Source organism: Jatropha curcas, chromosome 4 (genome assembly GCF_041381405.1).
Source record: "Jatropha curcas cultivar XTBG-Jc1 chromosome 4, XTBG_Jcur_1.0, whole genome shotgun sequence".
Taxonomy (NCBI): Eukaryota; Viridiplantae; Streptophyta; class Magnoliopsida; order Malpighiales; family Euphorbiaceae; genus Jatropha; species Jatropha curcas.
Genome location: NC_143154.1, coordinates 9,674,012 through 9,746,100, shown reverse-complemented (window position 1 = coordinate 9,746,100; position 72,089 = coordinate 9,674,012). Strand labels below are relative to the sequence as shown.

General features: G+C 36.1%; 3 protein-coding genes and 1 long non-coding RNA gene across 4 annotated transcripts; 1 reads left to right on the top strand and 3 right to left on the bottom strand.

The window, feature by feature from the left end:
• Positions 1-29,343: 29,343 nt before the first annotated feature.
• On the bottom strand, positions 29,344-43,602 carry LOC105635713 (Reticulon family protein). The gene is made up of 6 exons (XM_012218797.4): positions 43,389-43,602; positions 42,560-42,749; positions 42,281-42,461; positions 42,037-42,178; positions 34,102-34,171; positions 29,344-29,730 (listed from the first exon to the last, which is right to left on the bottom strand). The coding sequence occupies exons 2-6, from the start codon at positions 42,738-42,740 to the stop codon at positions 29,561-29,563; spliced, it is 744 nt and encodes a 247-aa protein (XP_012074187.1). The 5' UTR covers positions 42,741-42,749; positions 43,389-43,602; the 3' UTR covers positions 29,344-29,560.
• LOC105635712 (cysteine proteinase mucunain) lies at positions 30,689-31,780 on the top strand. Its single transcript, XM_089720375.1, has one exon. It carries the CDS (start codon positions 30,704-30,706, stop codon positions 31,778-31,780), a length of 1,077 nt encoding a protein of 358 aa, XP_089576501.1. The 5' UTR covers positions 30,689-30,703.
• Positions 43,603-48,350: 4,748 nt separating the features above from the next.
• LOC105635710 (oxygen-evolving enhancer protein 2, chloroplastic) lies at positions 48,351-49,680 on the bottom strand. Its single transcript, XM_012218795.2, has 3 exons — positions 49,119-49,680; positions 48,988-49,038; positions 48,351-48,788 (listed from the first exon to the last, which is right to left on the bottom strand). Exons 1-3 carry the CDS (start codon positions 49,599-49,601, stop codon positions 48,528-48,530), a joined length of 795 nt encoding a protein of 264 aa, XP_012074185.1. The 5' UTR covers positions 49,602-49,680; the 3' UTR covers positions 48,351-48,527.
• A 3,784-nt stretch (positions 49,681-53,464) lies between these two features.
• LOC149496825 (uncharacterized) lies at positions 53,465-54,376 on the bottom strand. The gene is made up of 2 exons (XR_016320563.1): positions 54,231-54,376; positions 53,465-53,962 (listed from the first exon to the last, which is right to left on the bottom strand). It is a non-coding gene; the product is annotated as an uncharacterized LOC149496825 (long non-coding RNA).
• Positions 54,377-72,089: the final 17,713 nt, after the last annotated feature.

Genomic DNA, 72,089 nt, shown 5'->3' with positions numbered 1-72,089 from the left:
TTTGACGAAAAGAACATGTAAAAAGAGTAGTTTGAAAGGTAGTTGTGGACCAGAGCAGCCGCGTCAGGCAGGTAATAGTTGCGTGACGCGACTTTTCATGTCCAAAAGCCCCTGATTTGGACTGAATCACCCGCGTGACGCAGCTGTTCGTGTACTCAGTTTCTATTTTGTTTTTATATCTGTATCCAATATTTTTCTTTGAATAAATAATCAATATACCTGAGGATTTTAATAAAGTCACGAATAGCTCCGTCACGTAGCTACGAGTTCCGTCACACGACTGTTCTTCATAGAACAGCTGCGTGACACAACTATTCTAGTTTCGAGGACAATAACCAGAGTTCCGTCACGCGACTGTTCTTCATAGAATAGTTGCGTGACGCAACTCTTCTAAGTTCCAGAATAAATGACAAGAGCTCCGTCACGCGACTGTTCTTCATAGGATAGCTGCGTGACGCGACTGTCTTCAAGTTCCAGAATACTTCTCTTATTTTGTCTTAATTTCATGTCATTAAGTAGATTTTTAATCTTAATCCGAAAAATGATCAATAATGGGCAAATTAAGTCTTAATCAAACCAAATCGATTAATTTATTGTTATTATAAGATTTTGGGATTTATTATTCATTGTTTACTATTGATTATATTATTAAACTCGGTTTGTGGCCCGCCTTTAACCATAAGGCAAGAGCGGGTCTTTTAATTATTTTTACTATATATTGTGGATGAATGGTGGATGTGATGATTAATTTATGATGAATGCAATGAATGAACCTATTTGGGACGGTTAATTAATTTTCCACATAGGAACTCTGTTCAATTTATTCGGGTTGGGTTTACTTAAATAATTGGCTTTTCTAAAAAATAAAATCAATTAGAAATCGTAGGTTAAAAGAGGCCGGTTTTCCAGGCGTCGGTTTCCAACGGACCGACGTACCCAATTCCCTTATCCAGAACCTCATTGGTTCGCCTGACCAGTTTTTCTAAATAATTTGGCCTTGAATAAAAAATGGGTTAAATGGAGTCATTTAATAAAATAAAAATTGAAAACGGTCCCATTGTCGAAATAATGGGTGGCAACTCAAAATAATTTATAAGACCGATTTATCGGCATCTCATAACGAAAAAGATTTTTATCACCTTTTTCCAAAACAATAATAATAAAAAGATGTTTTCGGGATCCTTCCGGGGTTTTGGCATTTCGACGAAAACACCACCCAAGTTCAAAATGCCAAGCATGGACAAGTTTGACGGCACCACCTGCCCAAGACTCACCTAAAGATGTATGTGGGGCCCTAACTTCTCTTGGAGTGAATAGAGAGCTCCTTACTCAATTATTCCTACAGTCCTTTACGGGTGCAGCCTTGTGGTGGTTGTTGCCCTTTACAGCACCAAAAAGAAGACCTGGGATGAGATTTGTAATGCTTTCAACCATTAATACCACTACAATATTGAGGTTGATGTTAGCAAAAGGGACCTAGAGACTAATTATCAAGCAAGGGGCCCGAGAGTCCTCTTGTTCTTTACAATGTGGAGGGGCAAAGCTTCCCAAATCATCAACTATCCCTCAAAACAAGAACAAATTGAGATCATTGTCGAGAACTTGCTCCTATCATACTAGAATTTGCTAAGGACCCAGTACCTCCTAGACTTTAGGGCCTTGATTGCAATTGCCACCAAGATAGAAGACCTGATTCAGTCAAGTCAGATCAAGGAAGACCAGGCTTCCTCCTCTAAATACAAAAAACCCCAAGCTAGCTATCATGCCATTCCTCCCGTCAACCAACAAGGCGATGAGGTGGTGAATCTAATCGGCCAAAGACAGCTTCCTCCTCCTCCTTCTCCAAGACCAGTCGCTAAATCTGACCGTGTAACTTCACAAACTTGGGGGTCCCTTTGTCATTTATCTTTTAGAAGGCTGTGGATGACAAGTTGATACAGTTGCTTGAACCAAGATCTACACCAAACCCCATTACTAAAAACTACAACTTAAATGCATATTGTTCCTTCCACCGAGGAGTAGGGCACAAAACAGATAAATGCAAAACCCTTAGACATAAGATCTAAGACCTTATGGACAATGGATCCTCCCTGTTCGACCTAGACCGAACATAAACATCAACCCACTTCCTCACCATCAAGCCAACAACCATATGTTGCACTAAGAACCAAAAAGGCGGTGAAGTGGCCAATCTAATCGACCAAAGACAGCTTCCTCCTCCTCCTCTTCCAAGACCAGTCACCAGATCTGACCGTGTAACTTCACAGACTTCGGGGTCCCTTTGTCATTTATCTTTCAAAAGGTGGTGGATGACAAGTTGATACAGCCGCTTGAACTAAGACGTACACCAAATCCCATTACTAAAAACAACAACTTAAATGCATATTGTTCCTTCCACCAAGGAGTAGGGCATAAAACAGATGAATGCAAAACCCTTAGACAGAAGATCCAAGACCTTATGTACAATGGCCAAAATCCTCCCTGTTCGACCCAAGCCGAACATAAAGACTAACCCATTTCCTCACCATCAAGCCAACATGCATATGTTGCACCAAGAACTAGAAACTGACTTGGTCTCTCTCATCCACCCCATCCTTGAAAACTCTTATTACGTCATAGACTTGAATGACGTACTTGAGGAGATAAATGCTATCACCTGAAATGGCAAACAATACCCATCTCCTCCTCTCGAAGCCTTACCCAATCTTGCCACTCTAGCCAAAGACAACCCAAGTTTCAGTGCTGGCCCCCAACTGAAAAACCTTGTCTTGGAATAGCTGAAGAAGGCTAAGGCCAATATCTCAATCTGGGGTTCAATTTAGTCATCCTTTGTGCACTACCAGGCCCTGGATAAGGCTATAAACCAATGCCAGACCACCCTAGATATAACACTAGAGACATTAGTGGCATCCATCACAAGGAACCCTCTAGCCATGGCTATTCACTTTGCAAATCATGAGATCCCAAAGGGGGATACCACTCACAACCATGGTTTATATGTTACAGTGCAAGCCAGGGGCAAGACAGTGCCTATGGTCTTGGTTGATAACAGCTCCGATCTTAATGTTTGCCCCCTCAAGGTTACAAGCTACCTTGGGTTGACTATTGAAGATTTTATGCCCTCCAATCAGATAATGAGAGCATATGACAACACCAGAAGGGAAGTTTTGGGCGTGGATGACCTAGAAGTCACTATCGAGCTCACAGTTATGACTATACCATTCCAGGTGGTAGATGCTCCTACATGTTTTAATCTCCTCCCTGGAAGATCCTAGATTCATAAGGCTAAAATAGTACCCTCTTCTCTCCATTAGAAGCTGAAATTCCCTTATGAGAATGCAGTGGTTACAATCAAAGGGGACCTAACTGGGAAATCAAACATCCCTTCTTTGGCCCCACTTTTGGAAATTCAGTCTGAGCCTACTGTTTATGCCCTCTCTAGCTTCTCCTTAAACTTGGTTCAATTCATAGAAGCAGAGCCTAGTAAAGAACTATTCCCCATGGACTTTGACCCATACAGTAACCCCCCTATTTGCTAATATGATGAGGGCAACGTGTTATTTTCTAGGTATAGGACTTGGCCGAGACCAACAGGGTATGGCCACCTTTATTGAACATCCGATTGCAAAACCTCCATTCGGGCTTGGATTCAAACTGACCGACCAAGATCGAGAGGAGTTGGAAGATGCCAAGATGATAGCAAGGAAAAGAGGTGAATCCAAGGACATTCAAATGCGCTTATATTTCAAATCCTTTAATGGTTACTTTATTAAAGAGGGGGAATATGAACCCTATCACTTCTTTCAAGAGCCTTGGTACTGCCCTTTGACTAAAAAGCTAAACCTGGTTTTGAAATCTTTTCTATTTCAAGCTCTCTATAAAAGACCGTGAGCCTCTTTTCAAGCTCTAGACAGATTGGGAGAATAATATGGAAGCAACTCTTTTTAACTCATGCATGATATCTGATCAAGTGGAAGCAGAACCCACAAAACTCATTCAACCTATCCGAGCACCCTTTCAAAATTTGTACTTGGAGGAGAATGTAGAGCCGTCCACCTTACTTGCCTAGTCTGAGGCTGAGTCTGAGTCACAATATGAAACTGAGTTAGAGTCTAGTTTAGAGTCTTCTATGTCTTCTAAGTCTTCTTTATCTTCTCTTTCAGATCTAGGAGAACTTTTTGTTGAACTCAATGTAGATGCTGATCATGGCACTTTTATCAATAATGAAAAATTTTAGTTATCTAATTACCCTCTTTTCAACCTGAATGAGATTGCTTGCAAAACAGAAAATGAAAATGAAAATGAAATAAAAATAACAAAAGAATAAATAAATGTTGCCATAGAGAATGAACATACATTTATTGTGCATGAATGTGATTGTAAACAAGAGTTGTCAAAGCTCATCAAGTAGTATTCAAATTGTTATGCACGGACTTCTAGTGATATGACTAACATAGATTCTGACATTGCGATCCACAAGATCCCTACTTATGATCATATTAAGCCAGTAAAACAGATATCTGACATGGCTGGCCAACATAGTACCGATCCACAAGAAAGATGGCAAGATCAAAATTTGCATCGATTACCAGGATTTAACAAGGCCTACCCTTAAGGTGACTTCTTGCTACCCACATCGACTTGCTTGTTGATAGAATGGTCAGGTCCACTGTTATTTCAATGACAAATTTGTATGCAGGGTATAATCAGATACCAATTAATCCACTGGATATGCCAAAGACTTCGTTTATTACTGAATGGTGTACATTTTGCTGTACAATGATGTCGTTTCGGTTGAAGAACGCCGAAGCCACCTATCAAAGGATGGCCACTACTATCTTTCATTATCTAATGCATAAACATATAGAGGTGTATATTGATGATATGGTTGTCCACACTAGGGATGGGCCAAGGCACTTAATCGCCCTCAGGCAATTCTTCTCTGATACGGATCCACCATCACTCGTCGCTGGATCGCAAGGAGGCATGGTGAACGACGAAGGAGATCCATTGGTGCTTCCTATCGGACCGATTACAAGGAGCCGTGCCAAGCGATATGGGGCAGCCATATCATTATTTGTTCAAGCCCAAATAACACAAGAACTTCATGATGCCGCATTCAACAAGTGTTGTGAAGAACTTGAAGGCATTCCTAGGCTTCTAATGTTGTTGGTGGCATGTGAAGTTGAAGCACTCCATTAAATTTGTTTGGATTGCTACAGTGGAGGAAGGCACGCCTGCTACAGTGGAGGAAAGCACGCGTGCTACAGTGCCCACGCCAATTAGCTTGACTGCTACAGTAAATTTGACTTTTCTACAATAACTTTGACTCGCTACAGTGACATCGACTTGAAGGCTTGGAGTGACTAAGGCGTGTTTTGTGTGTTTTATGCTTTGTTAAACCTAGTTTCCTTATTTAGTATAAATAACTTGTCTTCCATGTAAGGACAGAACTTTTGATAAATTGAAAAACTTCATTTGTTCAAGCTTTGCTTGTTCCATTTGCTTAGAGTGACAGTGAGAGATTGCTTCCTCTAATTGCATCAAGAATTTAAGGTAAACTTATCAATTCGTTTGTGGCGTTTATCTTGTTCTTTGCTTGATTATTGGTGTTACCGTTTCCTTATAAACGTGGGGTGCCATAGAGCATTTAATCTCGATTATTGGTGTTTCCGTTTCATTATAAACGAGGGGTGCCATAGAGGCGAACTTACATCTCATCCTTTGATTCGATCCGTATCATTTGGTATCAGAGCCAAATCAAAGTTTTAGGGTAAGTTCTGTTATCTTAGTTAGGAATTTGAGTTTTCTTGTTGCTGGATTCCATTGTTGTTTGTCTTATTTCTTGTTTTCATTGTAGATCTGGAATTTTCTCTTTAGATCTTGCTGGATCTAGGTGTTTCTCGTTAGATCTTCTTAGATCTGGAATTTTCTCTTTGGATCTTGTTGCATCTAGATATTTTTCTCGTTGGATCTACTTAGATCTAGAATTACCTTCTTCTGAATCTTCTTGTTGTTGCTTGTTCTTCATTAAAAAAAAAAAAAAAAAAAAAGAGAACAAATCAATTGATTACGTTATTAAGAATTTATAAGTTATTAAATACCAAATCTGGAGATTTGTTTGTCTTCTTGAATCTTGTTGATAAAAAAAAAAAAAAAAAAAAAAAAAAAAAAAAAAAAAGTCATTGTTGGACAACTAATTATTACCTACCAAATTTGAATTGGGGGACACAAAAACATTGTTGGACAACATAATCATTACCTACCTAAATTGAATTCGAAGACACAAATTGGGTCACTTGCTACAGGAACTCCCCTACCTAAATTGGGTCACTTGCTACAGGTACTCAGTAGCATCCGTGCTACAGTACCTTAAAAAAAAAATTTTTTTTTTTTTTGGGTTTTTCTTTGTTTGCTTGCATTGTTTGGGTAGAAGTAAATTAGGTCCATATTTGGTTTGCTTGTAGTGAACTAAATTCATACATTATATCCAGAATTCGTCTTTTAAATTCTAGTTTGTTTATTCTTGTTTTGAGCTTTCTTTTGCCTCTATTACATTATTAGGGTGTATTTGTTTGTTCACTACACTCTAAATTAATATAATCAAGTAGTACATCATCTTGTCCTTGTACTACCATCCATTATCGTTTTGAGTCTTCTTTCTAGAGTTTGTGCTTACTTGTTGTTAAGGTTTGTTTTCCTTGTGTTCTAAACGTGCTTTGAGATTGATTGGTTGGCTTAAAATTCTGAAGTACAATTAGAGGATTTGCAAAGAGTGGTAAGGAGTGTAAACACGTGAGGTAGTGTTTTCTTCACTTTAAGCAATTTCCTTTGTGATTTCTTTGAGTACTAATCATGAGTACAGGAAAGTCAGGAGATATTAGTAAAGATGGAGGACAAATTCAAGACCCCCAATTGAAGCTCTTTATGGAGTCGATTCAAGGGCAATTTCGATCCTATAACAACTTCCTCCAAGATATGAGAGAGGAATTGCAGGAAATTAAAGCTGCCCAAAGCTCCAACACTACAAGAGCTCGTCCAAGTAATACTCCACCGATGAGATTTCAAATTCCTGAAGATGATGAAGTCGATAATCCCGGAGTTAGTACAGTTGATGGTGACTTGGGTTCCATTAAAATGAAGGTTCCGGAGTTCCATGGAAACAACAACGCAGAAGAGTACCTTGAATGGGAAAGAAAGGTTGAGCAAATTTTTGAATGTCATAATTATTCTGAAACGAAGAAGTCTCACCTTGCAGCCGTTGAGTTCAAGGGATATGCTATGTTCTGGTGGGAACAGTTGTTGTTAAAGAGAAGGAAGAAGGGAATGCGACCCGTACCACAATGGGAGACCATGAAGGAGTTGATGCACCAGAAATTTGTCCCAACCCATTACTTCAGGGACTTACACAACAAGTTAGCTAGATTGCTGCAAGGGGGAAGAAGTGTAGAGGTCTACTACAAGGAGATGGAGATGTACATAGCTAGAGCCAAGATTGAGGAGGCTGAAGAAATTACTATGTCTAGATTCCTTGGAGGTTTGAATGATGAGATTGCCGATGCTTTGGAGATGTATCACTATGATACACTAGAAGAGATGGTAGATATGGCCATGAAGTTAGAAAGGCAGAAAAAGGGAAAGTTCACCAACAAGTATTCCAACAATACTTTGGGGACCAAATGGTCCAAGGGAGGTGAGAAGAAAGACTTCAGAGGTCCTAGTTTCCAAAGAACGGAATCAGTTTCAAAAGGTAAAGAGGTTGCCCAAACTACATTCAAGGGAAACAAAGGTACTTCTAACTCTATAACCCCTTCTAGAGAGATTAAATGCTTTAAGTGTTTAGGAAAAGGGCATATTGCATCTCAATGTCCTAATAAAAGGGTTATGATTGTTAGGGAAGATGGTAATGTTAGTTCTGAATCTGAATGTAGTGATTGTGATGATTTGCCTCATTTGCATGATGTTGATAATGATAATTCAGATGAGGATGAGCATAACTTGTTGTTTGCTGAACATGGAGAATCTCTAGTTGTTAGGCGAGTTTTGAATATGCATGTTAAGGAGGAGAGCCTTGAACAACGTGAGAACATATTTCACACTAGATGCTTGATACATGGAAAAGTGTGCTTGCTTATTATTGATGGGGGTAGTTGCACTAATGTTGCTAGTGTGAGTATGGTGAATAAGTTGAATTTGGCATGTCTTAAACATCCTAAACCTTATAGATTGCAATGGTTGAATGATGGTGGAGAGGTGAAGGTGACACGCCAGGTACTTGTGCCGTTTTCTATTGGATGGTACAAAGATGAAATTTTGTGTGATGTAGTACCGATGCAGGCAGGCCATCTATTGTTGGGAAGGCCATGGCAATATGATCGAAAGGCACTACATGATGGGTTCTTTAACCGATACTCTTTGGTTCATAAGGGGAAGAAGGTGACTCTTGTTCCATTATCGCCTCAAGAAGTATACACCGATCAGAAGAAAATACTTGAGAGAGAAAGAGAGACTTCAGCTTTGAGAGAAAATGAGAGTGAGGCTTCCAGTTCGAGAGAACAAAAGAGTGTTAAGAGAGAAGTTGAAAAGAAAGAGGCCACAAAAGATACCAAACAGATTATTGGCCCAACGGTGAGTGAAACACCGAGAGGAGAGAGAAAGAAACACACTTTTTATGCGAGAGCTAGAGAGGTTAAGTGTGCCATAGCCTTGAGGCAGCCCGTGTTGCTTCTTAGGTTCAAGAAAATTTTATTTTCTAACACTGACACTAACCTTGATGGTTTACCTTCTGTGTTTGTTTCTATGTTACAGGAATTCACTGATGTTTTTCCAGAGGAGCTACCTAGTGGATTACCACCTTTGAGAGGGATAGAACATCAGATTGATTTCATTCCCGGGTCCACCATTCCAAATCGACCAGCCTATAGAAGCAATCCGACGGATACAAAGGAGTTGCAAAGGCAAGTTGATGAGCTTATGGAGAAAGGATTGGTGCGAGAAAGCATGAGTCCTTGTGCCGTTCCAGTACTTTTAGTACCGAAAAAGGACGGTACATGGCGTATGTGCGTTGACTGTAGGGTGGTCAACAAGATCACTGTAAAGTACAGACACCCTATCCCTAGACTTGATGACATGTTAGATGAGTTGTGTGGGGCTACTTACTTTACAAAGATCGATCTAATGAGCGGTTATCATCAAATTCGGATGCAACCAGGTGATGAATGGAAAACTGCTTTCAAAACTAAGTATGGTTTGTACGAATGGTTAGTAATGCCTTTTGGATTATCTAATGCACCTAGCACATTTATGAGGCTTATGAACCATGTTTTACGAGCTTTCTTAGGAAAATTTGTAGTTGTGTACTTTGATGATATACTTGTTTATAGCAAGTCTCTTAATGATCATGTTGGGCATGTTAGGCTAGTATTACAAGCCTTGAGAACTGAACAATTGTATGCTAAGCTTAAGAAATGCACATTTTGTATAGATAGACTTGTGTTCCTTGGTTTTGTTGTGAGTGCGCAGGGTATAGAGGTAGATGAGGAGAAAGTGAAAGCTATCAAGGAATGGCCGACACCGAAATCAGCTTCAGATGTGCGAAGTTTCCATGGGTTGGCAAGTTTCTACCGACGGTTTGTACAAGATTTCTCTTCGATTGCCGCACCACTCACGGAGGTAATTAAAAAGGAAGTTGGGTTCAAGTGGGGCGAGGAACAGCAGAAAGCGTTTGACATGCTTAAAGGGAAGTTGACATCTGCTCCTATACTTTCTTTACCTAATTTTGAGAACACCTTTGAAATTGAGTGTGATGCTTCTGGTGTAGGAATTGGAGGAGTATTGAAGCAAGAGAAGAAACCAATTGCCTATTTCAGTGAGAAGTTGAACGGAGCACAACTCAATTACTCAACCTATGATAAGGAGCTATATGCCTTGGTGAGGACTTTGAGCGTATGGCAACACTACTTACTACCTAAGGAGTTTGTCATTCATACTGACCACGAGGCCCTAAAACATTTGAAGGGTCAAGGTAAGCTCAACAAGAGACATGGTAAGTGGGTTGAGTTCATTGAACAATTCCCTTACGTTATTAAATACAAGCATGGAAAGGATAACGTTGTTGCTGATGCATTGTCACGGAGATATACTTTACTTACTACTCTTAGCTCTAAATTGATAGGATTTGAGTATGTTAAGGATTTGTATGCGTCTGATTCTGATTTTGGCAATGTATATTTGGCATGTGAACATGGGGCATTTGATAAATTTTATCGACACGAAGGATATTTGTTTAGGGGCAGTAAACTTTGCATGCCTAAATGCTCTATGCGTGATTTGCTTGTACTTGAGTCTCATTGTGGGGGATTGATGGGACATTTTGGGGTACATAAGACTTATGACATATTGAATGAACATTTTTATTGGCCTCATATGCGTAAAGATGTCGAGAAAGTTTGTGATTCTTGTCTTACTTGTAAACAGGCCAAATCTAAGTCTATGCCTCATGGGTTGTATATGCCTTTACCAGTTCCTAGCTCACCTTGGGTTGATATATCTATGGATTTTGTACTTGGATTACCTAAGACTAGGCATGGTAGAGACAGTATATTTGTAGTAGTTGATAGGTTCAGCAAAATGGCTCATTTCATTCCTTGTCACAAAACTGATGATGCTATTCATGTTGCTGAATTATTCTTTAGAGAGGTGGTACGATTACATGGAGTTCCACGGACTATCGTTTCTGATAGGGATGCTAAGTTCCTTTCACATTTTTGGCGGGTTTTGTGGGGTAAACTGGGTACAAAATTACTTTATTCGACTACTTGTCATCCACAAACTGATGGACAAACTGAAGTTGTGAATAGGACTTTGGGAACTTTACTTCGTACTATAGTGGGTAAAAATTTGAAAACTTGGGAGGATTGTTTGCCATTTATTGAATTTGCATATAATCGAAGCATACATTCTACTTCAGGTTTTACTCCATTTGAACTTGTTTATGGATTTAACCCACTAACTGTTTTGGATCTTATTCCTTTACCTTTACATGAGCTCTCTAGTTTAGATGGTGAAAAGAAAGCTAAACTGGTGAAGTCTTTACATGAGAAGGCTCGAGCAAATATTGAAAAGAGGAACAAACAATATGCTGACAAGGCTAATAAAGGAAGGAAGAAGCTAGTGTTTGCGCCTGGAGATTGGGTTTGGGTGCACCTTCGGAAGGAAAGGTTTCCCAACCAACGAAAGTCTAAGCTAGATGCACGTGGAGATGGTCCATTCCAAGTCTTGGAACGCGTCAATGACAACGCCTACAAGATAGACTTACCAGGTGAGTATGGTGTTTCCGCTACCTTTAACGTTAGTGATTTGTCTCCTTTTGACATGGGTGCAGATTTGAGGACAAATCTTTTTGAGGAAAGGGGGGATGATACGGATCCATCATCACTCGTCGCTGGATCGCAAGGAGGCATGGTGAACGACGAAGGAGATCCATTGGTGCTTCCTATCGGACCGATTACAAGGAGCCGTGCCAAGCGATATGGGGCAGCCATATCATTATTTGTTCAAGCCCAAATAACACAAGAACTTCATGATGCCGCATTCAACAAGTGTTGTGAAGAACTTGAAGGCATTCCTAGGCTTCTAATGTTGTTGGTGGCATGTGAAGTTGAAGCACTCCATTAAATTTGTTTGGATTGCTACAGTGGAGGAAGGCACGCCTGCTACAGTGGAGGAAAGCACGCGTGCTACAGTGCCCACGCCAATTAGCTTGACTGCTACAGTAAATTTGACTTTTCTACAATAACTTTGACTCGCTACAGTGACATCGACTTGAAGGCTTGGAGTGACTAAGGCGTGTTTTGTGTGTTTTATGCTTTGTTAAACCTAGTTTCCTTATTTAGTATAAATAACTTGTCTTCCATGTAAGGACAGAACTTTTGATAAATTGAAAAACTTCATTTGTTCAAGCTTTGCTTGTTCCATTTTCTTAGAGTGACAGTGAGAGATTGCTTCCTCTAATTCCATCAAGAATTTAAGGTAAACTTATCAATTCGTTTGTGGCGTTTATCTTGTTCTTTGCTTGATTATTGGTGTTACCGTTTCCTTATAAACGTGGGGTGCCATAGAGCATTTAATCTCGATTATTGGTGTTTCCGTTTCATTATAAACGAGGGGTGCCATAGAAGCGAACTTACATCTCATCCTTTGATTCGATCCGTATCATTCTCTAAACTTCGTCAGTATAATCTAAAGCTCAATCCAGCTAAATATCTTTTCGGAGCACTATCTAGTATCTCCCTGAGCTACATAGTCTCCAAGAGAGGGATTGAGATTGATCTAACAAAGTCAAAAGCTATCCTAGAGATGTAGCCTCTCAAGACATAAAAGGAGATCCGTAGGTTTTTAGGCCATCTATAGTACATCAGCCAGTTTGTCTCACAGTTAGTAGATACTTGTGGGCCAATCTTCAAGAAACTAAGAAAAGATGCCCCTAATACTTGGGATGATGAATGCCAGAAAGCCTTGTGGGTCCAGAATATGTATGGCACAACACAAGAGGGGGGTGAATTGGGTTTTCTAAAAATAAAAATTTAACTTTAAAAACAAATTCAGAATTCTATAGCAGCGGAAAAGTAATGCACTTGTGAGAATAAGTTATTGATTAGAACTTCCTCACAATGCCCTTATGCAGAAAATAAAAAGACTTTGCAAAGTACAGTTATTGATTAGAACTACTTCACAATTTCTTATGCAATATCAAAACTACTTTATGAAGGAAAGCTATTATGTTTAGAACTTCCTCATAATGTTTAGATAAATATAAAAGACTATGTGAGAAACAGTTATTGAAATCTGAACTGCTTCATAAAGCTTCAATCAAGATTAAAAAACTGATTAGAAACCCAAGTAGTGAAATATACTGAAAATAGAAGAACAATTTAGAACTTGGTATATTTACTGAGCAGAGTCCAGAGTTTTAATGTTTAGAAAAGACAAAGCTTATTCCAGTTTAGAACATCAAAACCATTAACAACTTTTAGCATTTCTAAAATATAGACAGAAGTGTGTGAGTCAAATAGTATCAAGCAGAACTTCAGAAGATAAAAAGATTAACACAGTGATTTATAGTGGTTCGGCACTAACTCGCCTACATCCACTCCCCAAGACTCATCTTGAGATCCTCAACTATGTTATCTCTTTTCAAGGGTAAGAGACAAACCAACAGTACAATGCAATAGATCAACTCCTAGATCTACCCTTTGTCCCACTAGATTTTTCAAAGGTTCTAGTTAACCTCAACCCTTTCTGTTTTTGGTAGAGAACAGAAACTCAAATCAACACAATAGAATCTCTCTCACGGAGAAGGTCGCTTGATAACCTATTTCACAATAGCTTTTCACCTAAGCTATTACACAAAAGTTTATCAAATGAAAACCTATCTACTAAAGATTAAATAATCTAAATAGATAGACAGAAATGCAAATATAAGCACAGGAAAAACAGTTTTTAAGATTAGAATCGTTTTAAAAATCAGAACTGTTTTTCAAAAGAAGTTATTATAAAATTTCTTTCCTCTTTTAAAGATAAAACGTAAAGTATTAAGATGAAAAGAAATAAAGGGAGTTGAGAATAAGTTTTGAGAGATAAAAAATATGATCAATGGATGAACACACTCTTAAAAATTTTTTTTTCTCCCACGTCTTTTAAAGAAAAAACGCCTTTTATAGAGAGGGATAATAATCTCGTTTTTAGAAAGTAAAATCTCATTTTCAAATCAGAATATTGACTTTCCATTTTTAGAAGATACGGAGATCTTTGTTACCAAAAATTCTTTTGAGTCAATATTCTTTCTTTTTGGTAAGCGAATAGGAGAAAATCTAACTTTCCTTTAAGAACAAGATTTTCGAAAATAAAAGAAATCTTTTTCGAAATAAATATTTACCAAAAACGATCTGAGATAGAATCTCTTTCACTTAGGTAAGAAGATAAAATCAAGATTTTGGATCTCTTTAAAAAATTTGTTTCCGAAAATGAAGAGCATAAAAATCTTATTCGATTTATTCTTATTACCAAAATCGTTTGAGACAAAGTCTCTTTAATTTAAGTAAGTGAATAAATTTCGAACCTTTATGAAGAAAATTTTCAAAAAACTAAAACAAGCTTTTTCTAAGATATTTATTACCAAAAATGATTGAGACAAGATCTCCTCCATTTTAGGTAAGATAATCAAGGAATAAAAAAAGCTTTTTATTTTTAAAGAGTTATTTTTGAAACATCCTTTTGATAAAGAGAGAAGAAATTAATTTTGTGCTTATAAATGGATGTTCTCTCTATCCTACAATGAATCCTAAAAATCTAACCACTAAGGTCTTCAATAGTCTTCATGATCCTTGAAATTGTAGGACTTTGCCTTGTTTATTTATTCCCTTCCATATATAATCTGCATAAAAATATTATTAGCACAAATAATATAATTTAAATTTATTTGTTTTGTTTCAATCATCAAAATCTCAAGATAAATATTTGACCCTTGAGCCAACAAGCCTTTGGTCAGATCAAAGCATACCTTCTCAACCCTCTTTATGTATCTATCAATCACTGACAAAGCCATAGGGGCGCTATGGCACAAGAAGTGCTAGATTCTCATAGAGAAAATGTTGTTTACTAACTGAGTTAGCGCATGTTGGCCTCCGAATTGAAGTCTAGTAAGATTGAGCAACTATGCCTGGCCCTAGCATGGTATGCACCAAGCTCCAACACTACCTATGCTCTTACACTACTCATGTCATAGCTGACCAAGGCCACTTGAAATTCCTTATGGAGAGGCCAGTTTTGGACAATAAGATGGCAAAATGGCCACCATCTTTGCAGTATTTAATCTAAAGTTTATTACAAAGAAGGCAATCAAAGGCAGGGTGATAGCATATCACCTAGCCGCATCTCCAGGAAATGAAGAAGTGGCAGATATCTGGTTTCTAGATGAAGATATTCTCCAGATTCAGTCAGATGCATGGAAGATGTACTTTGACGAAGCAGCCAACTATTAGGGTTATGGGGCCGAAATAGTCGTACTGACTCTAGACGGGGAAAGTTACCCTTCAGTATCCAGTTGACATTTTAGACCACAAACAATGAAGCAAAATACGAAGCCTACATCGCCAGGTTGGAAGCAGTATTAAGCCTTTAGATCAAGCACCTAATAGTGTATGGGGACTCTATCTTGATAGTCTCTCAAGTCTTGAAGAAAAGGAAAATCAACTAGCAGCACTTAGTTCCTTACCTTCAACGCCTCGATCAGTCAGCTAAACAATTTGAAGAATTATCTTTCCACTACTTGATCGGGCTAAGAATCAGTTTGCCGATGTACTAGCTACTCTTACCTTAATGGTTGATGTCAATCCCGACATGGTACTCAAGCCCCTGAATATTTAGATTCACCAATAGCCAATCTATTATTGCAAAATCCAGCTCGCTGATGGCAAGCCGTGGTTTTGGGACATTTAGACCTGGTTAGAGAAGGAAGAATATCTCGAGTATGCTTCTAAATCTGATAAGAGGACTCTCCGGGAGTTGTCAAAAGGCTACTTGTTGAAGGATGGTATTCTATATAAGAGAACATAGAATCAGGCACATCTCAGGTGTATAACGGAAGAGGAAGCTCAATAGATAATGGGGTGGATACATGGCGGAGAAGAAGGCTCCCACATGAATGGAATGGTTCTAGCTCATAAGATCACCAACCAAGGTTATTATTGGCTTACCATGCGATCAAATTGTGCCAAGTTTCTCTAGAAATGTCATAAATGCTAGATTTATGCTAAGCTTGAGAAAATGCCCCCTTGTAGCTCTTCATCTTATCTTTACACTGTGGCCCTTTGTGACATGAGGAATTAATGTGATTGGTAGAATCACCTCAAAATTGTCTAACCAGCATCGGTGCATCTTGATAGCCATTGACTACTTCACTAAGTCAGTATAAGTTGCTTCCTATCATGTTTTGAACTCGAGAAAAGTGGCTCAATTCATCCAAACAAACATCATATGCAGATATGGGATTCCTTTCGAGATCATATCAGATAATGGGTCTCACTTTCAGAAAGAAGTGTCCACCCTCATAACTAAGTATAAAATTTAGCATCATTGATCTTCACCATACAGGCCCCAAACCAATGCAACAGTTGAAGCAACTAACAATTCCATTAAGAACATCCTGTAAAAGTTGATTCATAATCACAGAAATTAGCATGGATATTTGCCATTTGCTTTATGGGGATATAAAACCTCCATCAGAACGCCAACCTGGACAACACCGTATTCACTAGTCTATGGGATGGAAGCAATCCTACCTATTGAAATTCATGTTCGATCAGCCAGGGTCATGCATGAAAGTCAGTTGTCCAAAGTAGAATGGGCTCTGAATTATCACAATCTGTGACGTCCTACTGAATCTAGTCGTTGCATAGAGTCGAGTCGGGTTGACCCAAAACCCAGTTCGAGCCATTAGAGGGGGGTAGAATGGGATTTACTATTATAATGTGGACTTACTTGAATAAAGTAAAAAGATCAAAGTATAATGTGGACTTATCTTCTGAAGTTCTGCTTGATACTATTTGACTCACACACTTCTGTTTATATTTTAGAAATGCTAAAAGTTGTTAATGGTTTTGATGTTCTAAACTGGAATAAGCTTTGTCTTTTCTAAACATTTTAGGACTTACTTGCACTAAAATATAAAGCTTAGGTATTAAGTTGTAACCTATTGACAATTGAGGTACGATTTGGTAATTTTCACATAAAATCATTGATATTTTGGAGCCTACCCGTGATTACCATTTCATTTTCCTTTCTTCATCCTTATCTTCATCTCCTTCATCTCCTTTACTCAAATTCCTTTCTCCATCTTCTTCATCTTTATCTCCATCAATTTTAATGGTAGTCAAGCATTAACTTCAACCTCTATTCTATCCAAGTAAGTAAAATTTCTTGAATGTGATATTTTAGATGATTCACAAGAATTCTTATGTATAGGAGAGGTGAGCTCAAAGGTAGAAGAAAAAGGAAGCTAAAAAGAAAAGATCAAGCTTTTTGGAGTGAAGGTTTGATATCTCTTTTATTTTCTTGCATGAGAATTTGTGTAGTGTGTTGATAATGAGAAAATATGTTGCTTAATGTTGAGTAAGAGGACTGGAAATGGTGAGAAAGCATGGGATTGTTGACACGTGTTTTTATGCCCCCGCCTGATCCAATGATGATACGAGGATACAGAATGAATGGGTTAATGCTATCTAGAAGTCTTTTAATCCAAGGATTTAAATTAAACTGATTTTCAATGTCTGACTGGGTCATAGCTGCGTCACGCAGCTATGTTAAACTACATGACGTTTTTGTATTAAACGACATGTAGCTCTGATACAGCAAGTAAGCTGCGTCACGCAGCTATGCTCCGTGACCTAATTCTATAAATAGATCTTTTTCTTATGTTTAAAGGGGGAGAAAACTTTTTGAACGATTCAGAAACCCTAAAAACACGCCCTGCGGCTACATTCTCCTCCAGAAGCTCTTTTGAGTTCGTTTGAAGAAGAATTGCCATTAGAGATCAATTTTAGGTGAATTAAACCAAAAAAAGAGAGAGAATCAAGAGAGAAAAGAGTGAATATTTAAATCCTTGGTGACGAAGCTTCTGGATCGCCTTAACCATCGTTCGTTAAGCCATTTATAATCCTCAATCTGAGGATTAGGTAATTCCTTTACACTTTTTGTGTTTTTATTCATTGATTATTTATTTTATTATTGTTTTAGTAGTTTAATCTTAATTGAATTGTATTCTGTTCGTTTTTGGTCATTCGAGGTTGTCCTAAAACATATTTAAATAAAAAATGCTTTAAACAAAAAATTTGAAACAGAATTCGGACCAGAGCAGTTGCGTCACGTAGCCAGTAGATCCGTAACGGAGCTGGCAATTGCGTGACGAAACTGTTCATGTCCAAAATTTCGTTTCTTTACCCAAGAACAGCTGCGTGACGCAGCTGTTCTTCAAAGAACAGCTGCGTGACGCGACTGTTCTAGGGTTTCAGAAACAATTTTATTCTTTCGAAAAAATAATAAATTTTGTACAAAATAAAATTCAATTTTTCCAATAAATCCGAAAATGACCAATTATGAACATATTGTAGTTTAATTAAGTTTTAGAATATTAAAATGTAATTATGCATGATTTTGGGTTTCTGATTTTCCAGTTTAAATGTTGAATCGGGTAGAATGTATTTTTAGGTTCGGTTTGTGGCCCGCCTTTAACCATAAGGCAAGAGCGGGTCTTTTATTTATTTGATTTTACTGCTTTTGTGTGGATGATTTAAATGATTATGGATGCAATGACTGGATTTGATTGGGACGATTAATTGATTTTCCACATAAGAACTCAGTTCGATTCATTCGAGTTGGGTTTAAGTAAATAAATAATTTGGCTTTTCTAACTAAAATAAATTAGAAATCGTAGGTTAAAAGAGGCCGATTTTTCCGGGCGTCGGCTTCCAACGGGCCGACGTATCCAATTCCCTTACCCAGAATCGCATTGTAGCGCCTGACCAGTCTTTTCAATAATTTGGCCTTAAATAGAATTGGGTTTAAATGGAGTCATTCTTATAAAATTGGAAATGGTCCCATTACCGAAATAATGGGTGGCGACTCAAATGTTTTATAAGACCGATTTATCGGCATCGTATCCAATAAAAATGTTTTGTCACCACTGTTCAAAATAAAGATCATTTTCCATCAAAAACAAAAAGACACGTTTTTCGGGTCGCTCGGGGGCGGTGCGAAAACAGGGATGAAATGAATAAATGAAGTAGATATTGAGTTTATACTGAAACAGGTTTGCTGGAAATTTGACTAGTAATTTCCCCTTGATTTTGATCCTATTTAGTGATGGAATTAGGAAGTGGTCTAGAAGAGTTATTTGTTCCTCTATATGTTAGCTTTCTATGGGTTTTTGAATCACCCAAATCGGAATTATAAATTGAGAGATATGACTAAAATAGTACACACTACGCAGACTGGAAAACACAACTCGCGCTCGCGCATTGCATGGCGCGCTCGCGAATTGTGCCTGTAAACTCTCTGACTCTCATTTTGTGCTTCTCGCACTCACGAATTTCATGGCGCGCTCACAAATTTGGCTTGTAAACTCTCTGACCCTCTTGTGTGCTTCTCGCGCTCGCGACTTTTCATGGCGCGCTCGCGACTTGTGTTCTGATGCTCTTTTGAACCTCTTTTTCTATGCAATTGTATTCCTTTACTCAACTTGTATGCCTACAATCATTTTAAAACAAAAAGACAACATGAGAACATGTATCAAAACAACATGCAAGCATGCAAATGATGTGAAACCAGGTAAACAATATGGTTTACGAAGTTGTGAAGATGTTAAGATATTTTTGTTTTATATACCGATATTATGCTCCATTGAGGTTAGGTAGAAACCACGTAGATAAGGCTATGTCGCGACATAGGATAGCAAATCTGCACCCCATACAGTTTGATACTCCAGCTACAGGCCGTTGAGTGGATATGATTATATATGGGCCATAGCAGGCCAGTCATACAGTATTCATCCAGTTTCATACAGTTCTTCTTATCACTTGGGTTTCACTATAACCTTATGGAGCCATACAGTTATATGGACTAAACATTGCATAAGTCTGTGAACCCCTCCCCCAAACATCACTGGCATATGAATGCATGTGACTAAGGACAGAAATGCACGTGAATGTATGAGTCGCCACCTTGTTTAATTATTTTAGGGTAAACTAGGAAAAAAACCCTAAGTGACTCCAATGTTAATTAATCTAGTTACTAGATTAATTATCCCAATGTTTAAAGCACAGTCTGCGAACCCGAGATGGATCCCGAGACTATGTCATGCTGATGAACTAACCGATGAATGAATGCTTTGCAAGGTGAATGATGTAATTGGACCAAATGAAATGTTTATGTGATTTTGATGATTTCGACTTGCCACCCGGGGTGAAATCCCGAACGTGTCTACGTACTTCCGTTTGAATGGAAGATCAAAGTCAACGTAGTTCGATAGGCCTTCTTTGAAGGGCTTTGAATGGGTATGCTTTATGCATGAGTGTGTATGCTTTGTGCATGATTTTGTGTATGCTTTGTGCATTTTGTGTGTATGCTTTGTGCATGATTTTGTGTATGCTTTGTGCATTTTTGTGTGTATGCTTTATGCATGATTGTGTGTATGCTTCGTGCATTTTTGTTTAGGCATTTTGCCAAAAGATCGATTGATTCGATTAGGCGTTCGTCGCCAAAAAAGTTGGTTTTAAGGCATTTAGCCAAAAATTGGTTCATTTTAAGGCATTTTGCCAAAAATGTCGATTTTACGGCTTTGAGCCGAAAATGGTTGATTTTTAAGGCATTTTGCCAAAAGATTGATTTTAAGCGATTTGTCGCTAAAATGGTTGATTTTAAGCCTTTGGCCGAAAATTGGTTCATTTCAAGGCATTTTGCCAAAAATGTCGATTTTACGCGATTTGTCGCTAAAATGGTTGATTTTACGGTTTTAAGCCGAAATTGTTCGATTTTAAGGCATTTAGCCGAAAAAGATTGATTTTAAGGCGTTTTGTCAAAATGGTTCGATTTTACGACTTTTAGCCATAAAAGGTTTGATTTTAAGGCGTTTCGCCAAAATGGTTCGGTTTTACGACTTTTAGTCGAAAAAGGTTGATTTTTAGGCATTTTGCCAAAAATGTTGATTTAGGCTTTTAGTCACAATTATTGATTAATTAGACTTAAGCCGGATTTGTTCGAAATAAGGCAGTTGAACCGTAGTTATTAATTAACTAAGCTCTTTCAGCCAATATTGTCGGATTTAAGCTTTAATGCCACGGTTATTAATTAACCGGACGTTTAAGCTTAATCATATTTATTTAAGACAGTTTATTTGTCTAAATGATGATGTGAATGAATTTATGCAATTATAGAATTATTAAGAGTAGAAAAGAAGTATGCATGAAGTGCTAAAATTAAATAGGCAGAGTTTCGTTTACGTACCTGATTTAATCGTCGACCACTTCTTAACTCCAGGTTAAGCTCCTCGTTTAGGTATATTAATTAATTTTTAATTTTATTTAATTTTAGTGGTCAAATATCACAATAAAAATGCAATAAAAATTAAAATGCAAAAAGCGGTAAAGAAGGACGCAAAGAGCGTGAGAGAGAGAAGGTTTCGTCTATCAAAACAGACAAGGCGCACCAGAAATAGGCTGAAAATGGTCTATTTATAGGCCATTTTCGGGTCCCGGGCGGCAGGTGCCGCCCAGGGGGCTGGGCGGCAGCTGCCGCCCTGTCGGTGGGGCGGCAGGCCCCGCCCACGCTGGGCGGGGGGTGCCGCCTGGGAGCGCGGCAACTGCCGCCCAGTCGGTGGGGCGGCAGGCCCCGCCTGGTCTGGGCGGCAGGTGTCGCCCAAGCTGGGCGGTAGGTGCCGCCAGGGGCGTGGGGGGGCCAGGCCCCGCCTGCGCGGGGCGGCACGCCTCGCCCGCGCGGGGCGACAGGCCCCGCGAGCGCTGGGCGGCTGGCCTCGCCCGCGCGCGCGGCAGGCCCCGCCCGCGCGGGGCGACAGGCCTCGCCCGCGCGCGCTGGGCGGCAGGCCTCGCCCGCGCTGGGCGGCAGGCCTTGCCCAGGAAGTGGGGCGGCAGGTGCCGTCCAGGCTGGGCGGCTGCTGCCGCCGTGGCCGGCGGTTGGCTCCGCCGTGGCCGGTGTGGACACCGTGCCTCGCTCCGGGGGCCTTTTTGGGAGTTCCGGACCTCCGAAAAATATTCCGGGACCTGTTCCGCGATCCTCGCGATATTCCGGACGTTTTAATTACCATATTGACATATTTTCGGTGAACTTCCAAAATAGCCTCCGGTCCAGCCGGACTGTTTGCAGTCCGGGAAAACAGGCTTTCTGAGCCTCAAAATTTGGGTATTCACAAAGTCATACAGCATAATAAGCAGCAAGAACGAAAATCAAAGTATAATGAAAGTATCATGATATGTGTGCTTACATGTTTAGTTATCCATATGTGTTTACATGTTTATCTCTACATATGTATGTGCTTACTTGTTTCTTTATAAATTGAGATATCCACTGAGCTTTATTTGCTCAGCGAGTTACTTGTTTAACTCGTAGGTTTCGGGACTGGACCATAGAGAGTCATCTTACAACTGCTGCAGTTCATCTTTGGAAGAACCAGTCTTTAGGGTAGCTACTCATTTTGATATTTTGATTATGTCTATCCTTATCATGGCATGTACAGGGCACACAGTTGAGCCCATTTCATTTTGTAAACTAGTATATGTCTTGTAAATATTGAGTACATTACTAATGTAAACAACATCAACATGATATACTATTCAGCATACATTATGATATCAGCATGACAGCATACAGGTTCAACCAATTTGTAGCGTTTCGGTTCGGTTCATTCGGGTTAACGAGTGGACCGGGAAGGGATGTTACACAATCAGTTGAATGCTATCGATGAAAAAAGGCTAGAGTCTCTTAATCAGATCAAGAGCTATCAACAGAGAATAGCCAAGCACTTTAATAAGAGAATCCGGGATCAAAAACTAGACGAAGGGTTTCTTATACTCAATAAAATCAGAGCTCCTGTGCAAGATTCTCGAGTAAATTCAGGCCAAACTGGGCAAGCGCCTACATACTAAAGAAAATCCTCTCCAGTGGCGATGTCATCCTATCAAACATTAATAGCAATGAATTCACCAATCCAAGCAACTTGGATCAACTCAAGAGACACTTTGTGTGAATGCATCCAAGCATTAGCACCATAATTACTGCCCCTTTTGTACCTCATTGTTATTCAGAACTACAGTGACTTGAGTGCTGGAAATATGTTCCAAAAGTATAGGATATGTAGGTAGCCCAGTCTGTGGGTACAATCACGATAATAATAAAAATATAATTTGCCTCTTTCATGAAAATTCCAGATTTTCTATGCCAACTAGGAAAAAAGAGAAAGAAAAAAAAATAAAAAATCAAAAGCTGAATTGAAAACCCACAAAGGGCGGCTTAGGCAAAAGTTAGGGTAACCTGCTAAATCGAAAATCCGTAAGGGCGGTTTAGGCAAAATTTAAGGCATAAAAGCGATACTCTCATAAAGGTTAAAATTGAATTTCCTTTTAAAATCAAAAGTGTCAACATGATTCGCTTTTTACATACCTCTCAAATCAGTATAAGTTATGTAAAGAACAAATCACAAAAGCCTATCATCTGGGCATCTATCTGTGTCAACTATCTAGAGTGTCAAAATATCTAATGTGTCAACTATACTCTCTATACATCATGGGTCAGTAATCTATCTCAAAGCCCTCACAAAAATATGGACTAAGTCAAAAATCCAAAGTAAAAAAAATCCTATCCTATAAAGATAAGTTCGGCATGCACTGAAGGTCTAGTTAATTCGTATGTGTCGCCTCTGATGTATGTCCCTATAGTCATTAGAGTCAACCTATCTAGTAAAGTATAGGACTGTCTCTGAAGTCGCCTAGATTCTAGCCTCAATTTCCTAAGTTATAGAAGCTCTGCGCTCTCTGTCTCGGTCACCATGCTCAGCTATCCACCAAGCCTCATAAGTAGCAGTCCTACCTGCAAATATTCTAGCCTCAACCACATGTGCTCCCCTAGACCAACTACCCAGAATAGCCACAGTTACCCGATATGAAATCAGCATATCCTCAAAAAGAGCACCAGCTGGTGGTAATCCCTAAGTATACCCCATCTACCTCATTAGTTTGGAGCCCGGATAGAAAGCGATATGGTCCATACTAAGCAAATAAGCCATTTGGAACCCAGTTGACCGAACCAGAAATCTCCTAATGCTATACCAATCACACCTCCACAAAATCTAATCCGGCCTTAGCCCCAATAGCCACTATAGCCACTCATCCTCAGACCTAAGCCTCACCATAACTCGCCCAGATCTGTACTGAGATGGCCCATACGAGCGACATCGTGGTGGCTCAACCACCCTCAAATGGTCTCTCAGCCAGACCTACAACATCAGACATTACATCGAAACCCAGAAATAAAATAGGCATTAACGTGCAAAACCTTCAAAAACCAAATAGATTTAGTTGTACCCTAGCCTAAACACTTAAGCATTTCTAAAAAGCATGCAAGATCAAACTTTACCCCTAAACTCTAAATAGGCATTCATATGCAAACCCTCAAATAGTCACTACTCGAAACTAAGCCTTTCTTAGAAAGCACCAAATTCAAACCAAACTAGTTCGAGAATGCTTACTTGAAGTAAGATCGGGCTGGCAGACCAAATCCCATCAACCAATATGCTCGGTCGAGGCTCAGGATGTTCTCAGCTAAAAGTATACTGGCTATCCTTGCTCCTCACTCCATCTGCAACACCAAATTAGCCACTCTCGGGTCGCCCCAACCAACCGAAACGGTTAACACATAAGTGCTCACCAAACAGAAAAACATAGGCCTGGTCCTGAAACTTTAAAACTCAATATTAGAAAAATCTAGCGGGTCTAGATACCACTCTGAGCACAGCCAAATTAGCCTAGTCATCCCTAACCAACTCCTTAAACTCCTCCATATACAGGTTTAACATCCTCATGAAGGTCCTAAAAAGCCTGGACCTGGTCAGTGCAGCCACCGGAGCCCTCTTGAGTCACTACCCAAAAGTGCCGCAAACTCCTCGTAGGTCAGGCACATCTCCTTGTAGTGTAAGCATGAGTTTATGAAAGCCTGGTCAACCAACAAGCCTCTCAAAGTCACCAAAGAAACCACACCATACCGGCTTAAATTAATCTTCTAAACCTTTTCCAACTTCTTGGTCCACATTTGCATGCCATGACTAACAAAAGGCTCCATCTTTTGGGTATGTTCTTGAAATTTCACAAAAATTGTGCTCTAGGATGCAAAATGACACTATTTTCTGGCCATAAATGAGGTATCTATAGGCTTTTAACCCCTAGCCTAGCACTGGTACTGACCTGCCGAGCGCCAATACCAGGAAGGCCTATTGGTGGCCCTTCCACTGGTATTAGAAAGGCCTATTGGTGGCCCCTCCACCAGTATCAGCAAGGGCATCATCGGTACCGATAAAGGCCTCCTCGATGCTGATCAGCCCTTTTACAAAAAAAATCCATATTTTTTCTCAAAAATCCATAATTTTTCATAAAAATTGACAAATTTCTTAAAAACAACAACGAAAAATGCAATTTTCAGACAAAAATCAATTATTTCGCCAAAAGCCAGATTTCAGACTGCAAATTAAACAAATTATCACCAAAGTCAAGTAGTCGGAATCAAAACTAATTTTTTGGCAAACCTAGCCTAAAAACTTCAACGCACTTACTCAGAAGTCAAGCCGAGACTCAAAATTGGCCATTATGCATCATACGTATTATTTTATCTACTAACCATAACTTTCAGGTCAATACTCGCAGCAATGAACAGTCAATCAATGCAGACTAAGTTCAAAATAGGGCAGTCAGTGCGAAAGTCAGAGTAATCAGGGCAATCAGTGCCCAAGTCAAAATAATCAGGGCAGTCAGTGCCAAGGTCAGGATAATCAGGGCTGTTAGTGCCAAAACTAGAAAAATCAGGTAATCAGTGCAGACTTAAGTTCAAAATAGTGCATTAAGTGCAAGATAAGCAATTACTGCAAAAGCCAGAAAAATCAGCGAAATCAGGGTAACCAGTATCAAAATCAAAAATAGGCAATCAATGCAAGTTCAAGCAATCAGTGCAATCATGGTTGAAACTGGCAATTAATGCAGACTATATTTCAGAACAGGGAATTGGTGCCAAAGTTGGAAAATTCAGAAAAAAACAGTGAATTCAGTGCAAGATAAGCAATCAGTAAGTTCAAAATAGTGTATTAAGTGCAAGATAAGTAATCACTAAAAGCCAAAAAAATCGGCGAAATCAGGGTAGTCAGTATCAAAATCAGAAACAGGCAATCAATGCAAGTTCAAGCAATCAGTGCAATCATGGTTGAAATAGGCAATTAGTGCAGACTATAGTTCAAAACAGGGAATTGGTGCCAAAGTTGGAAAATTCAGAAAAAAAACAATGCATTTAGTGCAAGATAAGCAATCAGTACGATCAGTGGGAACACTAGTATAAACTGGCAATCAGTGCAAGTTCAATACAAGCATTCAGTGTAGAATAATGAAAATAAAGCATATCAAACATGCAACTAAAATTTGATAATTTGATAGATATAAATGGCCAAGTTTTACAAGAAAAGATGACACAATTAAATCAACATCAGCACAAAAAGGTATAACATGGTTGCATCAGAAGCCACCCGAGCGTAAACTAAAGACTTATTCTAGAAAAGCAAAAAATAAAAGCAGAGAGGCAACAGGCCTAAGGCATCAATAGGGTTGGAGCTCCTTTCGCAACACCTTGATGTGGCTTCTCAGGAAACTCTCCCAAGTTAAGGCTTCAGACAGCGCCCCGTGGAGCTAACTAAACCGAACGGTCACCCCCTCACACCAGCCTAGAGGGGGCTGCACTATCAGACACAAAGTTTAAAGTTAGTAAACTACACAAAGAAAAAAAAACTGAACAAGCAGAGAGAAAAGGAAGACACCAGCACGCCCTTGGTATACTCAAGCCAGTGATCTGGAACATCCTCCGAGATAGGTAATTGACTGTGCCATGCAGAGCAACGAATCCGATGCGTTGCATGCTCTCAGATAGCAGATCCAGCACTGAAAGAGTAACAGTCCTCTGGCTGGGCCCCATCACTGACAGCGGAGCAAGGACACGATCACGGTCACCTCACCTAGATGGGGGGTAGGTCGAGGAAATGTCCCCACTTTGGTCAGACTCATTGAGTGGGGAATAAGAAGTCATTGATGATTGCAGGTTCATTTTGGTAAAGTATCGGTAAGAAAATAGCTTACTAAAAGAGAGACAAGAGAGAAAGCAAGGAGAGAGTGGTGTGATCAAATGGGCCACCCCCCCCCCCCCAATTTATAGAAAATGGGGAGTATAAGCCTCGCCTTTGATTAGAAGATCGAACTTTTTGGGACTCATCCAGACTCAGAATTTCGCACGATTTCAGCATATGCGACCTTGATAAACTTCCAAACAAATTTCTATCCTCTTTGGTGATGGACTTTTATAGAAAGACCCGAAAAATCAGCTGAATCAAAATGATTCCAAAAAGATGTTCTTAGAATCAAACGAAATTTTCACACAATGTACTAGACATTGCCAGGACCTGCAAGGTATGGTTTTTAGAAAAATATTTCTAATCAGAAATGCTGAAATCAGGGTCCGTAAGCTTCAACCAAGATCAAATTTGATCTTCTAAAGGGGGCAACCTGTTGAGCATGATTTCAGTACTAGGCTCTAGGACATTCCGCTATGGTTCCAACGGCGTGAGAATCAGCTTGATCATATGTCGTTTAGGCCTCAGATGGACTCCCGAAAGCCCGAAAACTCAAAAATAAGCCAAAAGGGTAGGGTAGTAATTTGCCTGATCGATACCGACCTACCCAGCGCCGATATCAATCACCTGCCTGCTGGTACCAACTGATCCCCCAAGAGCAACCTTCATTGGTACCAGCACTGACATGGCCGGTACCGACACCGATATGGTCGATATCGACTAGAGGCTCCACAGCCTATAAATTCAGCACAACGCCTTTCATTTCAATTACCTACCGTTGCTTGATCGAGCGCGTCTCAAGCATCAACAGCTCTATTTCTCCCTTTGTGAACTATTTTAAGGCTATAAAGTTCAACTTTGCTCTTCTTCCTTAGTTGAGTTAAGGCCCGACTTGGTTCTCAAAAGTCAATCCTTTCAACTTTCTATCAAACTTTGGTCTTCCTTAGACCAAAGCTAAATATTAGATTAAGATTAATTTCGGTTCTTTGTGCCCTACCTTTGCTTTTGGAGAAAGACTCGACCTCCATAGTCGTTTTCAATCGTGGAGCTATGGAATCGTACACTTGCACCACCAAATCCCTCGACCCCTCGACATAGGTATACGCCTAAACTCAAAATTTTGACAATTAAGCCTGGTCCATTCGAGATATAACATGCTTTAAAGCCTGGACCATCCAGCAAAACCGCTAAAATAAGTTTTCAACCAAAAATCCGATTCGTCCAACACCCTAAACCCAAAATACTTGAATAAACTCATTAAGTGACCAATATTGAATCCTAGATAGTCTCTTGATGATTAAACATTTTTAATTTTCTTGATATTTTTTCTCTTACATCGTAAAATTGTTTTTGATTTGAAAAAAAAATAGTATTTATGAAATTACAAAAAAACTATAACTATATATTTATATTTTGTGTGACTTTTTGGATTTCAAGAACATGTTTGTATGTTCATATATTCATTTCTCTAATCCAATGAGTAAGTAATATTGTTACTGTAACTAAAATGATTACTATTATCAATTCAAATCATCTTCTCAATTATTTTCTTTACATAGTAGTAAAAAATAAATTATTATTATTTTTCGTTATAATTGTATATAGATATTGATTTGAGGTTGAGGACAAAAGGTTAGGGTAATGACTTGATTATTCTTTTTGGACATCTATTAGGGTTTGCATTTATAAATGAAAGACTGAAAAATTAGGAATAGGGATTGAGTTAAACTTTATTTTAAGACTACTTCATTATATAAAAATAAAATTAAGTACATAAGGAGTAGCAATACAAATAGTTTGTACAGTAAAGTCCAATACAAATTAACTAATTGTATCTAAACAAAAACACTTGCTTTAATATTGTATAGATAAAAAAAAAATTAAAAGAGTATAAAAGGTAAGAATATAAAAAGCATAATTAACGTGCAACTCACGTCATAAAAAAGACTAGTATTTTAAAAAATGGTATTAGATACGATAATAGTTGTAATAGAATACTAAATAAAATAAAATTTCAAACTCATAATTATCAACATTTTAAAGTTTTCTTTGTTGCAGAAAATAAATAAATAAATAAATAAATATGTACAGACTGCAGAAATTAAAAGGCAGATTGAGCAAGAAACAAAGGCTGAAAGCACATTCAAAAACTCCTTGTACTTGTTACTCTCAATTCACTCGCTTCCTGTCTTCTTTGCATACTTGCTTACCAACCCAACAAATAGGCTATTCGACTCTTTTGTCCAACTTTATAGAGTACTTTAGCTACAAAATTAAAATATGACCTTTTAGCATTTCGCTAAGTTAAAGGGACAAAATGAGACTTTTTTTTTTCCCCTATTCTTCATTAAATAAACCACTTCCTCAAACTTACAACTAGAATACCAAAATCAAATAATTGAAGCTTACTAAAAAATAATTCCTAAATTAACATCAGATATTTAGACAAATTATCATTATGACAACGAAGATAAACCATATCAATTATTCCTAGACTAACAAAATATTTACCATGCTAGAACCAGATTTTGATGAACCTATCACTTGAAATGAATTACACCATAACATTTTCACAAGTTAAATAACCAACAATTAAAATATCAAATACAGAGCCAAATTAATCTATTCATGCTTCTTCCCCTTGAGCCTTCCTTTGGGAATCTTACTAAGGAAACCGGAATCCAGCTTACGGTAGTGACCTTGCAGCTGTTCAAGTACCTTGTACACAAAGTCATCTACTTGGTCTTCATACCTCTCGTATAGGACTGGCAATGTGTGTGCAGCTACAAAACCTTAAGAAGAACAAGACAGTCAGAAACACAATATACCACAAAGATTGTCAATTAATTCTAGAAAAAGAGTAGTTACATTGACTAATTACCCTTTTATCAATTCTCCAAATCTTTAACTAAGAAAGAAAGGTGGTAAGGAAGATTATATAAAGGTGATAAGGATGAGAGAAATGATGTAATTTAGTAGAGATAACAAGAGACAAGAGTTAAATTGAAAATAAGAATTAATAGTTAATTTTGTAAAATGATAGATGAAGTGAAACAGAAGAAAAAAAAAAAAATCCTAAGGTAACACTTAAACTGGACTATGGATTACTCCTTTATATAGTACTAGTTTAAAATTCATTGTCAGCTTTGTTTATTCATCTTTGTTTACCTTAGCTTTTGTTTAGGATCTAATAATGATACAAGAATGATTCACCATTCTACCATTAGACGATTCTAACTTCCTAATCCTGTAATTTAATCTTCAGATTGAAATTTCAAATGAAACAAATTGAAGCTCATTTGAGACCTTGTAAAATGATTATAAATGGACCATTTTGGCTATAATGCACGGCAATAAAGTAGGATAAATATCAAAAAAATAAAAAAAATAAAAAATAAAAAATAAAAAATAAAAAAAAAGAAAAGAAAATCATGTGTAAAGGGGTAAAACAAATCATATTAGTCTCAAAGCATCTATCAAGAAATCTTACTTCCTATTGAGAGATTATATTGTAATTGTATTTCTTGTATCTCATCAATCGATTACATAGGTCTATATATAAGGAATTCCTATGCTACCTAGCTATTTAGGAATACAAATCATAAACTAATTAAGAATCTAACTACTAATAGAACTCTATTTACAACTAATCCTTAACACTCCCCCTCAAGTTGGAGTATAGATGTTAATCACGCTCAACTTGTTACAAACTACTACTTTCAGCAAAGCACAATACACATCACCATCCGACCCAACCCTACAGCCATGGCTTCTCCTGGAAGATCTCTCCCTTTTTTCATCCTATGTGGGTTCCTTTTTTTCTCTTCTTTAGCGCTAGACATGTCGATTATTGATTACAATATCAGGCATGGACAAAACCCAGAAGAAAGAACAGACGCTAATGTTCGGAGAATCTATGAGATGTGGCTCGTCAAACATGGGAAAGCTTATAATGCTTTGGGCGAGAAGGAGAAGCGGTTTCAGATCTTTAAAGATTATCTTAAATTCATCGATGAGCATAACTCGGTTAATCGGAGTTATAAGCTTGGATTGAACCGGTTCGCCGATCTGAGTAATGAGGAGTACCAGGCGATGTTCTTGGGTACAAGGATGGAAAGGAAAAATAGATTGGGGGCATCGATGGGGACTGAAAGTAGGTATTTGTATAAAGAAGATGATGATTTGCCGGAAAAGGTTGATTGGAGAGAAAAAGGGGCTGTTGTTCCTGTCAAGAATCAAGGACAGTGTGGGAGTTGCTGGGCTTTCTCAACTGTTGCTGCAGTAGAAGGGATTAACCAGATTGTAACTGGTGATCTAATCTCTCTATCAGAGCAGGAGTTGGTAGATTGTGATAGATCATATAACCAGGGATGCAATGGAGGTCTTATGGACTATGCCTTTGAATTTATTATCCAAAATGGTGGTATTGATACTGAACAAGATTACCCATATGAGGCTGTTGATAATGTTTGTGATCCATACAGGAAAAATGCTAAGGTAGTTACTATTGATGGATATGAAGATGTTCCTGAAAATGATGAGAAATCCTTGAAGAAGGCTCTGGCAAATCAGCCAGTTAGTGTTGCCATTGAAGCTGGTGGCAGGGCTTTCCAACTTTTCCAATCGGGTGTTTTTACTGGTAGATGTGGCACACAGCTTGACCATGGTGTGGCTGCTGTTGGATACGGCACAGAGAATGGTGTAGATTACTGGTTGGTGAGGAACTCATGGGGTCCTGATTGGGGTGAAAGTGGTCATATCAAGTTGGAGCAAAGGAATACAAACTACTACTTTCAGCAAAGCATAATACCATACTCAGCAACCGTACCCACTTCATTATAGCAATATAGAATCCCAAACCAAATAGTAGCAGCAGAATTAAGACAACACACTTAGGTTGTCAAAACAAATCTCACTAAACCAGAAAACAACTCACAGGGCTGTTTCAAGCTTACATAATCAATGCCTCAAAGAGGAAGCACTGTAGCTCAGATAATCAGAAACGCAGCAAAGGAAAATCTGGCAAACGGAGCACACCACTGAAGGCCAAGAACACAATGCAACTCACTGGGATTGCATTGCTCTCGACAAAGGAGAAGGTTCAAAAGCAGAATACCCATAACTGTAGCAAAGGTGCAGTACTGAACCCTAATGCAAAAGGGTATCACTAGAAAATCACCGAAAATTACCTAAACCAATTGTCACAGCAAAGGAAAAATATGTTTCCTCAGCAAATTAAAGCAACAACAGTAGCAACAGTAGCAGAGGACTGCCCGACACAGTCACAGCAAATAAACCTATTGAATAAGCCCAAGAATGACGATGTAACTCACTGGGTTGCACGTCTCTCTTCAAGCCAACATCGGAGAGAGGAACCGAAGTGAAAAAGACCATTGGACATGCGCCAGCGTGTGAACCAGAGCAGGAAGAAAGAGGTGGCGAGTGATGGCCATTCGCTTGGAATCCGGCGACTGGATTCTAGGGAGTCACTGATCGGCGGCTGGAGAATATCCTGGGGTGGGCGGTGAGGCAAAATACTAACCCTAGAAAGGCTTCCTAGGGTGGCAGTGGCCTCTCGTAAGGGAAGTTTCAGGAAATTTCTTTTTTTTTTTTTTTTTTTTTTTTGAATGGAAGGCTCTGATACCATATTGAGAGATTATATTGTAATTGTATTTCTCGTATCTCATCAATCGATTACATAGGTCTATATATAAGGAATTCCTATGCTACCTAGCTATTTAGGAATACAAATCATAAACTAATTAGGAATCTAACTACTAATAGAACTATATTTACAACTAATCCTTAACACTTCCTAACTCATGATACATCAATGAAGGCAATTACTGAATATATCTAATAAATAAAAGATCGATAAAATGCTATTTATCCCGTGAAGTTTGATCAAATTCATCGGTCATTAGGGGCGGAACCAAGTGGAGATTTGGGGTGGCCAAAACTCCAGAAAATATATTGCTTACAAAAAAAAAGATTATGCACCCCACAATTGAAAAAAAAAAAATACACTTTGCTCTCCCCCCCCCCCCCCCCAAAAAAAAAAAAAATGCAAAATATTACATTTTGCCCCCAAACTTCTTTCTTATTCCACCCTTCATGACCTCTATTTTCAACACTGAAATACGTAGTATCTAATATTAGTTCCATTAACATAAGCATCCTTGCATTAGATTTTTCTTTTTTCTTTAAGCTCACATGAAATAACAAGACTAACTTCTCTACCATTGTCTACCTAGCTTTGGCTCTTTTGCTTTCCTCAATTTGCTTGATAGTCAAAGTTAGTGAATAATTTTCTTGAGTTTCTTTCTCCATTTTCCTCGCAATACATATACTAACCTAACACTTCTTTCATTTATTTTTTTCCATTTTCTGGAAGCCAAATACTAACTAATATTTTCTTGGCAATGAAATCCACACCGACCACTTTCTTCAATTTTTTTTCCCCATATGCTTGCCAACCAAACATGAACTTACACTTTTCTCTATTCAGTAGTAAAAGCTAAACCCTCCATTCTCTTTCATCTACAAAGATCACATCAATTTGTCTATCAAATTTCAGACCCATGCCCGAGAGACAAATCTTCATTTCTCACCTATCTTAAGCTGACTACTATTCGTTTGATTAAGGGAAATTTATCTACCTTGCTCAAACATAGTTTTCCGTTTTATGATTTACTTTGCAAATATATCAAGTTTTATCATTTAATATTTTAAGGGCATATTTTCTTTATACTACAGAAACAACCTCTGCACAAAGCAGAATAAAAGCTGCATATATCAACCCTCCCCAAAGACCATAAATATAAGATTCTTTGTGCAGTGAGCTAGATCAAAAGCAAAGAAGATACTTTCTTTCTATTGCTAAAAGATTATACAAATAAGAAGTGTGGCATGTGAGTGATATGCACATATTAAAAGTGTGTCAGACATGTAAGTTGGACATGTCTAGTATATGCGCATATCAGGCAGGTGCCAACAATGCATATCTCACATTGAAGGCATGGTAGCGCTTCATAAAGTGTTATCAATAATGATGTACAGTTTGCAGTATACATTCTTTTTTTATTAACTCATAAGAAAACACGGAGCAAAAACTCATATAGGAAATCAGCAATACTTGATATAATAATAGATGCCACACTTACCAATATACATAACAGTTAGAAAATTGCACCAGCTCCCAATGACAGCAGCAGCCCACAAACTAGCTATAACCTGAGAGAATTCCCCACGGGAATTAATTACTCTCACCGAGAGTCCAACAAGTGAAAAATTAACTATATATGTAAAAATCTCAAGTAAACTTGGAAATAAAGTTACTGAGTAGGTACAGGAAGAGTAGACAAGTTTCTACCACTTGTACCAATTTAATGCTAAAAAACAAATGAAAAATGAGTTTCACACGTAGAAATTTAATGCTACACTCTCCGTTTTTTTTTTTTGGTACAAGGTATAACAGAAATTTTCTAAGGCACATCTATGAAAATTTCAACTTCTAAACTCTTTCACTATAAGATAAGCACTTGACAACTAGGCCATTAGTTCAACAATTAAAAATTTCTTCTTTTGCATTGAAAAATTTTTTATACATGCAAGCATGACATTTGGAATCATACTATTCATACTATAGTCTAAAATAAATAGCACTGCAATCACTAAATTCCCAAGCATTATCTGATTCTTGTTTTTTTAAAACCTTGATTAAATCTTGATTTCAATTGTGAAAAGGGAAGCACAAAATCGTTGATTGAAGAGCACCACCTTCCATTCAAGAAAGATAACGACAGGGAAAGAAATACTTTTCTTTTTATATTAGGACACAATTATGAAAGCATCATCAAATGAGAGAGAGAGAGAGAGAGAGAGAGAGAGAGAGTGAGAGAGATGCATGAGAATGATTTGACATTAACAAAAAATTTTGAGGCTTAGAAAAAAGTAAAAGAGTTGAAATTTTTCCAAAATAAATACCAAAAGCATACACACACAACGAATTGTATTATATTACACAAATAATTATACATTTTTAAGAGAAACTCTCTCTTTCATTTTTCATTCATAAAACTCTCAAGAACCCATCTCTTCTTTAACCCACAAAAAGGGAAAAAGGCAAATCTGAACCAAATAAACACTGAAAAAAGAAAATCTAAATTTGAACCAATTCCTCTCTTTTTATTTTTCCCTCTCTCTCCATATATATGTATTTATTGATTAAAATCAAAATCTAACATAAAGGCAAAGACATGAACAAGAGCAAAGATTTCATTTGAACAAGCCCAATTGGGTATGTCATTGAAAAGAAGAGAAATGGAGAGATTCAAAAGAAATGAGGTTTGGATAGGTGTCATTGAGAATAGAAATAAAATTTGCAGCTAAAAAAATCAACCTAAAGTACATTTGATGGAAAACTTAATAGGGACTAGATGGTAATTTAACTTTAAGATTTTAAGATAAACAAATTTCATCTACATGGATATATTAGTAAAAGAGAAACTTATGTGGTTTCAAAAATGAAATTTAATCATGTACATATTCCCAATTCATATAATCATCTGCCTAAAGTTAATTGTTCAATTTCTTATTACTTGAAAGAAAGTTCATAATCAAAATGCTCTCAAAACATTTCTCAAAAATAATGTTTAGAGTGAATTAGTATTTAATCTCCAAATTATACTCAAATACAATACTCAAGACTCTTATTTTCAGAATTTATTCACATAGTCCCGTCACTTTTAGTTTCGTTGCACTACTTAATTCTTATGTTTATTTTTCAATTAATTGCTAGTGAAATGTCATTATTGTCTCTAATATGCAAAAGCTAGTCATATTTGTGAATTTAATGTGGAGAAATATTTTTTCTTACTTGTATTTCATCAATAGGGACACATATATATATACACATACAAGATACTATAAACTTATTAGGAATCTAACTCCTAACAGAGTTATATTTACAACTAATCCTTAACACTCCACCTCAAGTTGGAGCATAGATGTTAATCATGCCCAACTTGTTACAAAGATAGTCCACCCAAGGTCCATTTAGAGCTTTTGTAAAGATATCTCCTAACTGTTCACTTGTTTTAACATGCCCTGTAGAGATAACGCCCTGTTGTATCTTTTCATGAATGAAATGACAATCAGTCTCGATATGTTTTGTTCGTTCATGGAATACGGGATTTGATGCAATGTGAAGAGCAGCTTGATTATCACACCATAACTTTGCAGGCAAGGAAGACTTGAAGCCAATTTCCTCTAACAACTGACGAATCCAAATTAATTCACAAGCGGATTGTGCCATAGCTCAATATTCTAATTCAGCACTCGTTCGTGAGACTACATTTTGGTTCTTGCTCCTCCATGATATCAAGTTTCCACCTACAAAGACACAATATTCTAAAGTTGATCTTCTATCAACCTTCGAACCTGCCCTGAAGATCAACCTTCGAACCTGCCCAATCCGCATCTGAAAAATACTCAATGTCCAAATGCCCATGATTACTGTAAAGCAGGCCACGACCTGGATTACCTTTCAAGTAGCACAAAATCTGTCCTAAAGCTTCCCAATGGATAACAGTAGGAGAAGACATAAACTGGCTTAAGACGCTCACAGAGTAAGTAATATCTGGACGTGTTACTGTAAGATAATTCAATTTGCCTACTAACCTTCTATACATCTCAGGATCATCAAATATCTCACCATCAATCGAAAGTTGCAAATTAGGAGCCATTGGAGCACTACAAGGCTTGGCACCCAACTTTCCAGTTTCCTTCAGTAAGTCAAGGACATACTTCCTTTGAGATAAAAAGATGCCTCTCTTACACCTAGACACTTCAATACCCAAAAAATACTTTAACAATCCTAAGTCTTTTGTCTGGAACTGAGTTTGGAGAAATGCCTTCAGTGATGTGATGCCGGTTGAATCACTCCCTGCAATAACAATATCATCAACATAAACCACAAGTAGAATCAAACCAGTTTTAGTACTTCTGAAAAATACAAAATGATCAGAAGTACTCTTCTGCATACCAAATTGATGTACCGCATTGCAAAATCTACCAAACCAAGCTCGAGGACTCTGTTTTAGGCCATAAAGAGACTTTCGAAGTTTACACACTTTACCCGACTCCACCTGAGCAACAAAGCCTGGTGGTTACTCCATGTAAACTTTCTCCTGAAGATCCCCATGAAGAAAGGCATTCTTAACGTCCAACTGATGTAAAGGCCATGCAAAAGTAGATACTAAAGAAATAAATAAACGAACTGAAGACAATTTGGCGACGAGAGAAAAAGTATCAGAATAATCAAGGCCATAAATCTGAAAATAGCCTTTTGCAACTAATCAAGCCTTGAGACGAGCAACAGATCCATCAGGATTTACTTTAACGGAAAAAACCCACTTACAACCAATGGCTCTCTTACCTGCCGGGAGATTCACAAGATCCCAAGTACCATTAGTAGCTAAGGCAGCCATCTCCTCTTTCATTGCTGCACACCAACCAGGATGGGACAAAGCTTGGACAATAGTTTCAGATATAGAGACAGAGGCTAGGTTACTTACAAAACAACGAGATGAAGAAGAAAGATGATCATAACTGACAAAAGAGGAAATAGGATAGGTACACTTGCGTTTACCTTTTCGAAGAGCAATGGGAAGGTCAAGGTCTAACTGGAGAGTGGATGGCACAGGCTCATGTTGACTGGAGTGAACCGAATCTTCTATTGAAGCGGCAGGGGGAGGAAGTGAGTCAAGAGTTCCTGGTCTCCTGGAATAAACCTGTTCAAAACGAGGGCGAGCAGATGCTGGTGCAGGAGCGGGAATAGGAGTAGATGTTGTAGCAGGAGCAGGTGCAAGTTCAGCAATAGGAGCAAGAGTAGGAGAGTTATGAAATTGTTGGATAGCATAAACTAAAAACTCATCATCCTCCCCCTCACTCTTATATATAGAAGGAAAAAATGGAGTATTCTCAAAAAATGTGACATCTGCAGAAATAATATAACAGTCAAGATCGGGAGAGAAACAACGATAACCTTTTTGATGTCGAGAATACCCAAGGAAAACACAACGAAGGGACTTTGAATCCAATTTGGAAACCTGTGGACGAACATCACGAACAAAACAAGTACAACCAAAAATACGAGGTTCAATGGGAAACAGAAGCTTAGAAGGAAACAAGACATTATAAGGAATTTCACCATTAAGCACAGAAGAAGGCATGCGATTAATCAAAAAACATGCAGTAGAAACAGCATCAGCCCAAAAATGTTTAGGAACCTTCATTTGGAATAGAAGTGCCCTAACAACCTCAAGAAGATGTCGATTTTTTCTTTCTGCAACCCCATTTTGAGGAGTATCAACACAAGATGTTTGATGGAGAATACTATTCTGTGACATATAAGATTGGAAGGAACTAGATAGATATTCTTTAGCATTATCACTGTGCAATATGCGAACAGATGTATTAAACTGAGTTTTAATTTCAACACAAAAGGAACAAAAAAGAGAGAATATCTCAGAACGAGTTTTCATTAAAAATAACTAAGTAACACGAGAATAATCATCCACAAAAGTCACAAAATACCGAAAGCCAGTTTTAGAAATAACGGGACATGGACCCCAAACATCAGAATGAACTAACTCAAAAGGGGATGAAACCCGTTTATTTACTCGAGGAACTAAAGGTAAACGATGATGTTTGGCAAATTGACAAGATTCACATTCTAAAATTGACAAAGACTGAAATTGCGGACATAACTTCTTTAAAGTAGACAATGAAGGATGACCCAAACGACAATGAATCTCAAGAGGAGATAAACCACCAGCAGAAGCCAAAGATAACGAAACTTATTCATCCAGAAGATAAAGGCCACCAGACTCACGTCCTCTACCAATAATCCGCTTCGTTAAAAGATCCTGAAACACATAATATGTAGGATAAAATTTAACACAACAATTTAATATACGAGTAATTTTGCTAACCGACAGTAGATTAAACGAAAAATGAGGCAAGCAAAAAACAGAAGACAATGGAAGAGATGGAATGGGATTGGCAGTGCCAATACACTAGACAGAAGATGTGGACCCATCAGCTAGAGTAACATGACGATTAAATAGTTCAGGTTTTTTAAATGAGGATAAGAGACTAGGGTTACCTGTTATGTGATCTGTGCAACCAGAATCAATGACCCACTCTGATGAGGTAGACATAAGACATGAAGGAGTACCTGAATTGGCAACAGCAGCAATCGAGGAATCAGTAGACTTAGAAGAACGGTATCTAGAGAGCTCAGCATACTACGTAGCAGAAATTGTTATAGTGTTATCAGAAGAAGTAACTGCAGAATCTTGAGTGGCCATATTTACCCTTGAAGGCTTATTGATCAGTTTCTTGCAATACCATTTAGTGTGACCAAGTTCATGGCAATAATGGCAGATAAGAAATGGCAGATAAGAATACTTGCCTCTCAAGTAATTGGTCCATTACTACAGTTATTTCCTCCTCTTCCTCTATTTCCTGGCTGCCTAGATACCTGATGTCGACTCACAAGGGCACTATTATCAGAAGGGGAAGGGGTATGAGAACCCTCAGTACGTAGCAATCTAGCAAAAGTCTCCTGAAGAGAGGTAACATCACTGCCTGAAAGAACCTGTGATTTGGCAGTTTCAAAAACCGGAGCAAGACCTGCATAAAAACTCATCACAGCCATTTGTTCTCGCTGGGTCTGTTGAACCTTTACATCGGGACTAAAAGGCATTAAAACATTAAGTTCCTCGTAAATCTTCTTAAATTCCATGAAATAGGCTGTAAGGGGCTTATCTTGCTGGTCGGCTCGATAAAATCCTTTACAGACCTCATACATGCGCGGCAGATTACCTTTTCCCGAGTACAAAAATTCAAGATATTCCATTAATTCTTTAACAAACTCACAATGATTGATTAACCCAACCACTTCACTGTCAATAGAATTACAAATCAAGAGAAATAACTTAGCATCTTCCCTGAGCCAACGTTATCAAGTGTCACCAGTTGGTGGATCATCAGTGAGATGATCATCTTTTTCAACACTCCGCAAATAAATTCTAATTGTCTTACTACAATCTAAATAGTTAGGTCCTTTCAATTTATGCTCTGTGATTTTATTCATTGCTGGGATCAATTCAGTAACAGTAGTTTTAAAATCTGTAGGTGCAGGATTCATTATTAATAAAAACTAAACACCCTACCAGCAACGCAGAAAGAGATACCAAAAACAAATAGCCTTTCAACGCAAACAGGGGCAAAAATAACTTGAAACGCCAAATTGACAAAACTGAGAACTCCCCTACCAAAACTTCGCCAGATTGGAAAAATAACCACCTAAGTAGATTGCCGAAGTGGAAACGAAGCCAGAGAAAAAATTCCGATCGCTGGAAATAGCCGAACGCGCCGCCACGCGCCGGCGCGTGGTACTGTAGCAGAAAACAAAAGGCAGCGCGTGAGGCCCACGCGGAGGGAATCCGGTGACCGGATTTGGATGGCACGTCGATCGGCAGCTGGGGAAGCTTCTGAGGTAGGCGGTGAGACAAAACGGTGACCCTAGAACGGTCACCGAGACTGACAGCCGCTGGAAGTGTAACACAAACGAGAAAAAAAAAATTTAACGAGCCCTGTGGCTCTGATACCATGTGAATTTAATGTGGAGAAATATTTTTTCTTACTTGTATTTCATCAATAGGGACACATATATATATACACATACAAGATACTATAAACCTATTAGGAATCTAACTCCTAACAGAGTTATATTTACAACTAATCCTTAACAATATTAAAATGTCATTATTGTCTCTAATGGATGCAAATGCTAGTTATATAGCTGTAAAGGCGCCTAAAAGAGTGAATTACTATTAGCACCCCTGTAATAATCAAATGCAGGGGGTTATGACCCCTTATTTTAATAATATAGTCTCTCGAATTTTCACTATACACTACTTAATCCTTTTGACTAATGGTAACAGATAGATTAAGTAGTTTAATAGAGATAAAACAAAGAGACTATAATTAAATCTGACAGTAGTGGTCTGACTAGCGTATTTTAGCATAATCAGGGGACTGAATGATACTTCACTTTAATATTTACGTTACCTACCAATTGAACAATGATGATTATATAAATCTTGTTATTTACCCAGATAAAGAACTGCATAGATCTTCAGATTTCAACTTAAAATAATTAAAAAGCAATTGCAGAAACCCTATTTTCTGAAGATACCCCGATCCTATTATTGATTGGCATGTCCATGCATCAATTGACCTCAAACATAGGCCGAAATTCTCATCCACATAGTTGGAAATATATTCATTCATTCAATAATTTGTTGAAGGTTGAGAACATTATTTTGATAATTTCTAATTAGTGTGACTTTTGGAGGAACATTATTTTTGGTTTCTGTTGTAAGCTTGCTGTAATAGCAAGCATGTTTGTTGGGTTAGGTAGTTCAGGCTTGAGTATTTAACATGGGTTAGTTATGGGGTAAAGCCAAGCATGATTAGGCATGGCCAACATCTACCTAGTACTTTCATATCTTGCAATTAGATCTATATAAACACAAAGGAAATCAATGAAAACGCTGCCTATTGAGGCTCCATTCCAGAACATGTGATCAGTCTGATGTGGCCAGCCCTTTGAGATTCATCTTAGGAACCTGTTTCTGTTTGTGCTGTGAACGATCCCTGCACTACCATTTCTCTACATAGTTAGAAAACAAAGGGCATCCCCATTTCACAAGGCTCCCCACTTTGTGAAGGTTAATGACTTAATGGAGGGTTATGCATCATAACAGCCTTCCCCATGCTTCTTTTACAGAAAGGCTGTTTCAAGACTGAAACCCACGAGTCACATACACGCACAAAAAAAAAAAAAAAAAAAAGAAAGGAAGATGCAACCTTACCATTTTATCAAGGCTCACCATCATTAAATGTTTAAAAAAAAATGTGCTAGCAAAATGCAGATGGTTGCAAGATTACGAAAAAGAACTAACATATTTTGAATATGCAACAAAAAACAAATTTCATTGAGAATTTTAGAGGTTCAACCATACCAAAAGAAATTGTTTCAAATTTCCTCCAGATGATACATCCTGAAGAAACCGCAAAGCACGGTTAACCTCAAGCCCAATTGACCTGCCAATACTGACGAATAACTCATCAGGTACCACAAGGCGGGGGACCTTAGAAGGGGATCTGTTTACAATGAAAAATTTATTACAAAACAGGTATTTGTGAAAACAGAGTAATACCAACCTAAAAATAACAAACAGTACAGATGAGAACTTGTATACTTACACATTTAATAATCCTGAAGCATTTTTCCACACAAACTGAGTAAGCATACCGAGAACCAGTGCAAGGCATACAAGAGTCAGAAAATGGTAATTGAGCCATTCAAAGAGCACCCAAATGGCCGTTGCAACAGTTAGCACACTGGCTGAGATCTTCTTATTCCTCCATAGAAGAACATCAGCAGCTATACGATTTTGCATAGAAAGACAAGGGAGAAAATATTAAGTGTTGCATTGATGAGGACTGCGAGAGAAAGAGCGAGAGAGAAAGAAATGATCCTACATTTTCCACCTCCCAGAAGATGGTGAACTGGCTTCTGACGTCCAAACAGCCTATTGAAACGAGAAGTTACCGAGCTTGACTCTTCCTCAAAAAATGACACAGATTTCTGCTTCGGAACACTGTCAGCAAGGGTTTCTACTAGGTTGTTAAAAATTTTCTCTGCTGTTATTTTCTCAGCCATATCTGTGATCTACAAACCAAATACAAATTATTGTCATAAATTGAAGTCATGCTGCAAGTTTCAATCACAGAAAATAGAGGAATTCTTGGAAAGGTAGATTTAAAAAAGAAAAGAAACAGATACAAAAACATCCATAAAAGGGTGGGTAAAAGAGAAACAAATTCTTCAGGCCTTGATGAATGAGATCAAAACAATCATATATGATGTTCTTTATTTTACTTGCAAAATTAGAAATTCTATCTCCTAAAATTTTCTTCTTCCTTTACATTTTCAAACTCAAATGCGAAAAAAATTAATTAATTGCAAAATATCCTTTGTTTGAATTCCTTGTTGAAATTAAATGAAATTAGTTAAAAGAAAAATAATACAGCCAGCAAAAATTTCAAAAACCAAATAATTGAAACCCTAAGTTATTACCAGAGGTTTTCACTTCCCATACGATCATTCAAGGAACTGAACAAAGACTGATTGAAATCAACAACGACAACAAGAAGGAAGTAAAGATCAACCGTGATCAACATTTTAAAGAAAGAAACAGCAGATTCTTGAAGATAAGAGTATAAATATTACTAGTAAACAGAAAAAATTAAATTAAATTAAATTAAATTTGAAAAAAAAAATTATAAAAGCAGAGGTAAACAACGGTACCTAATGGAGAGGTTGAGAGAAGAAGAGGCAGATGGAAAGGTCGTTTGAGTTAAATCGTTGAGGTTGACAAGGTAAATTAATAGCAGTTAGCAGCGAAGAAGAAGACAGAGTAGTGGGCAGTGAATAAAAACAAGAACAAGAATACTGACTGGAAGGGCTACTTCCAGTTGCTCTTCGCGGTCCCCTCTTTATTTTGGAAAATCACGACGGTCGTTGTTCCTAGCTAGTAGTTTATTTTATATTTTTATCATAGAGAAAAACACTTTCGAAAGAAAAAAAAAAAAAAAGCAATATGAATCAAATTGGTCGTTAAACCGTTGAAGGGAAAGATTTATTGAGCCAATAGGTTTGATAGGGTTTAATATGAAATACTTTTTTGTCCTATTTTATTTACATAATTTGATAAAATATATATATTAAAAATTTAACCAATAAAAATTATTTTATCTTTTTTTTCACTATTAATTCATTAAGATATTAATACAAATTTTTCATTTAATAAATAATAATTGTTTTTCATTTATGAGAAAAATAATTATTTATATATCTAAATTTAAAAACCTTGCAAATATTTAACATCCAAAAAAGAAATAACAAGCAAATAAAATGGGATAGAATGAACATTTTTTTAAATACAATTGCAAATATAAAATTTTGTAAGTATTAGATAACTTTTATAAAAAGTTTAAAAATGATTAATATTGTTCACCATTCAATCACATTCAATAATTTATATGTTGCATTAAAAGTCTACAGTATTTTTCACCATTCAATTAAATTAAACAATTCAAAGTAGGATTCAATTCCATTTGGATCTCATTAATTTACAACCGAATTTTTGGCCCATGAAAAAATATTGCATATGACACAAGTATCTAGCTTTGTTTGTGAAGCTTAACGGACCAAAACTCTGTTGGACAACAACGTAGTAGCTTTTAAACTAGCTTCACAGTATTTGATAGCACAGTATTTAAATTGACTTTTAAAGATTAATGTATCGCTTTATAAAAAATTAACTCATATAATATTTAGTTTTTAGCATTTTATGAAAAGCTATTCAAACAGTTAACAAATAAGGCTCTATTCGGTAAGAGCGGAGTAGTGTTTAATATTTTAATTGAGTTAAAATACTATTTTAATTAATTATTGTATTCGATAATTAAGGTTATCCTAATGTTTAAAGTTTGGACAGTGTTTTATGAAACGATATCCTCATTAACGTTTTGGGTTTTATAAATTTTTTATCAAGCTTATGCCCATCATTTGTCATTGTCTTGTTCTCTATGATCTTATTCTTTTCTGTCTTTTTATATTAAACAAACAGCTAATCAAACACTTATTCTTACCGAACACTTCTGTTTTAAACCGTTGTACAAACAACTAACCACTAACAACTAATATCTATCCGCTAATAGCTAGTAAAACGGCTGACAATTACTATAACAGCTAACATATACATATACTAGAATCGTAAAAATTGTCGAAATACTCATAAAACAGCTTATAGCTATCAAAATAATTAATTTTGCCGAATAAATCCTAAACTTTAAATGACTAATGGGGAAACAAAAAAAAAAAAAAAATAGCATGTTGTTTTGTAACAATGTTTATTATAATTCTTCAAGATAATACAAAAACAATCCCTTAATGTTCACCCAAATTAAGATTTGATTTGAATTTAGCATATGTCCTAACTATTACAGTTTTAAAACAGCAAACCAACCATTCAAAATGCATTTTGCTGCATCTAAAATGATGCATTTTGGAAAAATAAATTCCAAAATTAATGTCAAACAAAAGCTAAATAAAAACAAAACATTACTTTACCGTAGAGACTAAAATTTTATCAAGATAACAATAACATAACCAAACAGCAAAGAATCCAAATGTTAGGTTAAAGAAAAAAAAAAAAAAACAAAAGTCATTTAGCAGAAATTAGAAAAGCTAATAGACAACTACAAATTAATTATACTACACCTTAAGTAGTTGTTGGTCGTGGGGCTGTTATTTTTGCCCTAATCAATGATGCCAAAACCTCAACTAAAGCATATTTTTGTCAGGTATTTTTTACTTTCGTGCACCTACGCAAGAATAACTTCACAGGCGAAATCCTTCCCAGCTAGTTCAAGCAGTTTTACAGGGGAAATTTCGGATTTTATCGGATTTTACTGGCGGATTCTTTATTTGAATTTGAGTACCAATTCGCTCAATGACATAATTCCATTGTAGATATCTACGCTTCGATCATTGATATCGACCCTTCTCAAAATTTCCTTACCGGCTCAATCTCTTCAAATTTCGACGACTACACCACTTTAAAGAGCTTATATGTATCCTATAGTCACTTAACGGGACCAATTCCTGGATCTGGAACGATATTTCTGAACTTGCATCCATCTTCCTTTTCCAGTAATGATGGAGTCTGCTACCGCATTTTAGCCAAATCATGCGCCGCGAACACGTTAGCAATGACAAAGTTGAGGCCCGCCATAAGCAACAATTGAGGAAGACCGCTGGAACATCGTGTGGATCATGGCAGCCACGTTCGGTATTGGGCTATTTGTGCTTCTTGTTGGATCATGGATTACCTTTCATTTTTCCCTTCTTTTTCAAGCTGATTTTGAACAGTATCAAATACATGAATCATTTCACCAAATTTTATCCGGTTTGACCCGATTTACAGCTATTTATATATTTCGGATCACCCAATCCAACCCGGACCAGACTATGATCCGGTCAGTCCGATTTTTAAAACAATGGAAACAGAATAAATTTATGAAGAAAAAGCCAGAACATTTTAGTAACTTGATTTATTTTTTCTATAACATATATATTTTTTCTTGATTATTATTATTATTATTATTGTCTCTATATATAAAGTTTATTTTTTTCATTCCTTCCATGAGAGTTTATGATGCGCCTCATAAATGTGTCTCAACACCCAAAATCAGATTTGAGATATAAACTTAAAATTAAAAACTAAACATTTATAAGCTAAGAAACTTTAAAAACTAAATAAAACATAAAGCTAATTTAAATAGATCTAAATATGCTAATTAAAACTTATAACTAAATAATAGACTCAAGGTTTCCATGTTTAGATCATGTTATTAGCTTGGATCTTCTTTTGAGCCTACTTCTTCACCTTCGAACTTGTAGATCCTCGTGGTGACCGTGTGTTTATTGATTTTCATTACTTGACACACATTTACCCTCTTTCTTGAAAAGGATTTGTCCTCAAATCTGAATTTCTATTGCTTTATAAATATGTTGGTGTATCCCTTTCTTCAAGTGCAACTAGATCAATACATACTCCTAGATCAAATGGCAAGTTCTTGAATTCCTTATCTTGGATAAGATCAGACTGAAAAGAGTATAAACTCATCTCTCCAAGCCAAAAGAAGTATTCTCTTTTTAGTTCCAAAATCTTCATTTTGTTATAATTTTGCACTCTTGACCTCTTACTATAGATTACAACCAAATCAAAGTGAACACTAGGGCTGTAAAAATGAGCTGAGCCAAGCCGAGCTTTGGTGAGCTTGAGCTCGACTCGAGCTTGGCTCGATAACCATAAATGAGCCAAGCTTGAGCTTGAGCTCGAAATCTATTAACCAAAAAAACGTAATTTTAATATAGGTTTTAATTAATTTTGTCTTATTGAGTTAGCTCGTGAGCTCAACTTAGCTCGATAAGGCTAGATCGTGAGCTCGACTCGTTTATTAAACGAGCTCGATAGCTCAACTCAAGCTTAGCTCGATAAGCTTATTGAACAAGCTTGAGCGAGGTTTTACCGAGCCAAGCCTCGAGTAGCTCACGAGCGGCTTGTCTCCTTTACAGCCCTAGTGAACAATAACATAATTATTACTAAATTTACAAGGATTACATTTTATTGATTACATGAACGTGCTATGTGATTTTTTTTTTAAGTACATAATCAAAATGACATGCTATTCCTTCAATAGATAATGGCTCCTTTTATAATCCCATTGAAGGAACAAGAACCTTGTCTTCTAAAATTTTAGAAAATGTAGAAGTAGAAGATAAAAATAACTCCTTGAATAGCTCACTCTTCTTAATCTCACCAACTTCCTCAAAAAAACACAAGATTCACCGAGACAACCCACAATTTGTTGCACATTCATGATATTTATTGAAGAAGCTTCAGCCACAAGATTTTTATGTTGTTTGTTCCCCTTAACTAATAGCATATTTTCTATATTCTCTAAAATTAATAGCTCTAATTCACCCTTCATTATAAATAAACTTTTCCCTTTCTTTTCTACAACAGAAGATTATTAACTTGTACTTGTCGTGAATTGAAAAGCACTAAAAGTTATTTTTCTCTCATCCTTTGTTAAAGAACAAGTTCCTTTGACACTATCATGATTGGACTTTTAAAAGCAAGCGACTAAAACTCATTGGAGTCACATGACATAATAAACTCATCTTTGTACCACCCTGTTGAAAATAGAACAAAAACTTGTATAGTCATCCTTGCCTTACTGCTTTTGTTTAGCTATTGAAGCTTGTATGAATGAGGGTGCATGATAATAAATAATCCAAGTTTTTCCACCAAGTAGAAACTATATTGACACAACTGTCTTCATTAATAATAACTCTACAAATCTTATTGCTACTTAAATAATTTTTTTCAATACTAAAAATAGAGATTGCTATCCCTGAAACCGACAATAATAAAGCTTACCTCCAATGTAGCTTTTGTTTTATTATTGAGCTATATAATTTCAAGTTTTAGTCTAAATCACCGATAATTACATATATTGATGAATAGACAAACCAGATATAAATGGTTAAAACCAGCCTTCCAACTATATATATGTGTGAATATATATATATATATATATATATATATATATATATATATATATATATATATACATACATCCTGCATTTTGCCTATTCAGGAGATGATAAAGGAAACATGAAGATGACGAGAGGAAATTTGAAGTGATTACAAGTAAGATAGGGTACTTAAATTCAAGGAAATAAAAATGATAATATCCACAAATCAACATCCTCCATGGAATTAAGTACTCTCTAGCTCTGACACTTTGCAAAAAAGAAGTAATAGCCCAAAATAAACACAATAGATTAACTTGATTTACATAAAATTCCTCTTCAAGCAACACTAAAGGAACTGGCAGCGCTTTCTACAAACTTTCTTGCACCTTTGAACCACCTTTTATCTCCAGCTTGTGCTTTGCAAATGTAAAGCTTCCCATCTTTCACAGCAGCTGTGATCAGTAGGTGCTTTCCACCTTCATCTCCGTCTGCTGTCCTTGTCAACACTGTTATAGAGTAATATTGTTTTCCATTGATCTGTGGGGTTGCTGTCTCCAATATGTTGGCTGTTGCCACAGCATTTGGGTCAAAGCCTCCCTGCAAAGTGCTCATCAATTTCATCTCTACTTTCTTATATCAAATTATCCAAATACAGGCAGGTAAAAAAAAAAAGGGTTTGTTTGTTTCAATTGAGATAAACTAAATTGGTAGTTTTGGACCCATGAAACACTTGTCAGGTTAAACTATTAAAGAAGACTATTATAGAGTAGAAAACACAATAAAATATTAAAGTTACCTCAGAATCGGTTTTGCCGAAATAAGCCTGTTTTCCTAGCAGAAAATTCACCTGGAAAATTGATGGCTTTTTAAGCAAATTGGATAATGGGAAAATTGAAGAGCAAAAAAGGTTAATTTAAGTATTGTTACCTGAGCAAGGAATTCCTCTGGAGAACCATAGTCAGTGATAGATTTCTTATCGGTGGGAATGATCATAACAGAAAGATTGCTGTTGGAATCAAAATTGTCCTCATATCTGAGAACTTGACCGGGATACTCAACCTCCTTGCTTGGGTTCCACTTTGATGGAATTAGCACTTTGAATCCCTCTCCACTGTATGGCAAGAAGTCTGTGTTTGTTTTCGGCTTCCCGAAAACATTAGCAGATTCACCATAGGCAGCATCGGCCGGAGCAACCTTAGAGCCGACGGCTGCAGCCCCGATGAGGACTGTTAGAGCCAGTCTTCGGGACACGAGGCTCAGGCTAATATCCTCATCCTGAGCTGCCTGCTGCTTCTGTGTGGCTCTGCAGATCAGTTGGGTGGGCTTAGAAACTTGCCGTTGGGATAATGAAGATGATGATAATCGATTGGTAAGAGCATGGTGGTGCAAGAAACATGAAGTGGATGCCATTTTCTTTCACTTCACTTGCAGTTTTTTCCTTTGATTGGTTTTGTTTTGTTAGACTTTGTGGCGTTTTTGTTTGAGTGACCTGTGACCGCGAATGGATATTGGATCAGATTTTTGGATGTGAGATAAGGTTCTATAGGCTCTCAATGGTGCCACGTGGCACTAATACTTCATTTTTCTCTTCGCAGCATCCCATCGGGTTTTCAATCAAGATCCGTGAAAACAATCGAAATACTTATTTATTTTACTAAATCTAAATATATATTTCATTGAGAAAGAGAAGATGACTGTATTGCTAAGTAATGCAAGGCTTTACCAGATTTTTCCCAATAAAATTAGTAAGTTTGTCTGTGCATTGCTAGTTACCGGTAAGGGTGGCCATATTACGGTTTCGGAAACCGAAACTGTCGGTTCGAACCGGTCCCGAACCTTAATAGGAACCGGTTCGAATCGGAATTGGAGATTTTTGATTCGGTTCCGGTTCTAGATTTGTGGAACCGCAAACCGGCGGTTCCACAAAAACGGTCGGAATCGAATTGGAACCGCTGGTTCTCTGGCTGGTTAGAACCATCGGTTCGAACTAGTTTGAACCGGCGGTTCTAGCCGTTAGAAACTGTCAGTTTTGTGTTTTTTTTTTAAAAAATTTTGTTGTGAAATCTCTTAATTACCCCTCCCAATAGCCACAAATGGCTACATAACGGCTAGTTTCAAGGTTATTTTTGGAAAAATAATTTTTTGGATTTATTATAAATACCTTATTTCATTTACAAATTCATCACAAAAAAATCTCTACTCTCTCTACTTACTCTCTCTACAATATACTACACTCTACTACACTCTACTCTATATTATTCTTCTTTACTCTACAATCTCTTTTATTAAGTTATTATTCTCTTTAATTTTTTTTATTCAATTTTCCAAATTATATCTTATTATCATATAATGGCAAGTAGAGGAAACTCAAATTCGGGTAAGGGCAAGGGAAAAATTGGAGAAACACAATATTCATCTATCCCTACAAACGATATATTTGATTTCACTCCTAACCAATTTAATTTTGAGAGATATCCAAATGAAAATTTGGAAATTCCAACTGAAGAATCTGAATTTAACAATGAGCAATTACAAGAAGAGGAAGAGCAAGAGCAAGAGCAACGAGCACAAATTGTTGGAAGAGCAAGACAAAGTTCTGACATATTCGCCATTCATTTCACGAAAAAATTCAAAGGTGAGAAAATGTATGATGTAATTTGTAATTATTGTGGAAAATCTTATAAATTTAAATAAGCGAGCGGCTATAGATCATTTTGGAAGCATTTGGAGACAAAATATCCAACAAAAATAGGAGTTGATCGGTCTTAAACACAAATTTCCGGGTACGCATCTTCTAACCTTTCTTTATTTCAATATTCTGAAAAAATACAAAAAGAAGAATTAGCAAAAATGATTTTTATGAAACATTTATCTTTTAGTTTTGGTGAAAAAGTAGGTTTCAATAATTATTGTCAAAAAGCTTTAAATCCTTTTACTAAAAGAGTGCCAAGAAATACTGTAAAACAAACAATTATTTCTTTATATAATAAAGGAAAAAAAAGAGTTAGAGCTTTTATTTTCTCAAATGAAAATTCGTGTTTCAATTTATTATGATATTTGGAGTGATCATTGGCAAATGCATTCTTATATGGGCATCACATGTCATTGGATTGATGATGATTGGAAAATTCAAAAAAGAATTATTGCATTTCGTGTTTTTGATGATAAACATACTGCAAATAATATTTCTAGAATAATTGTTTCAATTTTAGATGAATATAAGTTGACAAAAAAATTTTTTTCAATTTCATTTGATAATGCTTCTACTAATACTAAATCAATTATTGAACTTAAAAATATTTGTGAACCAAATATTGGTGGAAAATTTTTTCATATAAGATGTGCATGCCATGTTTTAAATTTATGTGTATAAGATGGTTTAAAAATTCTTGAATCTTTTATTTCTCCAATTAAAAAAGCTATTTCATATTTATGGAATATCCCCAAGTGATGAAAAGTTGGGCTAAATTTTGTAAAGAAAATAATAAAAAACCAAAACGTTTTCCAAGGGATGTCCCAACTCGTTGGAATTCAACATATGAATTACTAAACGAGTCTTTTTCTTATAAAGAATTATTATGCTTTTTTGTTACTAATAATATTGAAGATATTAATTTATATCCACAAAATTGGGATATTTGTGCAAAAATTTTAGATATTTTAAAAATTTTTAATGATGCTACCTATAAATTTAGTGGGGTTTATTATCCCACATCTCATTTATTTTTACCTATGTGTATTAATATTGTTAGTGCACTCTAAGAATTTGAAAATGATTGTATATTAAAAGATTATATTTTTTTAATAAAAAAAATGGTTATCTTATTTTAAAAATATACCACCCCTTTATCTTGTTGCTATTGTATTTGATCCTAGATATAAAATTGATGTTTTATGTGAATATTTGACTATTTATTATGAAGTATTAAATCTTGATATAGGAGATAATGTTGATATAAATGTAGTATTGCATGAAGTTAAACAAAATATTATGCAATTATATAATGAATTTGTTCAATTTTCTAGTTCATCTACTTCTAATTCTTCTCAATCTAATATTCAACAATTTCCAACACAAAGGGTAAGTGGTGTTGGTGTTGCTGAACAGGTTTTATTACAAAGACAAAAAAGACCATGGGAATCTAGTTCTTTTTCTGAATTTGATAATTATCTAACCACTTCTTTTGAGTTTGGTGATGATTATGCAGATACTAATTTTGCAATTTTAGATTGGTGGAGTCGTCACGTCAATACTTTTCCAATACTTTCTTTAATTGTAAAACAAGTTTTAGCAGCTCCGGTCTCCACTGTTGCGATTGAACAAGCTTTTAGTCAAGGAAGAAACATACTTGATGAAACATGATCTCGTATGACATCCGATTCATTAGAAGCACAATCATGCGTGGATGATTGGAGCAAGGCCGAATTAAGGGCACAAGAAAATCTAAAAGAAAATGAAGATTTATATGATTTATACGATGGGTCCTCAACGGGAATATCAACCGGTCGTGTAAATAGTGAATAAGGTAAAAGGGGTGAAATTGGTATAAGATAAGTAAGAACTACGTGGACTTTGATTCCTCTAAACCCCAAGAGGATACGTAGGCAACTTAATTTTTTTTTTAAAAAAATTAATAAAAAAATTAAGTTCAAGCCTTTTTTTTTTTTTAAATTATGTTCAAACTTTTTTAAACAAAAAATAAATTCAGTTGAAGAATTGTTTTTTAAAAAAATAATTAAGTTCAAGTTTTTAAAAAAATAAATTTAATTGAACCATTTTTTAATTTTTTAGGTGTATTTTTTTTACAAATAACTTTCACAAATTTATTAAATTTTGAAAACCGGTCTTCAAATTTTAAAATTTAAAATTATGCGATTTGCCAAAAAACCGATCGGAAAACCGTCGGTTTTGACACCGTACCGGAATCGGAACTGGAACGGAAACCGTTCAGTTCTAAACCGGAACTAGAACTGGAAATTTTCGTTTTGGTTTCGGTTCCAATTTTTTTGGAACCGGAACCGCCGGTTCCGGAACCGTGGCTACCCCTAGTTACGGGTAAGCATTTGTACTAAAATATATATACATAATTAGGGAAAAAATAATTATTTTATCCCTAAGGTCTTACAAAATTATTATCTCATTCTCATATTTTTGTCTATTGGATATTTAGTCTTTGAAATTTGATTATGTCTCATTAAATGGTTTTTTGGTTCGAAATCAGTTCTTGGTTTCATTAATAAGATGAAAAAGTAAGAGAGAGGAGAGAGAGATATTTTACAATAATAAATGCACTCTTGACAAAATCTAAAAAAATCATTTTACATGAATCCATTATCACTAACAAATAAAAATAGAGTATTCATTGCAGCCACCGTTACAGCCACCACTAGCAACAAAAGAGTACCTCATCAAAAAGTACATTTTTCAATTGAAGCTAGAGTTTGTGAAAAAAATGGAAAACCTTCTCAAATCAGAACTTGATAAAATTTTATCACATCCCATTTTTATCTTTAAACAACCAAACAAGTAAACACAGAATATTATAGTTACATTATTTCCATACTCTTAAAAATTATGAGGAAATAAAAGAAAATCAGCATCCAAATGAAAGAGAAATTGACAAACAACTTAACATAGTAACAATGCAAAAATTGATTAAAGAAATAATATAAATCTAAGGAAAGAGAGAGTTACCATAAGGAAACAATACAGTTTTTTGGGGAGATGGAAAGATGAAAAAGTAGAAAATTGAAAGGGAAAATTTCGACTACTGCAGAGAAGAAGAAGAAGACAGTGGCTATCGTGAGAATGGATTAAGAGGCAATTAATTTTTTCGTTTTGAAATACTCAATCTCAAAATCAACAATCATTCTAAAAATCAACACTTGATCTCAAAATCAAAAAGGTATCTGTAAACAAGTTCAATTTTGAAACAGTCAATCTCAAAGTCAATAACCATGTTGCTTTGCAAAAGATGAGAGATGGTAAAAAAGATGAGAGAAGCTTTTGAGTTCAGTTGGTGCTCTAGAGAGACAAACCTTTTGTTGCTGCTATAGTGGCGTTGGAGCACAAGAAACGGTTGGTGATGGAGATGAAAAGGAGGAGGAAGAGGAGAGCTGTAGAGATTCAAGGGGTCTCCAAAAGTAAAGAGAGAATGAGAGAAGATAGATAATTTTATTTTATTATATTATTATTATTTAATGGAAAATGACGCTGATTTCAGACAGAACAACCATTTAACGAGACGGAATCAAATATTAGGGACTACATACTTAATATACAAAAATATGAACACGAGATAATTAATTTTATAAAACCTCAGGGATGAAATAATTATTTTCCCTAAATTAGGATTAATTAAATTAGCAATGGTCAAGGAAAAAAAAGGTAAAAGTACTATTTAGTCCTTGAGGTTTAATCTAATTATTTAACTCATCCCTCTATTTTAGTAAACCTTATCAGTAGCCTCTCAAATTTATCTCCATTAAATAAATTGATCATTGTGGGCATGTTTGATAAAATTAGTTATAGTAACATTTAGCTGTTTGAGTAGCTAGTAACTGCTTAAGTAGGTTTTTATACAACACTACAAACTAAAGTGTCGTTTGTTTTCAATTAAGTTTTTAATTTTTCATTTTTTTCTTAAAAATAAACAAAACTTGTTTGTTTAAATTTATTTAATTTTTTTTACTTTTTAGAAAATTGGTTTTAAAACAAAAAATAAATTTTATGAAACCACAAATAATGGTTTAGCTAATTGTGTTTTCTATTTTTAATTCTACATTCCTTTTTTTTCATTTTTTATACGTTTTATCCTCATAAAGTAGTAGTAGTTGTAGTTGTTATTGTTGTCTTAAGTGTAGATGTTGTAGTTGTAGTTGTAGTTGTAGATGTAGCTATAGTTGTAGCTGTAGTTGTAATTGTTGTTGTTGTTGTTGTTATTGAATTTTATGAAACCACAAATAATGGTTTAGGTAATTGTGTTTTCTGTTTTTAATTCTACATTCCTTTTTTTCATTTTTTATACGTTTTATCCTCATAAAGTAGTAGTAGTTGTAGTTGTTATTGTTGTTGTAAGTGTAGATGTTGTAGTTGTAGTCATAGTTGTAGTTGTAGATGTAGCTGTAGTTGTAGCTGTAGCTGTAGTTGTAATTATTGTTGTTGTTGTTATTGAATTTTATGAAACCACAAATAATGGTTTAGGTAATTGTGTTTTCTGTTTTTAATTCTACATTCCTTTTTTTTTTTCTTTTTTTATAAGTTTTATCCTCATAAAGTAGTAGTAGTTGTATTTGTTATTTTAGTTGTAGTTATTGTTGTTGTAGTTGTTGTGTTTTCTTTTTTTAATTCTACATTCCTTTTTTTTTCTTTTCATTTTTCATAAGTTTTATCCTCATAAAGTAGTAGTAGTTGTAGTAGTAGTTGTTGTTGTTATAGGTGTTGTTGTAGTAGTAGTAGTAATAGTAGTAGTAGTAGGTGTTGTTGTTATTGTTGTACTTGAAAGAATTTTTCACATCATGAACCAAAAGAAAAGAAAAAATAGTTTTAGGAAAAAAATAATTTTGAAAAAAATAAGTAATTAAAAACTAAAAATTGCTTTGTGTTTCTAATAATTACAAAAGTAAAAATAAGTTGTAACAAACGGGGCCTAAACGTTATAATGATTAACTTTTTATTAAACGCTATCTTAACCACTAAAAGTTAATTCAAATACTATGTTAAACACTATAAAATATCAGTTAAAAGGCTAAAGGCTATTTATAAAACTATTGTCAAACACAACTAATGTAATAATAATAATAATAATAATAATAATTATTTAGTCCCTGAAGTTTTACAAAATTAATTTTCTCATCCTTGTATTTTTGTATATTAAGTATTTAATCCTCGACGTTTTTTATTCTATCTCATCAAAATGTCCTTCCATCCGAAATCCAAGGTCTTTGCCGTTAAAGAGTGCAAAAAAGACAAAATAAAGGATGAAGAATAATTTTTTAACTATAAAGATACCCTTAACGAAAAAGAAAAAGAAAAATATTTAGATATTACTTAAATCAAGTAAAACAGGTGATTTGAACCAAATTAATTCATTTGTGATTTGGAATCGCTCCTCCTAGGCTCCTACCAGTAGCCACCTTCTCTATCATATTTTGGCCAATCTACTGGAAAACACTGATGTTAGGACCTGCAAACTCGTTGGTTACTAAAATGATTCTCCCTGGAATAATGAAACCCTTTCCTTTTTGATTTCTCTCTCAAACCAGCGACATGCTTCATCTAACCCACTCTAACCGACCAAATTCTTGCCTCAAATCAGAAACGAAAATTGCTTGGCTTTATAGTAGCGATTCTCACTTTTGCTCTCTCTATTGCGATTATCTTGTTTTCTCTCTCTCATTCTTCTCCTATTTTCATTCTTCAGGTGAATTTTCTTTCTGATTTTTTCTTCTTCTTTTTGGGTTTTTTCTGTTGGTAATTTCGCTCACTTTTTATAATTTTTGAAATTCTAGTTAAATAAATCCGAGCGCTTACAATTTATTTATTTATTTTTTTAAATTTATAGCCGGTTGAGAAAATTTTGCTACCATTGTCTATTTAGCTTGATCATTCGTGTTATTTGTTGTTGTTTATTGCGGCTCACTATTGCTATTTATTGATAGTATGCTATTATTGAACTCTTTTATAAAATGGGACCCGATTATTCATTTCAGAATTTTCAATTCTATTGGATGTTAATTCTCAGCTAGATTTAGTTAATCTTAGTTCTACATTATTTTTAAAGCAATTTTATTTTTTGATTATCAGTGATAATGCAATATTTTGCCTGAATTTCATGATTATGAATTTATATTTCTAGTTTTTATTCTTTTTACGAGTTTAAACCTTGCTAAAAATTCTGATTTTGATTTTTGTTGGAATTAATGGACAGGTATGGGTACGCCATAACTAGTCTTTTAACTCGCGTTCATTAATAATAATTAATGTCTCTAATTATTATTAGTATTTAAATAAGCAATAATATAATTCTGGTTGGTTACAATTAGAGAGTTTGAGTTTGAGTAGGATTACTCCAACTTATGGTGATCCAACTAAAATAAAAGATTAGGAGAACACGTTCTCCACTATCACTATGAAAAATAGACGGAAACAAAAAAAAAAAAACTCTCTAGTAACTTGACTGGTCTCTCATTCACATTGTGAAGACAAAAAGGCTTTTAGATTTAGGACAATTGTAGTAGTTCGTTGATTATGATTTCTCCTATGATAAGAAAATTGGTAACGTAAGGCTAAAGGTTGTTTATCTGCTGCCGTACAAGAGGTAGGTATTTGACCCACCTACTTTTACATAGCATGCTTGCGTATATGATCATGTATTTATTAACATTGGTATGAGAGCCTCAATGCATTTGTGTTCTAGTTTGTGAAAAAATCGAATGAGTTTAATTGATATTAAGTATATTTAGGTGCAAGTATGTTTATCTTTATTATTGAGTTAACTATTATTGGTGGCAGCCCAGGGCTAGAACCAACTCAATAGCCCAAAGGCCTCTTGTTAGTCTAAGGCTTGCTCTTTCTTATGTACTTCATTTCTACCTTGTGCTTAGCTGATGTGGGATTTGCTTAAGGTGTCACAGTTCAGCCCTCCTTTAGGGACTCAGTGTCCTCGTTGAGGTTTGCCCCACCACCCGCCAAATGGACAAGGCTTGGCTCTGATACTAAGTTTGTGGCAGCCCAGGCCTAGCAAGATATTGTCCGCTTTGGGCCAAATCCACTCAGGCCCGTTACAATTTTATTCCTGGGCTAGAACCAACTCAATGGCCCAAAAGGCCTCTTGCTAGTCTAAGGCTTGCCCTTTCTTATATACTTCACTTCCACCTTATGCCAATGTGGGATTCACCGGGGGTGTCACTAAGAAAACCATTTAGAAAAGGAACTAGAGCCACCATACCATTGCAATTAGTTTATTTTGACATTTGTGGTCCAACGAATATGAGGGCACGACACGAAGCATTATTTCATAACCTCTATAGATGACTATACACGTTTTGGTTATGTCTACCTGATTTCACATAAATCTGAAGCTTTAAAATGATTTTAGAATTATATCAACTTGGTTGAGAATCAATTAGATAAGAAAATCAAAGCATTTAGAATTGATAGTGGTCGGGAATATTTGTCTGATCAGTTCAGACAATTATGTGATAAAAAAGGAATAAAACATCAGTTGAATATTCCAAGGACACCATAACAAAATGGTCTACTAGAAAGAAGAAATCGAATGCTTCTGAAACTTCCCAGGAGGTCACCCATCCTAGGATTTCTGTCAAGTGATCGCGCTTAACTTGGAGTTCTTCCAACTCTCCAGCCATTCCTCCAAAAGGCACCTCTAATGATTAGTTTCCCTCTTTTCGATATATGATTCGATTCATTCCTGTGTCCTGCATTCCACTATCCTAGCTAGCCTGCCATCCTAGAAGCTAGCCAGGAGCTTTGCTCTACCCGCCCTCTTAGGATCGCTTTGCCGGGTCGGGATGTCACAATTGGTATATTCATTTTCATATAACAATCTTATCGAATGGTTTTTCTATGATTGACGAAGATCATTCATTGTCTGTTGCAAATGACATAGTGTATCTAACTCATGTCAAAGCTTGGTTATTGTCCAACTTTGAAATGAAGGACATGGTTGAAGCTGTGTCATGGGATCGTTCGAGAAAATTATTGTCTCTTTCACAAGAGGAATACATTTTGAAGGTTCTTGAACGATTTAGTATGCATGACTGTAAAACTATAGATACTCTTATTACCAAAGGTGATAGCCTAAGTCGGAGATTATGCCCCAAGACTCCAGAAGAACAAGATAAAATGAAATGAGTTCCCTATGCAAATGCGGTTGGAAGTCTGATGTATGCAATAATATGTACAAGAGCTGATATTTATTTTGCCATTGGGATGATAAGCAGAGATCAATCCAATCCAGGTCTAGCATATTGGAGAGCAGGCAAAAGGATATTAAGATATTGAGGGCGCACGATTTTTCTCAAAAAGTTTTAGATTTTTGGAAAGAACCAAATCGAAACGGGCATGATTGATTTTATTTAGTAAAAATGTTTTTCTTTTATTAAACCCGTTTAATCCATGGAAAAAGGTTCTTTTACTTTGGTAAGAGTTTTATTTTTGGAGTCACCACCTTATTAGGGAAAATTCTCGAATTAGTCGATTCTTTGGAATCGACTAATCCGGTTTTAAACTAGAGATAGGGCCTGAGGGTTAGGTATGAAATGGGAAGGTATTAGGCACCCATTTCGTGTAACACTCTGATTTTTAGAATTATAAATAGTAGCGTACTGGATTGCTAATTGGTACCAAATTGTGATTTTGGTATGAATTCCAATCTGGGTAAGTTATTTTCATAATTATTGAGTCTTGATTGTGATTCATGCATTGCATGATATTTGTTTGATTATTCGTGCATTAAGTGATTTTAGATTGCAAATTATGAAATGGTGCCTAAAGAAGCCTAATTGTGAGAGTTGATGCGATATAGTTCTAATTGCACCTAGTTATTTGAAATTGGGATTGAAAATAATATTTTTGAAATATTTTTCTAAATTAATATGATTTTTACCTATTATTGAGTATTTAAATGATTAAATTGGTATTTTAAAATAATAAATGGTATTTATAAATAATTATTCTTAATTATTTTGATTATTAGAATTTATTTATCAAAATATGATTTTTACTTTAATTCATTGGGGTTTAATTAATTGGGTTTTAGTGAATTATTTGGGTTTATTTAATTAAGTGGACCTAGTGTGTGTGGGCTAGCTTAATTAATATAAGAATAAAAAAAAGAAGAATATAATATACTAAAACCTAAAGAGGCCGCAGCCTCTTATTGATCACACAAAGGAGCGCTGCACTCATAACACATAGAGAGGAGAAAAACATATAGAGAGCTTGTCTTCTACTTCTTTGATTTCTAATACAAAATTTGAGATTTGTCAATAAAAAAAAGAGTGAATTAGAGTTGGGATTAGTGAATCATTCAAGTGGTTTTGGTACAATTTAGTTGTATTCCCAAAGAGGCTTCCGTAAACAAAGGTAGTCTTTCATTTCTTAATTTGTAAATCGTATTTTGTGTATATATTTAGAATCAGTGAATGATACGGATCGGATCAAAGAATGGGATATAAGTTCGCCTCTATGGCACCCCACGTTTATAAGGAAACGGAAACACCAATAATCGAGATTAAACGCTCTATGGCACCCCACGTTTATAATGAAACGGTAACACCAGTAATCGAGCAAAGAACAAGATAAACGCCATAAACAAGTTGATAAGCTTACCTTAATTCTTGATGCAATTAGAGGAAGCAATCTCTCACTATCACTATATGCAAAGGAGAACAAGCAAAGCTTGAACATATGAAGTTTTCAATATCTCAAAGTTGTGTTCTTACATGGAATACAAGATATTTATACTAAAACAAGAAACTAGGATTTAATGAAGCATAAAACACATAAAACACGCTAACTGTAGCACTGTAGCGCGTCTGAGTTCCTGTAGTACGTTACTGTAGAAAAGTCAAATTTACTGTAGCAAGTCAAACTAATTGGCGCGGCACTGTAGCGCTTCTGAGTTCCTGTAGCGCGTTACTGTAGCACTGTAGCGCTTCTGAGTTCCTGTAGCACGTTACTGTAGCAGCGTGCTTTCCTCCACTTAAAGAGCCACCAACAACATTAGAAGCCTAGGAATGCCTTCAAGTTCCTCACAACACTTGTTGAATGCAACATCATGCAGTTCTTGTGTTATTTGGGCTTGAACAAATAATGATATGGCTGCCCCATATCGCTTGGCACGGCTCCTTGTAATCGGTCCAATAGGAAGCACCAATGGATCTCCTTCGTCGTTCACCATGCCTCCTTGTGATCCAGCGACGAGTGATGATGGATCCGTATCAGTGTAATTAGGAGTTTTGAATTCTCTAATTGTTGCTTTGTTTTCGTTTCGTTTGTGATTTCGTGCCCGTAGAGAAGGGTGAACCTTCTAAAGGTGATAAGGCAAAGGGAAGGCATGAATTTACAATAGATTTTACTATTACTTAATTTGAAGGTTAATGCTTAACACGTATATGTGTTTATTTTGATTTTCTTATATTAGTGTTTGTGTAATTGAATTTATGAGAATGTTGTGGAAGTATTTGTGAATTTGATGGTATTGAATGAATTTGGCGTGATGAGTGTTATGTTAGTGTTCCTTGAGTGTTACTACTTTGATTTGTCATGTTTTGAAAGTAGTTTAAGTTTAATGTTTGATTTTGAGATGAAGAGTTTGATATGTTATGTTTAAAGGCTTAAAGTGGTAAAATTTCATAACTGGAAAACCCAGATAGCATAGCCATGTTGTTTAGCACGCCCAGCTCGTGCTCTTTACTAACCTATGTGTGTGCTGAAATTGGCCTTCCTGCACGCCCAAGCTTTTTAGCATGCCTAGGCCATGCTTTCTGGAATGGCCATGCTGTTTAGTAAGCCTTGCTCATGCTTGTTACTGACTGTTGGTGTGATATGTGCTTTTTTGGCACGACCATGCTATCTAGCATGCCCTGCCCGTGCTCTTTATTGTTCCTACAATGTTATATTGTGTTTTGGACCTTCAAATGATGCTTAAACACCTTAGAAGTATATATGACATGTCTATGAGGAATCTTTCTTTAAAATCTTTTTCTAAATGAGACTGCAACATCATACGATAACCTAAGCATTGATTAAGTTGAAAGCATGAATAAACATATTGATGTAAGGATCTTTAAGATGGCTTGGACTAGATAAACATGATTGGGGTTTGTGATTGATTATTGATGCTTAATTGGGGATTTAAGTCTAAATGATGTTTAGACATGCAGTTGAATGAACTAATGTGTAATTAGATGTTAAAATGAGGTAATTGTATGAATAAACTTAGCAAAGGGAGAATGCACCCTAGTGCTTTAGGAATGGTCGAACCATGTCCCTAAATTATGACCTATGTTTGACTTGAATTATAGGTTCCATGTGTTAAACTTAATGTATGATATTATGCTTGTTTGCATATAAATGAGTAGTTAGATGACATACCAGGACTTTTTTTATTGAGAAATTGACTTGTTTGACTTAAGAACCATTATGGAATGTGATTAAGCTTGAGCTATGTTTGACTACGCTTCGATAATGCCAATTGGGTATTATGCTTTGAAGCTTAATGCTATGCACAAGTACGCTTACTTACTTGACATCTTTAGAAATATTGAACTGAGATAAGTGTGGAGTGATGCGATCTTAATTGAATTACTTGAGCTATCTATCTTATGGACTTGGGATTAATACTTCGGAACATGACTGAGAATTAATGATTTGCATTTATATGAAGCTTGTGAGCTTCCATGCACATTGAGCAGGGTGCAATCGGGTATGCTAACTTGTTACATGTGTTGTATGATATTTGGATTGTATGGTTGATACTTGGAAATGGAATTGAATTGGATCAATCTAAAAAGAAGTAATGGGTTCTTATTGTGGTCTTAGTTCAGTAGTTGCTAGAATATGGTTATCTGTTTTTTAAAATAAGGCATTGATATGAGATCAGATTTGGATTGCACTATGATCATAAGCTAGACACGTGGATGTCTTCAGGACGAGTGGACGCACCCTATTGACTCTGTATCTGAAAAACTTTCTAAGTCTGTTGTTAAAGGCTAACAAGCTAGTATTATTCTGATTGTTATCAGACACCGTTCTGTTACCTATTTTGCTTATGTCTCTTCTGAGTCACCGTTAAGTCCCAATAATCTGACTTAATGAGTAAGATATTAATAGTACAGTTATATTGGATCGATTATTTGCAACACAAGTTACCTAAAGACTAACATTATGTGATTGCATGACATGCAAGTTATTACTGTAACACTTTTATGGTTATATGATATGCTAATTATTTATAGAAATGTTTATATAATTACTTACACTATGAGGTACTGTTATAACATGTAACATGTATGCTTATGACACGGATTAGATGCCAAAATAATGTAATATGCTCTTATGTTATGCATGCCTTTTATATCAAAGATATTGCGTGATTACTTGAGCAGTAAGTACCTTTGTGTACATGGTATTATGAATAATTGTGCTTTAGATAAGCGAAATTAACATTGTTATGAGGTTACTTAAACTGCATGCTATGCACCTATATGAGTTTGCTCTTATATATTGAATGAAATGGTTTCCTGGGATGCAAGTACACTTGAATATGAATTGATTATGAGTGTTTGTATAGAAATACGGAGTGAGCATGTGGACTGTTGTAGCAAATGATATATATTTTGATGATGTGTATGGTTTCAATGGACCATGCCTGTATGCTATGTGATTGCATATAATTGTTGAGTGACACTAAGTTTTATACTAAGCGTGATGTTTTTAACTCGCTAGGTTGAAGATTTTATTTGTTGTAGATTTTATTTGTTGTGGATCTCAAGTACTTATGTCTAGAGAGAAGATCTTCTGGTTCTAGACTAGAGTATGAGTTTGTATTGCAGACTCGTGGCATGTGTTAGATTTGAAATAAAGTGAGTATTGGTTTGCTGTGTGGAGCTTGTATTTTATATGTTTCGGTACATTTACTTTTATTCCATTGGACTCTTTAAGGATTTTGATTAGTTCCACCTGGACTTGAACTCTTATTTTGAGATTGAACTTTTGATTTTTTTTTTTTGGATTTATTAATGTTGGATTGAGGTTAGGTCCTCTTGTGAAATTGTTTTATTGAATTGGAATATTAAATGTTTATAAAGGACTTTTGAGAATTTTATTATTACTTTGGAATGCTTTATTAACTAGTTTATTCATTTTTCTAAGTTGGATTTTCTAAGGGAACTCTTTTAGTTTTTTTGTAGGGTTTGCTAAACTATTCTAAAAATGTTTAATGGGTTTCACTATCGTTTTTAAAAGATTTAAATTTTCCCGACTTTTATAATCAAATTGTTTTAAGCAGTTCAGATTACTAAGACTTCCGCTGTATATTCTAAAGGAATTGTAAATTGAGTTTTTAATTATATATTATGTTTTCATTTGATACTAGTTCTGTACTAATAAGCAAGTCTATACGTGCCTCCGGCACAGAATGTGACATCTCTTGTCTGGCTTTGCAGGATCAAAAAGGGGGTGTTACATTTCACCTAGTTAAATCGGCCTCCCCATTGTCCATTAATTCATAATGATTAATAATAAGATAAACTCTTATTTGAGATGTAAAATAGTTTTAATGTAATTTTTGGAAAACATGTCATTCAAGCAAATAATCTCATACATAAAGCATAAAGTAAACATCTACAAAGAAAGGGGAGGAGAAAAGAGTACAAACTTTCCTAAATGTACAATCTACCCTCACCCCTCCAAATTTCCCAAACCAAATTAATTATTACAAATAAGCTTTAATGAGATCCGTTAAGATCCCTTTACATTTTTCAATAATACAAAATTAAGACAAAGCAAATAAAGAGGCAACCATCTAACACAAAACACAGAATATATTCATCCACAAGAGTTAAGTAATAAAACACAATCATTCATAATGACAAAATGATGAATGTAAATGTTAGGATTTTCTAAGCTAAAGTTAGATGGTTAAATTGACAAGAACTAAAGAATATTAAAGTAAAATGCCTAAAAGTAAAGTACTGAAATTTAAAGAGTTGAAAAGTAAATGGTAGAATAATAAAACATTTTGATTTATCTTAGAATGAGATTTGAGTTCAAGAATTTGTTGCTCATCATGAATGTGAACGACTATGACTTTCATTACCCATTTCCCTTCTTTATTTGCTCATCCGAATCAAAAATAAGTTTTATGCACTCTTTAAGCAAGGATGCCTAAGGCTCAACTCAATTTGATCTCAGAATAAGAGCATGATTATTGATTTTATGTTGTTTTGCTTCTGAAATGAAGGTCCAGTGGTACACACCACATGTAATGGTGCACAGATCCTGTCCTGATAAGAATACTCAAAATAAGCTTTCTAGAGTTTTCTAGAGTGAAGTGGCATAGGGCCATTGCTTGTGGCGTGTGCCACTGCAGTATGGCTTGCGCCACAAGTGCTGCGGAGTGCGGCATAGCGTGTGGCTCGCGCCACTAACACCTAGAAAGCCCTTTTTTTGGTCAATCATGGGTTTCCCTCTCAACCAAACTTAAGAATGGTGATTTAACACTAAAATGAAAAGGAAAAGATGAAGAGAAAGAGTTTAGACTCTCAATTTACCTTGTTTTGAGGGAAAAGTTAAGATTTGGATCACAAATGGAAGAGACATCCAAGGACTTTTCTTTGATCAATGATCCGAGTTTCGTTTGATTTGATTTGTGATTTGGGAAAGATTGATTACCAAATCCACTGAAATTATGTGTATAAAGATGTTCTCCCTTAATGCCAAATCAATAACACTTGCTAAGTATTTGGATTGAGGGGTGTTTCAGAATCAAAATTGCAAGAGTTTGGTTAGGCAAGAAAAAATCCCCCCTTAACCCATTCCCTAATGTCCTATTTATAGGCAGATGGGGAATGTTGCCCATTTCTAGGGCTTAGGTGGCGAGTGCCACTAGTGGGCCCCAAAAATACGCCGGGTTCTGTTTTCGCAAAATCAGCCTATGTGGTATACAAAATGAGGCAGTGCACCAGGACGAGCCACGGTTGTACCCGAGATGTGTTTCCAAGCCCTTTTTCGAAGCGAACTCTAAAAGCGTGAAAATGGCCCAATGGGTTACATTTCTTAAACTCGGATCATAGGTCCGAGAACCAAATTCATTGGATATCTCAATCTCATTTTATCACAAAAAAGATTATCATTACTAAGTCCTTTTGGAGCAAAAATTGAGCATCTACAGTTTGCCCCCACTTTGATGATATTTTGCTTTTTAAGCAAAATGTCGTCAAAGTGTAAAGTAGATGCTTAAGTAACAAAATACTTACCCGGCTTGCGTTGCATGAACGACTTTGATGGATGAAGTGCGCTAGTTTAGCAGCTTTGTTGATGTGAGTTAACATTACAACATTTGTTGAGCAGATGAATTGCGCCGTGGTGGTTGTTGGGGGCTTCTATAGTTATCTATGCCAATCGGCAACTCTGATAAAATGCAAAGGTTGTCCTTTGAATGTGAGAGGCGAAATGAAATGCACCATATAGGATGGCTTCCGGGGTGCGCCACTTATGACGGCTTCAACGGATGAATGAGTATGACATTTATGGTCGACCTAGTTTCTGAAATGATCCTTTTGGAGGTTGTCCTTTGGACTGTGAGAGGCGAAATGAAATGTGCCATATGAGATGGCTTTAGGGGTGTGCTACTTATGACGAGTTCAATGGATAATGAGTACGCCACTTTGGTTGACCCGATTTCTGAAATGCTCCTTTTAGTGGTTGTCCTTTGGTCGGTGAGAGGCGGAATGAGATGCACCACATAGGACGACTTTAGGTGTGCACCACTTTGGATGGCTTCAATGGATGAATGAGTGTGACACTTTGATCGACCTGGTGCGCCACTTTGGATGGCTTTGGTGTGCCACTTTGGACGGCTTTGGTGCGCCACTTTGGATGGTACCTTCTTTGAAGGGCTTTGGATGGCTTTGGTCCGTCACTTGGGATGGCTTGATTCTGAAATGCTCCTTTTTGGGAGGTTGTCCTTTGGATGGTGCCTTCTTTGAAGGGCTTTGGTTTTCCTACCTCAGGGTACTTACAGTTTGACCTGCTCCACTTTGGTAGGTATATGCAAAACCATTTTGGCAATAGGGGAAGAGGCTCTTTGGCCGGTTATGATTAGAATTTCATGAATAGGCCTAAAAAGCGTGCGCATATGACACGTGATTTTGCATAAAAATGCATGATTTTATGTGAACTCATAAGAATTCGTGTGTTTGTGTGAATTTTATGTGAGTTCGTGTGTAGAAATTTGAAACATGTGATTGTGATTATGTGTGAAACATGTGACTTTGCGTAGAAATAGAGTCGAGAAAACTTACCTACTAGCCTTCGACCAACAGTGATACCCCTGCTTCGACAGTGAGTCAAGATGAATTATCGGCTAGTCATAAGAGCTAGGTCGTAGCTGTTGAGTCGAAAATCCTAAACTGGGGCCAACAAACCCATAAAGCTTATACCCACGGATTGAAGAACCTTATAGGCTTCATATTTATTTCTTAGCTAGCTGTATAGCCGGTGCCTATGAGATCTTTGCTAAAGGTCCATTATTAGGAGAGGTTCTCTTATACGGTGACTCATTGGAGGCAGTTCAGCTTGTACCTATGGGGTATTGTTTATTACTTTTTTAGAGCTTCCTTTTTCATAAGCTTTGCCCCTATTTATTGTTTGAAACTCTATTTATGGGGTTTGTCCCTATTTATTCTTGGGAGCACTTTTTTATGGGATTCGCCCCAACTTATTCTTGGACGCTCTTCTTATGGGGTTTTCCCCTATTTATTTTGAATTGCTTTCTTGTTGCAGGCTTTGCTCTGGTTTATTCTTCTATTGTGTCTTGTTGTGGTCTCTACCCTAGTTTATTCTTCTATTGTCTCTTAATGTGGGCTTTACCCCAGTTTTATTCTTTAAAGCTAATCGTGGTGCGTTTTAGACCCATTGTGTTACACAGATATGGGTAAAGGACTTTAGGAGCTAAACCAGTTATAAGAAGTGGCAAGAGTGATGCTCGTGGAAGCAACTATTGAGGATGCCCTAGGTCCTGTAAGTTTTAAATGAAAAAATCCACAAGGAAAATTATGCGAAATATGTATGCATGATATGCAAAGCTAATGCAAAATCTTGTAATGCAGCGAGCTCGCATGAGTCGTCATTTTAAGGACTGAGAGGCTCATTTTGGTCGTGGTGTTTGGTCAAGGTAGAAACATAAATAGCTAAGCTATAGGAAGTATTAAGCTCGAAGAAGATCTTGATGACACCCAATGATAAGTTTATACTTTTGTTGTCTATACTGTGCCTTAATTTTATAAGATTTTTATTTGGTACACTGAATGAGGAGTTCACCATCATTTTAATAAGAGATCAGTTATTGATGAGATAACTGCGGTGCCTTGACTGGATATTGATCCCACTTCACTGAGCATTTCTTTGCTCGGGATTCCATTGACTGATATCCCATCAGATGAACCGAGAGTAGGCATTTTTACCATTGTTGCTTTTATTAAAGCAGGCATAGAGCTTAGATTATTACATCCGTTATGGTTGCCACTTGTCTCCTTTTGCATCATGAGCTAATACTTTGCACTGAGTGATTATTGTGTTATCAGGCCTTTTCCAATTTATAGTTCAGATGCAGAGCGACTCTGCTCCATTTCTAGTTATTCTCCCTTTGGCCCGGCTAGGAGAGTCATTTCGGAAATTTGACACCGATCTTGGTCTGATGGAGACCCACCCATTCTTCAAGTAAATACACCCCTAGACAATCTTATATGCTCTAATTTTTGCCTAAGCCATTCTTTCAGTTTCGGCTTAGCGAGTTTTTTCTTTTATTCTTTTTTATTTGCCCTAACTTTTTGCCTAAGTCGCCCTTTTTAGGTTCTCAACGTAGTTGACTTTCTTCTTCTTTTTTATTTGTGCTCTAATTTTTGCCTAAGTCGTCCTTTCGGATTTTTGACTTAGCGAGCTCTCTTTATTATTTATTTATTATTTTTTTGATCGACAGGTGTCATATTTGCCATTCTGGGCTAGTGAGAAGCTTAAGAGGGTAGGGTCGCAATCCAACTACTACGGGTCACAACACTTCACTCGGTGTTGGAGACACATCTTTGAAGATCTGGTGGAAGAATGGACAACCATTTTTAGAGTATCACTGCTGCAAGTTATATATGGATCCACCCATTTTGGAAAATACAATATGACTCTACTTTTTCATATATGCTCTGTGTGGGTCAACAATGGCCATGGCCTAATGTATGAGTTATCTGACTTGGCAATATGACTTCATTAGTCTATTTCAGATTATTCCCACTTTAGATGAGGCTTGATTACCCGAAGATTCTCATCTCGTTGTATTTGTAGTTGGTAGAGTTGTATTACTGCTCCTCTTCCTGATAGAGCTGATGCTTCAGAGTAACACTAAAGGCCACATGCTTATACTGAGATTAAAGCATATGCGAGTACCATGATTGTACTGAATTTTTATTTATTAACTGGTTTAGGCAGATAGTTGCCTTATTTCTCTATTTTTCAATTTCTTGTTCTGATTAAAAGATTAACAGTAAAATGATGCACAAAATGCTATGCATAATGATTTTAGTTGAAATGTTTGAAATATTTCCTTTTATTCCATTTCAATAATGTAAATTACGTCATTTGCATAATGACAAAAACTTAACACATCAAGCTTTAAAGTTAATAAAAACACAAAAGATGAATTCGATTAATTGGGCTTTGCCATATACATTTTGTCTTAAACATAAAATTTCTTCAACCTGCCTATGCTAACCAATGTTATAAGCTCATTGCCTTTTAGATATAATAGCTTCATTGCACCTTTTGAGAATGTTTGCTTGATCATCAATGGACCTTCCAAATTAGACTTGGATTTTCCTCTCAGGTCATGAATCCTCAGCTTCGTCTGTTTCAAGACCAAACCTCCTACTCTCAATAGCTTCGGATTGATCTTCTTCACTGAAGTGCTTAGCCATTTTGCTTTTATATAATTGATCCATAAATTTGGCGTTAAGCCTCTTATTATCTAGGAGAGCTAACTTTTGATAAAGGCTTTCAGCCCATTGATATTCTGGAATTCTGGATTCTGTCATTATGTGCAAGGACTGCACTTCTATCCCGGTTGGTAGCATAGTTTCCATTCCATAAAATCAAAAAAATTAGGAATTGCCCCATTTATAGACTTGGTGGTGGTCTTGTAACCCATAAAGTATGTAGCCATTGTACGGCTAGACGCGATGACTCCCAGCCATTTTCCTCAAAATCTTTTCTTTCTTTTTCTCTCTTTTATTGTAACACTCTAACTTTTCCTTAAGCCGTTGTTGACCATGATTTTAGCACCAGGCTTTAGGAAATTCTGCCACGGTTCCAATGGCGTGAGAATCAGCTCGATAGAGCATTGTTTGGGCCTTGAACGGACCTCCGAAGCCTGAAAATCCTGAAACCAAAGGGCGGGAGCAGAATGGTAAAATGCCACGACCGGTGCCCAGTGTCGACACTGATTACCCCTATATCGATACCAATTTTGGGTGCACCGAGGCCCCTAATCGGCACCGAATAGGAGGATTTCGTTGCTGATTGAGAGGACCACAGCATCGATTTTTGCCCTGGTATAGCCCTCTCTTGCCTATAAATATGACTACAAAAAAATCGCCGATTTGCGATCGATTTTTGCGACCCACTCAAATCGGTCGCACTTTTGCGACCGATTTGCGACCTATGGACAAACAGTCGCTAATTGTAGAGCAAAAAATTTTTGCGAGTTTGTTTTTTAGTTTGCTACTAATGTACTACGGATTTGCGACCAATTTTGCGACCGATTTGCGACTACGTTTTATTCCGTCGCAAAATTGTGAGCTTCAAAATTAGGAATAAGTTTTGAGACCGATTTGCGACCGACAGTTTTAGTCGCAAATCGGTCGCAATTTTATTGCGAAGTAAAATGGTGTCACAGAGTTAAAAATTGTGATCGATATTAATGAAATTTGCGACCGACAAGTCGGTCCCAAATATTAGGGCTGCTTTAAACGCCAGACGCCCTCCTTCTTCTTTCTTCTTCTTTCTTTCTTCTCCTCCTCCTCTCCTCTCCTCCGTTCGCAATGCCGCTCCAGGCCGCCTGACGTCACCATCTCCGCTCCATTGCAACTCCGATCACTCCATTGCTATTTGGACACAAGTTGATGTAAGTTTTGCGATTTTTTTTTTCGATTTTTTTTTTTTTGCGATTTTATGTGTTTTTATTATAATAATTTTTGGTAAGTTTTGTGTATTTGCGATTAGGAATTAGGTACTGTTATTATTATTATTATTAAAATATAATATTGTTACTGTTATTATTATTATTATTATTATTATTATTATTATTATTATTAATATTGTTACTGTTATTATTATTATTATTATTATTATTATTGTTACTGTTATTATTATTATTATTATTATTAATATTGTTACTGTTATTATTATTATTATTATTATTATTATTATTATTATTATTATTATTATTATTGTTACTGTTATTATTATTATTATTATTATTATTATTATTATTATTATTATTATTGTAATTAGGAAGGAATTAAATATAATAATTAGGAAGCAAGGAATTAGGAAGTATGTAATTTTAGCAATTTTAGCAAGGAATTAAATAGAATTAAACTAGGAATTAAATATAATAATTAAAAAGATTAATAATTTTAGCAAGGAATTAAATAGAAAAAAATAAAAAGCCACAAATCTGAACTTACATTTGCATAAAACTATAAATGGGGATTAGTTAACATGGTTGATGCTATGTTTGTCAGTTCTTTGTGTCTCTCTGTCATGACTGTAGTCAGCTCCAGCTTTCTTTTCTTCTCTGTATGAACTGGATGGTCTGTGAAAAATTCAGTGTGGCCTTGATCCATTTCAAATTGATGCATTGGCATGTGAAATGATTTGATACAAATTTCAACTTCATTCTCCAGAAATATTAAAGGTTCATATTGATATGTTACATTATTAATATAATTTTTCTTCTCAATTTAAAAGTCATCAGTAAGCTAAAGACTCTGCCAGGAAAAGAACTTAATTTGCTTTGAAACAGGAATATTCAGGAAAATAATTTTATGGTCTTTTTAGCTAGTACATAGTTGAGGCAACACCAAAGTAAGTAGCTTTTG

What these genes read in the sequence shown, in the direction of transcription:
- LOC105635712 (XM_089720375.1), top strand. Translation starts at nt 30,704, where the DNA reads ATGGCTTCTCCTGGAAGATCTCTCCCTTTTTTCATCCTATGTGGGTTC.
- LOC105635710 (XM_012218795.2), bottom strand. Translation starts at nt 49,601, where the DNA reads ATGGCATCCACTTCATGTTTCTTGCACCACCATGCTCTTACCAATCGA. An exon ending in CAGAGGAATTCCTTGCTCAG is followed by an intron (nt 49,039 to 49,118) that starts GTAACAATACTT and finishes TCAATTTTCCAG; the next exon opens with GTGAATTTTCTGCTAGGAAA. An exon ending in TCGGCAAAACCGATTCTGAG is followed by an intron (nt 48,789 to 48,987) that starts GTAACTTTAATA and finishes AGCACTTTGCAG; the next exon opens with GGAGGCTTTGACCCAAATGC.
- LOC105635713 (XM_012218797.4), bottom strand. Translation starts at nt 42,740, where the DNA reads ATGGCTGAGAAAATAACAGCAGAGAAAATTTTTAACAACCTAGTAGAA. An exon ending in TCTTCTGGGAGGTGGAAAAT is followed by an intron (nt 42,462 to 42,559) that starts GTAGGATCATTT and finishes AAAATCGTATAG; the next exon opens with CTGCTGATGTTCTTCTATGG. An exon ending in ATTTGAAACAATTTCTTTTG is followed by an intron (nt 34,172 to 42,036) that starts GTATGGTTGAAC and finishes GAATTCTCTCAG; the next exon opens with GTTATAGCTAGTTTGTGGGC.